At 39.4% G+C, this 72,089-nt stretch overlaps 2 long non-coding RNA genes across 3 annotated transcripts; one reads left to right on the top strand and one right to left on the bottom strand.

Moving 5' to 3' along the window:
• Positions 1-50,488: 50,488 nt before the first annotated feature.
• On the bottom strand, positions 50,489-54,685 carry LOC139687001 (uncharacterized). Its single transcript, XR_011700584.1, has 3 exons — positions 54,487-54,685; positions 54,315-54,413; positions 50,489-52,991 (listed from the first exon to the last, which is right to left on the bottom strand). It is a non-coding gene; the product is annotated as an uncharacterized lncRNA (long non-coding RNA).
• A 1,753-nt stretch (positions 54,686-56,438) lies between these two features.
• On the top strand, positions 56,439-69,678 carry LOC139687000 (uncharacterized). 2 transcript variants are annotated; one of them, XR_011700583.1, is made up of 4 exons: positions 56,439-56,727; positions 56,839-57,060; positions 61,903-62,099; positions 68,969-69,678. It is a non-coding gene; the product is annotated as an uncharacterized lncRNA (long non-coding RNA). The 2 variants fall into 2 exon arrangements; XR_011700582.1 differs by having other exon boundaries at positions 68,966-69,678.
• Positions 69,679-72,089: the final 2,411 nt, after the last annotated feature.

The following is a 72,089-nucleotide window of genomic DNA, read 5'->3' as shown; positions in this document are numbered from 1 at the left end:
TGGTGGTGGTGGTGGTGGCGGTGGCTGCGGGATCCACTAACACGAACTTTTTGAAACTCATTATTTTTTTATCAAACTAGCTATTCCGCCGCTGATTAGTGGGAATATCGCACCAAGAAGAGCTGACAAAAATCCTCCTTGTTGACTAAGTAAAACGAGTTTTCTTTTCAGGGTGCTCTATAGCAACCTATCTCTCTGATTGCTTTTTTGTATCTGAGCAATTTTTTTCTCAACCTCGGACTAATCTTACAATTACCGTTTAATACGTTTCGACAACATTCGCTCAAAGATTTAATGACATCCGAACCTGCCGTCTTAATGATGGATCTTCTCTTCGTAGCCGAGGCCTTCTTTATCTTTTTTAAAATGTTAACATTTCGCTTTAATCTGGCTAATTTCATTTTCTTCATCTTGGGTTAACTTTGAAGGCGGTTTAGTAAATTTGGTGGGACGAAAATTTCACCGATTTCGTCGGGAAATATGTTCGTTCTGAACCTCAAGCAGTCGTCCGTTTCTTGAGCAAAGTCAAGTAACAAGTAAGTGAATGGCTTCGAAGTCGCCTCCCTATATACCTCGGTGAGCGCTGCGGGATTTTCAGGATAAACCTGGCAGGCCAAATGTCTAAATTGCGACCGATCACGGAGATTTCTAAAACATACAATGTATTTTGCGTTTAGTGAAATGGTACGTGAAAAACGCGACTGATAAAAAACATTCTGGCTAATAAGAATTACGGAGATATTTGAATGATGCGAATCTTTCGTAAAAAGTTCGCTTACTCTGTTGTCACTGAAGGAGTCATGCATCAAGTCATCTATGATGTACAGAGTTGGTACCTTCTTAGGATTTGCAAAGCTTTCGGGAAGACTGAATAAGAACTGAACCTTATAAGTCTCGATTGCATTAGGTACACTTCCGTAGCTACAGCACCATATGATTTTATCTATCTTCCCATCCACCATTGACGTTAAATTTCTGAGAAACTTTAAGACAAATTCTGTTTTTCCGCTGCTCGAAGGGCCGGCCACCACACACGTAAAAGGATGCTTCCACTTGATCATGATCGAAAACAACGCGCGAGATGCGAATAGAAAAATGAACACTCCTCTCTTCAGTTTGTGCTTTTATCTTCATATTTCGAGCATGTCATGCATACGCGTCGCGAGCACCTTCAACTCTTTCGCGATCTTTGTTAACACTGGTGAATAATTCTTGGGGCATGCTATTCCGAATAGTCCTAGGTTATTTTTACCTGCTCTCACTAGAGTGTTGTTGAACTCGCTGTACTCATAGACGTTATCGTCGCGAAAAAAGTACAAGATTCCATTAGTGTATCTAAACACAGAATCGATGTCTGATGGTATTTGCGGAAACATCTTTTGATAGCGATATTGAGTTTTAGGTCTAAAATGGCATTCATCCATTTCAATGTTAAATCTTTACTGTGAAATATTAACGTCATCCCAGTATATGTGTTCACAGCTGCTTGAATATTAGCATTACGCGGCAGTCCTACGGATGACGCAGCCAAAGGGTAACCCTCTACCAATTGCATACTCGGGTATTGAATCATATAAATCATTTCCTTAATGAAAATTACAATTTCCCCGCTCGGTCTTTGATAAATTGCCGTAATAATTTTACCCGGAAGAAAGGGAAGCCAATCGGTAATCCGTTGGGGGCCAAATATAACCGAATTGACCGCATTTTCCATATCCATGAACCAAAAATACTGACCGTGAAATATGTATAACAAGTGATTTAGTATAAGATATTTATCTATTTTTTTTAATTCGCACAACATGGGAGGGGGGTCATTTCTTTCTCGCCCCATATTCCCATCCTCCACCTCGCCTCCACCACTCCCCCCTCCTTCGTTTTCTTTCTTTTCTGCAGGTCTGCCATAAATGTACTGTATCGCTTGAATGTCATCTTCATGTAAGGCTATTCTATAATCGGATGCGTTGTATATTGCGTACATGATAGCATTTTTATAATTGGAGTGCGCGATTCCCAAAGCATGACCAATTTCGTGGATAAGTGTTGCGAGAAGGCTGTATTTTAGTTCGGCCCTATCAAATCCTAAATACCAATCCTCGTCCTGGTCAATGTGAATTTCTACTGACTCGCCGTTAGCCCTCGGATAATCTGCGTGGGCTAATTGACCGCCATTTCCATCAAAACTCATGGCGTAGAAACCTGGACCAACATTTTTATGAATAAGGGCAGCATTTCTGATAATGATATCGGGTGTTCTAGAATTTTGCTCGAATGTAACATTCGTTACCTCGGCCCATGTCTCGAATGCTTTCTTTGCCAATGCAATGTAGGTTTCATTTACGAAGATGTAATGCCAATTGATAACATTCTTACGCCACTTGTACGGGGTTATTGAGAATGCAAAATCATCCGCTACGCCACACCGGGGGTTTTTCATAAAATCCACAGTCTCTTCATCCATCCGCCCACCCGCATCGCTGATATTATAATATTCTTGAAACCTTCTTAGTGATTCTGTTATTTCCGCCGGTTTTACGTTGGCAAGTCCATTCTCGCTCACATTCAGGTAGCCATATTGTTGCAGATAACTCGATATGCAATACGTGCGGTTGTTGTCTGGTATGATACCGGAAATGCTCAACCCCAGCTCGGTGAGAAACAAGACCAAAAATATTAATCTCATGATTATGCTCAAAAGCTTCGCGAATCCCGCGATGTTTCATTTACCAATTGCGAATAGTGACTGAGTACGACTCGGAAAAACGTTATTTATATATTAAATCCACCCATTGCAACCGATGTTAACAATTGGCAACTCACGTATCGGAAAACGCATTTATTTTATAATGCCCCCAAGCTAATGTATTAATTCCGTCTTCGCAAACATAACGTTTATCGTCATTGGAACTCAATGCAATTTTATTTATTTTTACGGTGCCCAGCTTATGCTCCTTCGATCTAATCAGAAACATCGATCTGAATGCCGTAGAATTTTCACGTAAGCAGGTAACATAGTCTTCGAATGTGATCGTTTTGCTGAGCGTTGCTCTTTTTACGCCTTTTGCACGTTTCCTCACACATCCTCCCTGCACACGGTAGGAATATAATTTCCTTCGTAATCCGATAAAATGCGTCATAATCTTTCCAGCACACTCGTCCTTCATTTTACCGATTACTTTCTCGTTAGCTTTTGAATAGCAAGGATGGTCGGGTGGATAATTGGATGTATCGTAAAGAGAGCTGTTCCGTTTAATATCTTCGTAAAAATTTATCAGCATTTCCATTATGAAGCTGTCGGTATCCATGTAACACAAGTTTACATTTTTTCTTTTCATGTGCTTGTAGAAGAAATCGTACATGAATACTTTTGAATTATCTAAAACGGTTTGCCCAATATAAAGCAGCTTGTTCATCTTGGTTGATGTTTTTCTCAGGTGAACGGCTATGAGATTTTCTGCAAAGATCGTTCGATCGAGAAACATAGAACTCGAAATCAGTTTGTCTAATCGCTTTTCATTGTTGACAAGTTCGATATTTTTCCGATTTCGTACGTTCTCGCATGTTTTCCCGAATACGCTGTTTGTTGCATATTTCATCAGTTCCTTATCGAAATCGGAATTTGCTAATTTACGCCTTTTCGTATTGGAATCGACGTATGGTTTCATCCATCGGGATTGCTCGAATTCGATTATTTTGTGTATTTTCGTAACTCGTAAACCGGCAGCTATCGCCTGTTTCAATGCTCGGTAGTGGACAACATAATGCTCCTTATCGTCAAGCGTCGTTAGCAATTTTGGATGTCCACCTCCCGGTGGGACCATATGCTCGCAACAAAATGGTAAATCGGAGTGTGAATCGTGAAGTTCGGGCGGATATTTCAGATCGACTTCCAAAAGATAGCCTTTGGGAGAGTCGTCGGGGATTGTCATAACGTCCACCGCCTCCCCCACTTCAACCCATTTGAAGCCTCCGATCGGAAGTGATTCCGATAGACAATATCCGTATAAATTATTTGCATCGATATATCCTAGATATTTCGACTCCTTTTCGGGATCAAACTGATTCATATATTCGTTATTAGCTTCGGCATACCGTTTAATACATTGGCTTATGCCTCCTCGAATGCCTTTTTCGAACATAAGAATCATATCATAATCGGTTAACAATTCGAGTTTGACTCCGGTTTGCTTAAGCATAGCATCGAAAGAAAGGCCTGGCATAGTGAAATACCATGCGGGGTCCAGCCCATAGATCGATATCATAGAATCTCTGAAGTTTTCGAAAACATCGGATAGTAAAAGAACATCGGTTTTTAAGTAAAGATCGGAATAGACTCCCAGGGTACTGCAATCAAATTCTTCCCACACCTTTTGAGCAAATGCATAATCGTCTTCGGTAATTGTATCTTCCGTCAGTGTGCTATAAAAATGTTCAATCGGTGGCAAGCATGTTTCGTTGAGTTTTTCCCATGAATCTACATATTCATACGGGAAAACGCCTTTTCGTGTGACGAATTCTAGTTTATCTCGGAAGATGCGCGCAGTTTGCCTAAATTTTTCGGCTGGAAGAATATCGACCAATTTCGAAAGTGATGTGCTCATAAATCGAAAGGTGTCGATAAATCGGTATGAGAATCTTGAATCTACATATTTCGAAAATGAAATGTATTTTTCCTCATTGTTCGGTATGCATGTTATTCTGAAATCATCCGAGCCGAGATGCGGCACGATGAGATGCGCGTCATAATTTGACAGGTTATGACAGAAAACTGGGAGGAATCTCGGTTTCTGACAATTTATATTGCACGCATAATGGGCTGCACCTCGAAATTTGCCGGAGAGGTGATCGTGATCTCTCACACGGTCCGCGCCCAACTCGAGGCCGCATATATGGCAAATAGAGCATGTGTCGAATGCAATCAACTCGTCTTCGCTCATTGCTTGCATCGGTACTACATTTCGGTATTTGTCTCGTGCAAAAAGCGCCATTTCTTTGAGTTTTTCCAGAAAGACCTGGATCGCATCTTTCCCGCGGTAAAGAACGGGCTCGAAAAATTCCCCCGTACTGGAAACCATGAGCATGCAAAATGACATCGCTTCGTGATGTTGTCGCATTTGCGTGTACGAATGCTCATTCAACGGCTGACAAGATAAAACGCGCGGTAGTAAACACTCAAAGTCGGCGTAAACTACGAATGGAACTCGAGTTATATGCGAGTAATTCTTAAACTTTAAAAAAGCCTCGTCGTCGGTTGGAAGGATTATTTTCGATGGCGAATTTCGGTTGCAATCTTCCTTGTGAGCATCAAAAGATTTTTTGGATTGGCAACGTTTAAAACATCTTTTGCATACATAACAGAATCCCGTGTGTTTCGTCACTTGATGTTTCACTAGTCGGTTAAAGTTCTTAATCCAGCAGAAATGACTTTTTTCGTTTTCGGTCAAAAATAGCAAATCTCTGTGGTCTTGAAACTCCCGCTCGACTACTTTCAACGGATATACATTTTGCTTTTCATCCAAACCGAAAACATTAATCGAAATATTGTTGGTTTTTTCGAATTTTGTAATTGCTCGGATTTCTACCGGATAGCTTATACATTCCCAATCGTACCCGGTTCTGAATGCTTCGGTATTATATTTCGAAACTCTTTGCGGATGTCGGCATATGTTCTTCGACCAAATTGCATATTTAAAACAAAAGAAATCGGTATTTTTTACGTTAATTACAGCCCCGGTGTTTTTAATTTTTTTCGGAAGTTCAATATATGTAGACCCCCTCAAAGGGGTGTATCTATTTATTCGGAGTTCTAACCCTTCAACCACCGATAAAATCCATCCACTCCCTCTCGCGCTATGCTCACTTTTTTCTTTTAATAGTTTCGAATACAATAAATCTAATATCTCATCGACATCGTCGGCCTGAAACACTCTAACGTTCTTAGTTTTGAAACATCGATCATCGAATTGCTCATCTTTCGCAAATCGGCATTTTAAAATTACATTAATTTTCAATGGATTACTTCGAAGTTGTTCGGTTATTTTATCCCTTATTGTGCTTTTGATTGCTCCCAAAAATGTTACAACATCGGATATTTCTTCGATTCTACTCACCCAATATGTTTTCAATCGATTCTGCGCAGCCGACTGTAGTTCGATTATTGGTCGAATTTCACCGCCAAATTGTCGTAATTCATGCCTTCGGTGCACATCGGAGTTTTGGTGGCTTTGCAAATTTTGATAATATGTGTAGCACACGTCACAAAATTGTTGCTCCATTGCTTCACAAACACCCCCACTACTCCCGGGACGTGGAATGCTAGCAAACGACTGATGGGGGCGAAGCGGAAACTATATATATTTTAGTTCGGCTTCGCACTACTGACGGCAGCACAAGACGGGAGGAGTCGGAAAGGAAAATATTTTTCCCGTGAACAGACAGCGGCGGGAGCGCAGAGCCGGAAACCGCGGGGGAGATAAGATATGGAGAGCGAGGACTCCTCTCGCATGGGGAGGATGTACGCGTTTAAGAAGGCTAAAATTTTAGCATTGCAGTTTTTATTTTTTTCTAGAAAAATAATATTATAACGCATAGGCCTATGTATTATTATTGCATGATGCACACTGGGGTTTTTTAAGGGTGGTCATTTTTCGAGACCACATTATTTACTATATATCGATTTTTTTTTTATATATATATGTATGCTTTTTTATTTATCATGAGGTAGGAATCACATTATTCAATATTCATTATGGGGAAGGTGGCATGGATTCGTAACATAGTAAATTATTTTTTCTTTGCTGCAACTTTCGACATTTATTACCCGCTAATGTCTCGAAATTATTACTGAAATTTGGATTGTAATATAATTTACATTCGGACATTAGTTTGCTAGGTTTTTCATTAATTCGAATTAAGTTTAGGTATAACTGCTTCACAAGTTTATGTTTAATGCAACAGTTCGCGTCGGTATCTTCAACAATTTCATTCATTCGATTCTTTAACCAAATTTCGTTTAGCTTCGAATTATATTTTTGCCCAGTTATTTCTCTGCGTGAAACAAATTTTATTATGTTAATTTGTTCCATTTATGCACCAGCGGAAGTGAACACAAGCTTATCCTTCCACCTCTAGCATTGGAATGCCGCGACCGCGCTACTTTCTTTTGCTTTCCTTATTCTCACCTCCAGTCTATCCTTCCTATCCTCCTCTTTTTCTGCCGATTCTCTTAGCCGTTCGGCCCGTATATGGTTAACGCATACCAACGGAAGTCTAGCGTCAAGACAAAGCCATCTTAACTTCACTTTGTGCCACCATTTTCGTTGATTCAATTTATAACCAAATGTTTCCCTATCGTAAAGATCGAACACAATTTGGGGGGCGTCCATTTCTTTCGCGTCAATGCTATGAAATGAATTGCTAGCGCTCGTCCGCTTGGAAAAACAAATTCGTTATGTCATCACGTTTCCGTCGAGTTATGTCATCACGTTTCCGTCGAGGGAGAGAGAGAGAGACCTTCCCACTTGGTAAAAAATATTTTCGTTACGTTTTAAAAAAATATTTTTCTTCTGTAACGAACCTTAAACTAGACACATTGGCAATATTTTCCATATAATCCATCCGGTTCTCTCATGAAAACAACCGCTCTTTTCCGCGTATATATCCAGAGGGTGCCGCCCTGAACGCCATTCGAAGTACATCAAGACAAGGGAAAGGTAAGATGACGTGCCTTAGAAAATTATTACTTATTATTTATATTTCTTTCATTAATTTTTTCTTCCTCCTTCGAACAGGTCACACCGATTTTAACAAAAAAAAACCAATTGAAACGTAAGGTATCCTTTCTCATTTTTTTCTTTATTAATACAATTTACCTATTAATACAATTTACCGATGTAAAAATATATACAAATTAATTCATTCCTTTCAGATGGATAAGTTGAACGGCCTACTGACGGTGGTGAATAAGAACACCCCTGCATTTTTAAAAAAAGAGGAGTTGAGCGTTAATAAAAAATATATAATATTAAGCCTAGAAAAGGTTAACGGGAAGTACGGGGAGGGGTTGGTAGCCTTAATTCAATACGAAGGGGAAGCCAAACGGAAGATTTGGCTTCCCAAACAATATACCTCAATATTTGAGGATGAAAGTGATTTAAAGACTTATAATGCCAATGATGAGAAATGGAGCCTGAACTGGGACGGAACCCGGTGTGTTATCCTCTCCTGGTATGTACTATCTTTTTACTTCAGTCTTGTATTGACCATTTCATTGATCGAGTAATTATTTGCATGGCATTTTTCTTCTTTCAATTTTGGCTGTTTTTAAATCGATGTAAATTTCCAAAACAAACAGACCATATATAGTGATATATAAGTAATAATATCCTATCTACATTTCACTATCACTAGTTTCAAATTATATGTAACCTTTTCAATTCATTGATTGTAATTATATGTAAAATTCAAATTATATTTCAAATTATATGTAACCTTTTCAATTCATTGATTGTAAAAGATGTTTTTTTCCTTTTTTCCTTATTTCATTTGCGGCTTGGAATCGATGAGCGCCCCTCCCCAAAGTGACATAACTATTTTGTACATAAAAAAATAAAAATGAAAAAAGTGTGATGATGTGTTTTATTTCTTAATCCTGATCTCCCGTTCCAGTTTAAATAAGCATCCCTTGCGTGTTACAACAAGCATCGGAAAGGCTGGTGTTCTGTGTTGTTAATTATTCTGTTTTAATATAAATGGAATTTTATTAATTAATATCATTAATATTTTCACCTATAGTGTTTGTTTAAATTGATCCAAAAACAAGCACGAACAAGTTCGGCGGGAAGGGAAAGGGGAAGGGGAAGGGGAAGGGGAGGGGAGGGGAAGGGGAGGGGAGGGGATGGAAGGGATGGGAAGGGAAGGGGAGGGGGGGGAACACACCGCTTGTCGTTTTAACTTTTTGTTTTTCTCAAAAATACCAATATAATAGCAATGGTAATATTTTAGCATTCTTAAACGCATGCATCTCAGAAGAATTTCAGACAACTGCAGTCACGCAGCCCCCCGGCCCAACGCCACCACCACCACCGCCGCCGCAAAGTACTTCCTCCTCCCAACTCGCGCGTGCCCCCGAAAACCACATTGGAATTCCAGCGCCGCTTTTCGTTGCGCTTTTGTTTTCAAACTCAATATAGGCGGCAGCACCGGCGCGATTTCCAAGATGGCCGCCGCGCGCAACTGGGCTGGATCAGCCCTTATACACCTACTTATATATATATATATATATATATATATATATATATATATATATATATATATATATATATATACACATACATATATATAAACATAGATGTAGATTTTTAGAATATAGAGACACAAAGAAAGGACACTCACAATTTGTTATTTGACGTTTCGACAGCTCGGCTGTCGTCTTCAGAATGGCGTTCTCAGGGGAGAGTGGAGAGGGCATGCGCGGGGGAGAGGTGGCGGAAGGGTGGGGAAAGGGGAGGTAAGAGACCAATAGCAAATGAACAAGGGGGTGAGGGGGGGATATGTAGGCAGCCATATGATGCATTCAGTGGGCTTGGTTCAGCCCGGGCGGTTTAAATGATTGGGCCAACCAGATAGGCGCCATCTCGCGGGTTCTCACCTCTATTATACTGGCAGATTTGGGAAGGATTTCAATCACGGAAACGGAGAAGCAGTCCACATTTGTTTTCTTCTCTGTCCGTTTCACCTTCTCCATTCTTCTCCACACCCACATTTCAAAAGCCTCCAGTCTACGTTTATCCTCCTCCTTCAATGACCACGTTTCCGCGCCGTACATAGCTACGCTCCATACCAACGTTTTTACGAGTCTTTTCTTAATATCCTGACTCAACGACCCTGTCATACACTCCCTCCTCCTTGTGAAAGCCTCTTTGCCTAGCGCAATTCTTCTCCTTACGTCCTTACTACTTTGACCGTGTTGGTCCAAAACACTACCGAGATACGTAAACTATTCTACCTGCTCTAGTTTTTGCCCTCCTATTTTAATGTTGAGCTTAGCCTTTTTCTTTCTATAAAATCGCATTACCTTTGTTTTATTAATATTGATTCTCATCCCATGCCTGTCGCACTGAATTTCCAATTCACTCAGCAATGCTTGCAACCCCTTGGCTGACTGACAAACTAAAGCTTGGTCATCAGCAAACCTAACTGATTTTACGAATTCCCCGCCCACTTTCATCCCTACCTCCAGTTCTTCCCATGCCTCCTTAATCATTTCTTCTGCATACAGGTTGAACAGCAACGGTGATAATGGGACACCCTGCTTTACACCTCTACTTAAGACTGCCCATCCGGACTCCCCGTTCCCCACCCGCACCTGAGCAGTCTGAGACATGTATAGGTTGCGGATAAGCCTCCTTTCCCTCCTATCTATTCCTATTTTCTTCAATAACTCAATAGTTTTCCCAAATTCACTCTATCTAACGCTTTTTCGGAACCTACGAAACAGGCAAATACCTCCTGGTTGTGTTCTATATTCCTTTCGATTAATAATCTCATTACTGCAATGGCATCACGCATACCTCTCCCCTTCCTAAACCCAAACTGATCATCTCCTCATTAATCGTTTTCCCTACTGTCTACTCCCTACTATCCTGTTGTTGATGATCCTGAGAAGAAATTTAGCTACGTGGGATATCAAATTCATTGTTCTACAGTCATCACATGATGTAGCCTTTACCTTTTTCGGAACAGGAAGTAACACTGATCTCACAAAGTCTTTCGGCCAGATTCCTTCCTCATAGATACTACGAATAAGCCCATATAGCCTCTTCCTCTCACATTTTCCTAAACATTTCAATAGTTCCGCGGGAATGTTATCCACCCCCACGGCCTTATTTAGTTTCATCTCCCTTAATGCCCTTTCTATCTCATCGTCTAGTATGCCTGGACCTAAGCTATCTTCCTCTACGTCATGTTCCTTTTCTATGTCTAACTTTGTTGGTCTAAGCTCTTTACTATACAGTTCTTTTATATATTGCTTCCATCGCTCTTGGATCTTTCCTGTGTCAACTTTTACCTTACCCGCCTTGTCTCTAACTGTTAGTATAGATCTCCCTTTCTTACTTCCCGATAAAGATTTAACTTTGCTGTAACTTTGCAAATTTTCCATATCCTCGCACTGCGTCTTCCACCATGCTTCATTTGCTTTATTTGTTGCCCACCTCAATTTATTGTTTAATTCCTTGTACTTCATTTGCCTAATTCCTTATTTACATTCTTTCATTTTCTCCGCTCATACATCTTTGTAATCATCTCATCCGTGTTCCATGGTTTCCTATTGCTTTTCGCGGTAATGGTCCCCATAGTGTCTTTTGCGGCTTTAGAAAACCCTTTCTTGATACTTTCCTCTTTTTCTTCGATACTACTTAGCTCTTTACCATCCTCCATGATTTCCTCCACCGCCCGTTTGTATTCCTTCCTTTTCAAACCATTTAATGATTCTGCATTCCATTTTCTAACTCGCCGCCCATGCCTTATCTTTTTGAAACGGACAATACAGTTCATAAGAACTAAATTGAGGTCCGCATCCTCTCCCTGGGAGCTGTGCAAATTTACCACACTGTTTCGATACCTGTGTCCAACCAGGATAAAATCTAGTTGATACCTTTCGGAGTCACCGGGCATTTTCCATGTATACCATCGTCTTTTGTGGTGTCTAAACCAAGTGTTTGTGATTACTAACCCCTGTCTCCTGCAGAACTCAACTGCTTTCTCCCCGCGGTCATTCCTCGTGCCTAAACCGTAGTCCCCCACCTCATCACGATCTTTTCCTTCGCCTACCGTCGCATTCCAATCCCCCATCACTATCAATTGTTTCCTTGCGGGAACACACACGATTATGTCCTCTAACTGATCGTATATCCTATCGACCTCTTCTTCCTTATGGTTGCTCGGTGGCATGTATACTTGAATAATAACCAAGTTCGTCGGTTCTGCTTTTATCTCAAATAGTAATAATCTATCCGTTACCTGCTCTATGTTGACTACGCTTCTTCCTACCTCTTCATTTAATACTATGGCAACCCCTCGTTGGCTCTCGTCCCCACCGCTGTATATTATTCTATACTTATCACTCCAGTAATCCCCGCTATCCTTCCATCTCATCTCGCATAGACCTAAAATATCGATATTTATTTCCCCTTTCCATCTCTCGCTTAACATGCTCCCATTTCCCTGTCCTCATCATTGTTTTAACATTCCTTGTCTCTATTCTAACTAATTTGGTCTTCTTCTCCTGCGTCCTCTGTCCTGCTGCTGCTGGTTTTCCCTTGCAAGTGTTTCGTGGGATGGCGACCGCGGAAGGCTTACCTCCCCCGCTGCCGGGAACGACACACGGCCGATTGGGCCGAGCACCGTAGTTTCCAGGACTCAAAATCTCTGGTTTGTCCATCATTAAAATCTTGGGAATGATAATTGAGGTGGTCACTCGTTGCCTTCCTCAATAGTGTTTTTAACGTGACACCATCACTTACTGGCCGCCCCACTGGGGTCAGACGCCATTGCAGCCGCCTCACTGAGGAACAGACGCTGCGTGGACTTCCTTTCGTTTGGCTCCTAACCTTCGATCTATCTGGCATGGGTGACCCTACCAAGGGCAATTATTATTACTCCCGCCAGTACAGCTCTAGGGGTCATCGGAACGCACAAGCCCTTCCACCACGTCAAGGTTGTAGTCCGGGGAGGGTATGGATATATATATATATATGCATATATATATATATATATATATATCCATATATATATATATATATATATATATATATATATATATATATATATATATATATATATATATTATTATTAGGTAATCTACCAGTTAAGGTAGGTTTTTAGATGGAGATAGTTACTAAGTACATAATTTGTGACCCCTAGCAAAACACAACATCCTACTTTACAGCAGGTCCCTCTTCAGCTCTGAGTACTTTCTTCCTCCCTTCATCCCGTCCAACCTCCCTATCCTGTTCCTTCCCTTTCCTCGTTGGCCTAACATTTTCCCCTCAATTACAGTCTCCAACATCCCGCTGCTGGTTAATACCCCCTTCATCCACTTTTCCTGCCTACATAGGATTGCTCCCAACAAACCCCTCTCTTCACCCACCATTATATATATATATATATATATATATATATATATATATATATATATATATATATATATATATATATATATATAACCCTTAGCACTAGTGGACACACACAAAAAAGAGACTAACTATTTTTCGCATTTTCGGTGGTCGTAGCCACCTTTATCTTGGAAGAGAGGGATAGAACTGAAGGGAATACGAGGGCTGGAGCGATGGATGGAAGGGGAAGGTGAGGAGAGAATTCGGAAGGGAAGGGTTTGGAGGGGCAGCGTTAGAAGGGCGGGGAAAATTTAGAAGGTGAGGGGGTGGAGGGGAGATGAAAATATTTTTGGAGCAGGGTAATTAATATCTAACATTGATTCCTGGCCAATTCCAAGACTCCAAGAGCCAGATGAAGGATTGCTCTAAAGTTTTGAGTGTCAGTGGAGGATCAGAGGGTGGGAGGAAAGGTAAGATGGATACACTATAGCATTTATCAAAGGGAGTGTTGTGCTCGGAGGTGTGTTTGGGGATAGGGAGCACATCAATTAGGGAAGAATTCTTGTATGAGGCTCGGTGGTTGTTAATTTTAGTATTAAGGGGTTTGGTACACTGCCCAATATAATAGGCAGGGCAAAGTTGGCACTTGAGCAGGTACACTACATTGCTAGATGTGCAAGTAGAGGGAATTGGTGGGAGAGAGTTAAAAGCGGGTGGGAGAGGGATTGGATTTCGGTTTTGAAAATAGGGAATGTTTAGCATCTAGGTTTATTGCATGGCGTGGATTCAAGGAGTGGATTGGTTGATTTGAGGAGATCGGATAGGTTGGCGGGGCGTTTGAAAGTAACAAAGGGACATTTGGAAAAAAGGTTCGCGGTGGAATTATGATTTTTGAGGATAGAGTAGAGGTCCTTTAGGATTAATCGTAGAGATTCTAAGCCTGGGAAGTACGTAGTGCAAATTGAAAGAGGGTGGGTTTCCGCGGCAGAGGAAAGTTTGGGAATGTAGGCATGTTTTCGGGTCCTTTTGTTCAGGAGGGATTCGGGATAACCTCGTTTGAGGAGGGGACAGTGTGGATTTGAAAGGAAATTATCAAGGGAGTCGGGGTCATTGCAAATTCTGTGTCCTCTTATGGACAGGGAGTAAGGAATGGAGCGTTTGGTGTGATATGGGTGGCAACTATCATAGTTTAATAAACAGCAATACTTAAGTGTGTGTAAATATATATAATTATATTAAAATATGTAAACACAGATGTAGATTTTTAAAACATAGAAACAAAGAAAGGACAATCGCATATGTAGTTTTGACGTTTCGACGGCATGACCGTCGCCATCAGAATGGCGTTCCCGAGTAGGAGCGGAGAGGACATGTGCGGGGGAGGGGTGAGGGAAGGAGAGGTAAGGGACCAATAGGAAATGGACAAGGGGGTGGTAGGGGATATGTAGGCAGCTATTGGATGCATTCAGAGGGCTTAGTTCAGTCCGGGGGGTTTAAATGACTGGGACACCCAGATATGCGCCATCGCACCATGCACCCGTCCACGTTGCAAATGCTGCCATCTTCTAAGACTCTCCACCTCCCTTATTACCAGCCCCCAACCCGACGCCACCTGCACTTCAAAAAACATTATCTATCGCCTCTCCTTTAACTTCTGCCCTGCCTTCTACGTGGGCGAATGCACGACCACCCTTTCCCTCAGCATGAATAACCCCCGCTATTCCACCAAATCTCCCACCTCCCTTAATCATGCCATCCCTACTCAAACTGCTTCACACAACCAATCTTTTGATGACTGCTTCTCCGTGTCGCTGATTGAAATCCTTCCAAAATCTGCAAATATCATAGAGGTGAGTACCCGCGAAATCAGCGTAGTGCCGGTTATGGTTTCCCATGAAGATCTTGTATCAGAAATAAAACATAGCTCGGGTGGAGCTGAGGGTACCCAGAGAGCCTTGCGTGGGAATAGATCACGGGCCCCGGGGCGCCTAGTCAGTCTAGTTCAACGCTCAGCCCCTTGGCCATATATACGAGAGGAGACCCTAAAGTAACGGGAATTGAGCTGCGTTGGGGAGTGAGAGTGGCGAAAGCCTTTGTTCGGCCGGTCGTACGTCAGGCTCACGCCACCTGCGTCAGTATGCGCAGCGCCGTCGCTGTGACTGGATCGGTCCGTCCGTGAGAGCCGTTTCAGTGAAACAACTTTTTTCATTTCGGCGAAAAACGTGATGGTGGATTATCATGAGCAACGCGCTGCAGTGAAATTTTGTTTCCTGTTGGTGACATCGGCCGCGGACGCCATTGTATTGCTCAAGACTGCTTAAGGGGAAGCTGCCCTAAGCAAAACCAGAGTCTACCAGAGTGGTTTACACGTTTTAAAAATGATGAAATGTCAATTGAAGACCAACCCCGTTCAGGCCGCCCTTCTACATCAAAAGCTGACGAAAACGTGGACAAAATCAATGTCCTTATTCGTGAAGACCGTCGCAGAACCATTGATCAACTCTGTGAGATGTCTGGAGTGTCATGGAGTTCAATTCAGAGGATTCTAGAGCAGATCTTTGGCACACAGGCGACTGGTTCTTCCATCATGACAACGCGACGGGCTCATACCGCCCTCTCCGTGATGCAGTGTTTGACAAAAAACGTCATGACATCGATTGTCCACCCCACCTACTCACCGGACTTGACTCCCTGTGACTTCGTTTTGTCCCCCAGACTCAAAAGGGACATGAAAGGAAAGCGTTGTGACACTGTGGAGGAGGTAAAACAAAAACCGTTAGAAGGCCTAAAGGACATCCCGATAAATGAATTTCAGAAATGTTTCTAACAGTGGAAGTATCGTTTAGAGAAGTGCAATGTGGTCAATGGGGAACACTTTGAAGGTGAACAAAATTGAATGTAAATATATTGAGAACTAAAGAATCTATAAAAACATTCCTGTTATTTTTGGGTCTCCCCTCCCATGTGTGTGCATACATGTAGTATATACATGCATACAAAAAAAAATATATATACACACACACATATATATATTATGTGTGTGTGTGTATTTTTTTTGTATGCATGTATATACTATAGGTATGCACACACACATGCACAAGGTCTGTACAAAAAAGGTGAGACTGGTGTTTTTACGTACCAACTGCTCAATGGAACGTAATCAGTCAGGTGTCATTTTAGATATAGTTTATAAGAAGTAAAATATCGCCTTTCTCGTGCTTTATCTCGACTTGTCTCCGCACAACAGCGATTCTTGTCTGAGCTTGTACTCACTTGCTGTACAAATTCTTATGTCGGTGAGAATGAAGGTGTTAGAGAAGCAGCGCGTGTGCATTGAATTTTGCTTTAACCTCGGGGAAAGAGCAAGTGAAACTTATTCAATGATTCAAGAGGTATTCGGCTATAAATTCATGAACCGGGCAATGTTTTCGTTTGTAAAAACACTTCCTGTCTGGAATAACCTCGACCGATGAAGAACCGAAATGTGGACGACCGTCGAAGTAAACAAACGACACCGACGTCGACAGGGTAAATGGTTCAGTCGGTGGAAATCGTAGATTAACAGTCTCGGAGGTGGACGATGAGTTTGACTAATCTGCTGGATCGTGTTTAGCCATTTTGACAGAAATATTGGGCATGCAGCGCGTCGCGTCCAAAGTTGTGCCGTGAGTGTCAACGGATGAACAGAGGCAAAAACGTCCTGGCATCAGCCACGAAGTGCTCGATCGTTCAAACGACGACCTGAGCTTCTTAAAAACAATCGTCTCAGGCAACGAGACCTGGGTTTAAGGGTTATGACGCAGGCACTAATGCCCAGTCTTCGCAGAGGAAGGGGCCACCTTCCCGACGACACAAAATCGATTGGACGTCGCGATCGAACTTCAAGGTAATGTTAATTGCGTTCTTCGATTGGGAAGAGATTATTCATCATGAATATGGCCCCAAAGGTCAAACATTGAATGGGCAGCACTATACATACGGAGGTTATGAAAAGGTTAAGACGCGCCATGTTGCGGAGGTGACCGCAAATGTATTGATTGTTACCGGTTTTGGTCCAAATACAGCACCCAGGTGATCCCCCAGCCACCCTACTATCCGGATCTTGCTCCAGCGGAGTTGTTCCCTTTCCTAAGCTGAAATCCACCTTGAAAGGACACCCACTGGAAACTATTGAAGAAATCAAACAAAATTGGTCCGCGGGCTATCCCGAAAGGAGCGTTCCAGGCGGCATTCGGAAACTGGAAAAAACGTGGGGAGCCTTGTATTGGCAGCCAAAGGCTGCACTTTGAAGGCCTTAAGCATGATTAAAAGTTAACTATTAAAATCAATTATACATTCAAACAGTATCATCTTTTTGGAATAGACTTTGTCTATTCAAAAAAAAGATGTATACATAGATCTATAATTATAAACGTCTTGCAAATTGTCCGGGAAGAGTTTGTATGTCGCTGCGATTATGGCTGAATTTGTACTTTAATTTAAATTTATTTTCTCTGGAACTATTTACATAAACATAGATGGAGAATCAAGGCAATATTTATTACAAAATTGCATTATGGAAAATATTACATCTCCACGATCGATGTGTAAATTGTTCAATTTTTTGTCCATAAGAAATTAAAGAGAGATTATTTTTGTGGCTGAACAAATGCATAGTTTCACGATTGATTGGGTGAATAGAAATATGTTGATCAACAAAAAATTACACTTTCCCAATAGTTAACAAATTATTTTGCGATCACATTTCAGCAGAAAATACCACGGTCACCAGAATATGATGTAGTACATGAAAACCTATTTCGAATTAAATTTTTGAACTAGAGGAAAATTGTAACATTTGTTCATTGGCCCTGAGTTGGAATTGCAGGATTGACTTATCTCGAATTGTTCAAATTATTTATTTGTAATCAGCAATACCTGCTGTGCACGTTTTTAATTATCGGTAAAAAATGCCCAACAATTCATCCCCTTTACTCTGCTAGTAATATCTGTTTCCCAGCAATGTGCGACATTGAAAGAAAAGACGTTCTTCACATAGCGCAAAAACTTATAAGTAAACTAGTAAAAGCAGTGCAATTAATAATAGAATGATGCTTGTGTTACTTGCACATTGGTCGAGCTCGGATATTTAAGTAAAAGCTTGTGCTAATAATTTCGTAGAGACTGCAAGATTTTTTTTCTTAAAACTGGTTTCAAGTAAAGCGAATGTTATGATTAAATTTTATCGTTCTTATAATATCATAATTTGGAGTTCAGGACCTATGAAATTCTGATTGAAACATAAAGAAATCCTAATTGGCTATGTCCAATCAGTACTAGGGATGCAAAATAAAGTGAAACTGCTGAGTGGTACTCTGATATGGTCAGTGTGACAGTGTAAAAATAATCCCAAGTGATAGGAATGTCAATGTAAATCATGAGAGAAAACTGTCATGCCTGCAATCCAAATTCGCATCATGCAAACAGAAAAGCAGCCAGAGATCAAAATGTTACATTAAACTTGTATATTTTTCGTTAAAATATTTTTCATATTTCGTGGTTAATCATGTGATAATAATATTTATGAACGGAATAAAAAAAATCTTCATATTTATTAGCGATAGGACTGAGATATTTAGCCTAAAAGAATAGCAGACGGAGTATAGACTGAATCAGTGGAGAGCGGCATCACTGGCGCTCCTTCAGAGCCCTCTCCTATCCCATTGGTCCATCGGTTGGGTGGCGGCCGCGCGGCGTGGAAAGGGATGGCTCGACAACATCCTCGCGAAAAATGCTCCAGAGCGCCATTAGATGTTACATGAATTATTTGGCCAGTACCAGTTGGGCCACATTGCTGTCGCTGGAGATGGAACAAAACTATATTTACGCTTTCCGCTTCACCACAATTTTCTGCAATTGGGCAAAATAGGATACTAGCTAATAAACCATAAACACAGTTATCAACCTGAGGGTCCGTTTTGATAGGTGATGGTAGAGTTCACCCAATACTAAGCCCAACGACGTGCGAAATTCACACATCAGGGCCAGATCCATTCCCTGATTAGCTAAAATAAATCGTAAAAAAAGCATTAGCATTCAAATCACTGCCATCCAATAACCACTCATAACGCATTAAAAATATTAAATTATTAAGCATTAGCATAAAGTTTGTCAAATTCTCTCGAATCTTCAAAATACTAATGAATAAACTGCACATCAACTTCAATTTTAGAGCACGTACTGCGAATCGTTTGCGCATTCGCTATGCATAAAATATTGTGCGGCTGTTCTTGGCTTGTTACGTAGATCGCACTTCAATGCATACATACGCTGATTAGGGCCTGGAGAACTACGATATCATTACTTTAGGCACACGCACCGTTAGAGTTTAGTTTAGTTTCCTGAGTGGTAGTCAATCATTGCATATTATTTAAGTAATGCCCAGGGCGTAACTTCATCTAGAGTGACGCCTTTCTTTCTTTTGTTGGAGTAGATAACTCAAGGGTGGTTGCTTTTGAGTTTTTAATTGAAATAACAAATTTACAATTTATTAAATGGCTCGTAATGATTTTCTGATTTACATATGACATCTAAATCAATCTCTTCACATAATTACTAAACTCTTCAGTGAACTAACAAATGTTAAAGCAATGGTTTATTTACAATAAGAAACGGAATATCTCTAGTTTGTCTAAAGCTAATAGGGTGCTTTTTTGTTTTAATTAACGGTGAATTTTTACCCCGAGAGCGGAAGTTTCGCAAAAGCCGAATAATTAGTGCGCTGCGGAGTACATGAAAATGTTCAACTGCTCGGCCCAGGGGAGAAGGTGCATTCTCTAGGAAGGACTCCGAGGAATAGGACAGTTTTTTAATTAATCCATTTGGCTTGACTTCACTGAGACGGTTGTACACTCGACCTGTCGGCTCATATGACGCAGAGGACGGCTGCAGGAGCCACATATAGGTCGAATTTTAGTCCGTTTCACGGTTTTCCAAAGTCCTCTTGCGTCTTTTTGTCTTCACCACTTACGATCACATCATTATTTCGTCCATTTAGTCACGTAAGCAAATTAAAAACCGCGTTATCATTTCATGTTGATCGTCACTTCAAAAAAGGTCAAAATCTATACACTCGTTTATGCATTTTTTGGTGAAGACGATTACTCATGGCCATCAATTGGCTGCAGAACACGCTTGCGATAGCTACAGTGCTCTACAGGTATATGGCTTTAAAGAAAAAAAAAAGCGTAATTTTTCGCAAAATTTTCATAAATGGTATCATAATATTCTGAATTGGATATATAGGGTTCGTCCGGAAAATAAGTGTACTGATTTTTTCCCGCCGCTCCAGGCACGCCCAGCACCGCTCTGACGGGCTGCGATTGGAGGGGGGTATGTTGGCAAGCGACGCTGAAAAAGGCAGTCGGCTCTGAGCTGTGGTGTAGTGAGGAGCTCTGTTAACGCGAACCTCCACGCTCGACCCACGTCACGGAACGCGATGCCGAAGTTTTTGGAGCAGCGTTATTCCATCAAATTTGCGGTAAAGCTTGGGAAATCGTCCACCGAAACTGTCGGTATGATTAACCAGGCTTACGGGGAGTCAGCCATGTCCAGAAACATGATCTTTCGGTGGCACAAGATGTTCGTGGAGGGCAGAGAAGAGGTCGACGACGAACCACGGCCTGGACGCCCATCAACGACATTCACCGACGAAAATGTGCGAAAAGTTCCCGATGTACTGAACTCTGATCGTCGTCTTAGTGTTCGGATGATAGCAGAGCAGTGTAATGTGCCAAAAACAATAGTGCACGAGATTATTAGGGAGCAATTACAGATGCGAAAAATTTGTGCAAAGTTGGTGCCGAAAGTGCTCAGTGATGATCAAAGACTCAATCGTTTGGAAATCGCGACACAACTTGCGGATCACTGCAAAAATGATCCACATTTTTTAGAGAACTGTTCTGTTCCCGAAGATAAAGAGGAGTTTGAAAGGAACGCGATACGGGACTTTGGACGCCGTCAAAGAGGCCGTGACGACGTGTCTTCGAGAGGTTCCCGATGATGCCTTCGCGGGAGCGTTCCAGGAATGGGAACGCCGCTGGAACAAGTGTATCGACTCACAAGGGTCCTATTTTGAGGAATATTAGCTTAAGATATGTAAAAGTGTAATAAATTTTTTTTCCTGAGCTCAGTACACTTATTTTCCGGACGAACCCTGTATATATTCAGAATAATGGACGTAGTTGATTTTATTTTGCAGTGGACAGCAAAATATTTGCTAATTTATTCAATGAAAATTATATCAAGTGGAAAGTGGCAGCTTTGCAAATGAAATGAATTTACTCTAGGTCTAGAAATAACTTTTTCAAAGATAACATATACACATTAAATCCTTGGAAAAGAAAAGTATTTGTAGCGGGGTAAACGGACATCAATTTTTATGCGATTTATTCTTCCGCAAAACCTTTTGCTTGAATTGAGCCGTTTCATAAAGCCTGGGCCTTTTTTAACATTGCTTCCACGTTTCTTCATTCGCTGCTCCGTGCTCAAACTCCCCAAGCATATACGAGGGTCATCCGGAAAGTAGTACCCGTTCGTGCCGCATGAAGTGCTGACGACGCGAGTAGCCGCTGGACGAGGTCAGATAGCTTCAGTGGCTTGTCTGCCTTCTCTGAGCCAAGTTGCGTGACGCTAGCATTGCCTGTGTTGTTTCTGTGATTGTTTACAATGTTTAAAAAAATTGAGAACGCCGCCAGTTGTGAAGTGAGGGCAGTGATTAAATTCCTCAATGCAAGAAACGTTCGCCCATGTGATATTCATCGCCAATTAAAGGAGGTGTATGGAGACAATGTAATGGACGAGTCGTCTGTTCGGCGGTGGTGTCGACACTTCAACATGGGGAGGGGGAACCCACACGACGATGAGCGTTCGGGGAGACCGTCTGTCATTACAGACCAACTGGTGAGCTCAGTTGACGAATTCGTGAGGAACGATCGGCGCGTCACAATTGATGACATCTGTGAGCATTTTCCCAATGTTTCTCGAACAATTGTTCATGAAATTGTTAAACACCATCTGCATTATGCAAAAATTTGTGCAAGATGGGTCCCTCGCGTATCTCAATGAGCTGGCGGCGAAGGACTATGCAGCAGGAATACAGAAACTTGTCACACGTTATGACAAATGCCTTAATTTGCTTGGAGATTATGTTGAGAAGTAGTTTAAAGTATCCTCTTTCAAATAAAATTTTTTATGTTTGTTAATATTTACTTTTGTGTCTTTATTTCACGAACGGGTACTACTTTCCGGATGACCCTCGTATTTTTTTAATGTTCCGATGGAGAAAGGTCTAACTAGGTCTCCCTGAAACCATTATCTGACGCCGCGCGTAGAATTAAATGTGAAGCAAGGACGGATAAGGACAGCTTGCAAGCATCAATGCTTCGTACTTTCGCGGCGAGCAATAGCAAAAGCAGTCGAACCAATTGCTTGAGATTTACTTTCTGCTCATTAGAGGAACAAGGAATCCCCGTTCGTTTGTAACATACGTTTATCAGTGAAATTATGCATTTCTCAAAGATCACAAGTTTCCGAATATAATGAAATACATTTGCAAATAAGTATTGGACGTTGTGCAAATAAAATATCCTACGCAAAAAGATCTAAGAATTTATCATTTTTGTGCACAGTTGAAATTATTATGGGTCATCTATGTGATTTCTTTTGCATTACACAAGTTTAACTCCAGTTTTTGTCACGTCAATTTAAATTGCATCAGTAAGCATTTATCGCATTTAAGGTCGTAATTCATGCTAACATGCAGTATAAAATTATCCATTGAGCAGTAAAGCATCCTATTGCTATACGAAATCCATTGACTTTCTTCATGACTCGGTACTAATTGAGCCAATTCGCAACACAGTGGCCCTACCATTTGAAGCGGGACGGACTTTGGCAAATTAATGTGTGGATAAGTGAGGCGAGGTAAGTGTAAATCCACATCGATTTGAAAAATTACCGCCACGTCGACTCAGATGCACATTAATTTCGTTTTGTGCTGCCTTAGTTCACCAAAGAATAATACATTTTTGCCGAAGGGCTTTAAATTGAAACGAATGATTCCGTAGATACATTCGAATCCTCAGCTCGGAAGACCCCGCGCGGTGGACGGTCAAATGGAAAAGACCATCTCCCAACTACAACGGAGTACCTCCGCAAGTTCTTGCGCAATATTTTACCCAAAAGCAAAGTTTTCAAAATTTTACCCCGTCAGCCATTCCCTCCCCTCCCCTCTTATCTCCTGTGTCCGTACCTGTGTGTGTGCGTGTGTGCGAGTGCGTGTGTTTAAACTTGGACTTTTCAACGCGGCGCTGCGTGCGCTCATCTCAGCGTGTTCATGCATGACTAGAGAACCTTTCACCGCCGAAAATAAATTCCGAACATGAGCAGCGTTGTATTCCGCGTCGAGAGGAGGAAGGCCGAGTTCGTGCTGGGAATGGCAAGCGGTGTACGCGGGAGGCAGGGGGGCGAGCGAGGGGATCGAACGGGGGGGGGACGTGGAAGACCCACGGGGGGACGTGCCCCCCATTCTCACCCACGGAGAGAGGAGAGAAAGAGCAGCCCCCGTTTCCATTCCCCCACCCACGCCCAGCAATTTACATCTCTTTTCAACGCTCTCCTGCCCTGCCTCCCCCACCCTCGCTCTAATTCCACGCCGCACCCGTCCCCTCCACACCCTCCTCCCTCCCTCCCTCCCACTCCTCTCGTCGCCGCTCCCGTCCTTCTGCCGCCGCACCCGACTCCTCGGCTAATCTCCTCGCCCAGGGGTCGCCCGAACTTCCTTTCCCTCTCTCTCCCTCGCTCTCTTCAACAGCTCCCCTTCCCACAAAACCCCTGCCCCCTCCCGCCTCCCCACGCCTGGAACCACCTTGCAAATTTTTAATGTGGAAAGAGCCTCTCGAGGGAGAGCGACCCGAAGGGGGGTCGTTCTGCATCCGCCATTAGAGCCGCCACCCCTGCGCATTTCCAGTTAGACACGTTTCATTCCCAGTTCACCTCATCCATGCCAGACTCCCTTTCACCCATCTCGCCTGCGGAGTTCAGCAGGTTTCCGAGCATTTCCCGATGCACGTGCTGTTTAAGAGTGAAAGCATTCGTGGAGTCCATCACGGCTGCGCTGGCGCGGCTGCTCTCATGGGTGCGCACTTGCGCATGTTGCCGAGCGAAGAGAGCCGTTTGTTTGGCCCAGCACAAAATGAGTCCGTGCCACTTTGTTCCAAAGTGAAGCGGCGTGCATTGGCATTATTGCGAGTGGCGCTTGCATCTGCATCGTACCCTGAACCCGGATGGGAGAGGCGTGGGCGGTGGAGTCGGGCCTCCTGCCTTCGGTGATTAAATGACTAATTGTATCAGAAAAGAAAGGAAACGATACCATGGATCACTGCCATATTACTGTGCTAAACAGAAGACAAAGCGCAAAATTTCAAGGTCAGACGAAGGACTGGTCACGGAAGGACGAGAAGCGAAATCGGCAGAAAGGCAAGAAGGGCCCGGGAAAACCGGGTGAGAGGCGTGATACTGATTTAATTTGTGTGTACTGCATATTATGAGAGGAAAAAGAGCGATGAGTTTTAAGAAGTTGTAATCGTCTCTATAGCATACCAATCGTCCCGTCATGTGCTCGAAGTGAGTGGTTCGCAGATAGTTGGATCGGCCTCAGTCTTATCGGCTTAGAATAAAAGTTGATCGTTGTTCATTTTATATTTATTTGCCGGAATGTGTAGCGCTCCGCTCCGCAAACGTTCCCTTGACCACACAGCCTCCTGCTTAATCACGGAAGGAGATCTGAATTACATGTTGAAATAGTCGGCCCCAGCGAGTGGACCAAGCGAGTGGACCCAGCTGGTCATATGGAATTCTGCGTCGTGTCGCGCCAATTTTTTGCCCTCACAACGAGGGGCGGCACGTGGCTCGGAAAAGGGGATATAATACCTCCATCCCCAATGTAACTCCGTCCCTTTTTGCGTCCCACCCCTCCGTTGCCAACGACCGAACCCAACCCACGACCACCCAAAGCCTTCTCGCCCCCTTCCCCTACGGTCCCGTGCCACTGGGACACGGAATTCAAACTGAATTGTAAATTATGTTTGAATTCCTGGGCTGAGCTAAGCAAGCGGCGAGTTAATCCCAATGAGTAAACGAAATTCTATGCTTTTTGCGCACTTCAAAAGAATACGCGGAGCATTTACACGATCCGTTCGTTTTACTTGTCAAACTAATGTGCGAATTAAGAGATACAACATCATTCGTACAAGATATGGTTAAAGTCATGCGATTTGGTTTCGAATTGTTATTAACTGTGGTTGACCAGGTTAAAAAGGTTTTCTACGAACTCAGATACAGCACCCCGATGCACTTATGAGCCACTCCTAACATTGCGCATCTACTTACATCGATGTGCATCAACACAGCACTCGTACATGCAGAAATATCAGTTCATGCACACACGTGGATGCATGTTGTCATCTTGTGAATAACTCTCGTGCGCATGCATGCCTTTAAATATATGGGTGAAGATGACGGGTAATCTACCGATAGGCTTTGGAAGGGCAAAACTACCGCAAAAATATCTTGCCTCTCATTACAAAGCACAACCCAACATCATACTCTACAAAAAGCCTCTCTTCATCTCCGCTTACTTCCTTCCTCCCTCCATTCCGTCCAATATTCCTATTCTATTTCTGCCCCTTCCTCGTTTTGGCCTCTATTTCACAGTCTTCAATAACCCATTGCCAATTAATATGCTTTTCGTCCATTTTTTCTGTCTCCTCAGGATTTCTGCCAACAATCCCCTCTCCTGCCACACCATGTACAACATTCCATCCTCCTACACACCCACATTTCAAAAGCCTGTAATCTACGTCTATCCTCCCGCTTCAATAACCACGTTTCTGCGTCGTACATAACTACGCTCCATATCAAAGTTTTTACGAGTATTCTCTTAACATCATTACTCAACATCCCTGTCATTAACTCCCTCCTCCTTGTTTAAGTCTCTTTGCCTAATGCAATTCTTCTCCTTAACGTCAAAGCATGTTTGTCCAAAACACTCCGAGATACGTAAACTGTTCAATCTGCTGTAGTTTTTGCCCTCCTATTTTAATGTTTAGCTTAGCATTTTTCAGGCCCTCTTATTCCTTTCTTAACCCTCATCATTTAAACCAATCAATCGTTTCGTCTAGTGAATAGATCGCTAAATGTTAACATCCGGATTTCTCTGTAACACACTGTATCGTCTGCATATAATCTCGCTTCCCACGTATTTCTCTGAGGTAGGACTAAAATTATTTCGGGTTGTTCTCTAAATATTTGCATCATTTTTCGCATTCAAAGGTACTGAAGGCTTTAGCCATAATCGCTTCCACGCCTAAAACCCTTTAACTCTATATTACTTTTTCCATTTCTCATTCCCGCAGACTTTCTTCCTCTCTGAATTCAGTCCAAAATGCTTTTTCCTGCTTCACCTCGCTTCCCCAAAATTCTCCCCATTCATCAGTCTTCGGCACCTTTTTGTTTTTCAGTATTTTCTGAATCCTTCTCCCTTCCCCCAACTTTGATGTCACTTCTTTGTTTAATTTCCGTGTCAGCTCAAGTCTCATGTAAATTGGTATTTACTTAAAGCAATTCTTCTTCTGATATCCTCTCTTCAAAACAAACCTTTTAATGTTCTACCTAAATACGAGAGCTGTTCAATACCATCTGATGAATAATGTTGATTACCATGAATAAATTGCTCAACGATTTGATTTTATTATCAATTTTTACTTAAAAATTATGATGTGTATATGGTTAAAATGTCATTTACCCGGGCCGTGTATTGATGCTGCGAAATAAAGCATGTTTAGTTCCTTCTCGGCAACGACGATGCACGGCCACCCTATACATACAAGGTCTGTTCAAAAGGTATCGCGAATTTTGAATTTTCGCGGGTTACATGTATTTGATTTTCGATTTTTTGTGGCGTTATCCTGTTACTTATGTCTCTCACATATACCGAAATTTTCGGCCATTTTGAATGTGCAGTTAATTGTTGACGGCTGTTTTGCTTGGACGTGTTTTGGTTTGTATTCGATTTTTGCCTGTCCCAAAAATTAGATCAAACAATCTGTATCAAATGTTTTGTGAAAAACGAAATTAAGTGTACGGACGCGTTCCGAATGTTGACTGTGGCATATGTAGAAGCTACCTTGGACCGAAGCAACGTTTATCGGTGGCACAAAACGTTCTCAGAGGGCCGAGAGGATGTGAACGACGAATATCATGCCGGACTCCCGAGCACGTCAACGACAGACGGAAACATTGATGAAGTGAAGAAAATAGTATTGGCCAATCGCCGAATCACCGTTGGAGAAGTTACTGAGGACCTAAACATATCGATTGGCTCGTGCCATTCGGTTTTTGCCAATGATTTGGGCTTGACACGGGTCGCCGCGAAATTCGTACCAAAAACAGCAACGCATTAACATTGGTAATGAGGTTTTGGACTCTCTCCGCGACGACCCAAATTTTCTCCAGAGGGTCATGACTGGTGACGAATCATGGGTTTAAAGTTATGACGTGGAAGCCAAAGGTCAATCATCCGAATGGAAGCTGCAGCACGAGCCAAGACCGAGAAAAGCGCGCCAAGTTCGGTCGAATGTGAAAGTTGTGCAAAGGGGTTTTCTTCGATTGCAGGGGCGTGGTGCATCATGAGTTCTTGTCCCAGGGTAGAACGGTAAATAAGGAGCCTTGCCAGCAAGTTATGCGCAATTTGCGGGAAGCGATCCGCCACAAACGCCCGTATTTGTGGAAGAACAAAATTCATGCACCATGACAACGCCCCTGCTCACACATCGTTGCTTATGCGCGAATTTTTGGCCCAAAACAACACACTAATGATGCCGCAGCCACCGTATTCCCCAGATCTGGCCCCCAGTGACGTTTTCTCGTTCCCGAAACTGAAGAGGCCCACGAAAGGACGACGCTGCGCTACGATTGACGAGATAAAGAGTGCATCGAAGGAGGAGCTGAACAAGGTCACAAGAAATGATTTTTTGAAGTGCTTTTTAAAAAATTTATTATTCCTATTCACTGAACAGCCCTCGCAGGTGGAATGTCCTCCCCGTTCTACGTCTTGTAGCCTTAATTTTTATTTTAGCATTCATATTTCTTGAGACTCATTGCCTTCATTTTGTACCGATCGATTCTCATCCCATACCTGTCTCACACACTGATTATGCCCTCCCCTACGCAGATATTGCCATCCTTCGACTGACTTATTGATAAGTTTTCGTCATCCTTAAGTCGATCCGATGGAACGAGTTCATCGTCGACCTTCAGATAACGGATAGAAAGTTAGGCATGGTAACGGATAGTATGTGTTGATTTTGCATGTGGTTTTGTTCCTTTTTACGGGTGGTGACCGAACACCCCCCGCCACACGCCCTTGTGGCGGCTGTCGGGGTATTGTGTACATGTAGATAGGAAATTAGGCGGAGAGACAGAAATAGGAATAGGCTAATAGATGGATATTATTATGGACGCATATGAGGATGGAAGGAAAGAAACTAATAGGATAGAGTGGCATAGACGGATAGGAGGACAGTAGGTTAGACGGATAGGCCCTGGGCCGAATATACTAAAACGAGGATAGACAAATAAGCGGGTGGTGAACATGCGAACAGACAGACGGACAGGAGAATGGGTCGATAGATCGATACGCGAACTGAAGGATAGGCAGATTGACAGATAATCGAAAATACTGACAGGCGGTTAGACTGATTGGAAAATAGTTGGTTAGGCGATAGGAGGGTGAGTCTGATAGAGGAAACACGGAAATAAGTAAACAAGGATAGGTTTCTAAATGGATTGACAGATAGGCGGTAAATAGGTATACGGATAGACGGATATTCGGAGAGAAGGAAAAGCAGATTTCCACTAGGTCAGATAGAGAGTTATACGGATAGACGAATAGGACAAAGAGGACGGATAGATAGATTCAAGGATGGGGAGAAATAAGCGGACAAACGTGGGTAGGATAGATGGATAGAAGTTTAGACAGAGAGGCGGTTGGGCAGTTTGACTGATGAGGCTGACGGAATAGAGGATATACCGATAGTTGGATAGAGGGTTAGACACTGGCGAGTTGGCGGATAGACGGATAGGTGCAGATGGATAAATGAATTGATGGCTATTGCCTATGTGCAGATAGACAGGCAGGATGGATGAAGGCGCTTGTAGACGGATAAAGGTAGAGGCGAATAAATAGTCTGGATAAATGGATAGTGGGATACCAGAAGTGACGGTTGGACACGTATATCGATATATCGGTGGACGGAGAGAGGGGTTGACGTGTAGAGGAAGAGACGGCGTGGAGGCGGTCATGCGTTTGATGCGTGCATATAAGGATGAACAAAGATTAAAGAACAGGAGGATAGCCGGACAGGCGAAGAGAAGAACAGGCAGAGAACTGGATTCGCGCGTAGGGGGAGAGGTGGGAAGGCGGTTAGGAGAGCAGACCAAGGGCGGGTAAATGGATTGTCTTAATGACGGATGGGCAAACAGTTTGCAAAGAACCGGAAAAGGTGGATACAGAGACAGCTGGAACGAGGGCTAGATGGAAAAAAGGATGTGAGAGGGAATGGCTAGACGAATAATATATGAATAGCCGGGTAGTTAGAAAGGCGAATAGACAAATAGTAAGATAGAGGCGCGTAGAGTGTTAAAACCTAGATGGATAGGCGGACGGATACAGAGGCGCATAGAATAATGAACGATTATACTGATAGGTGATTAGAAAGATAGGACTTCAGACGGATAGGAGGTTAGCATACACGTAGAAAAATAGATGAAATGATAGGCAGATGGGCGTATAGACAGACTGATAAAGGATACCTGGAGAGACCTATAGGAGGATAAAATGCTAGGCGGATAGGCAGATAGACATAGCTGATAGATGATAGGCAATGATAATTATAGAGTAGGGTGATATATGGATATGCTCTTCGAGGAGGAGCCGAATAAGTGAATGATCGGTAAGACTGATATGCAAGCAGACGGATAGATACACGGATACGTCAAAAGACAGACAGTCGGATAACCAGGTTGAATTTTATGTGTGTGTGTATATATATATATATATGTATATATATATATATATATATATATATATATATATATATATATATATATATATATATATATATATATATAAACCATAAACACAGTAATCAACCCTAAGGTCGGTTTGGTAGGTGATGGCAGAGTTCACCCAGTACTAAGCCCGACGGCGTGTGAAATTCACACATCAGGGTAGGGGGACCAGTTCCTTTCCCTGTGCCGGTTATGGTTTCAGGAAGATCTGGTACCCGAAAAATCACACAGCTTATATGTGTGTATATATCTATACAAACCTGTATAAAATATATATATACACATATGTATACACATACTATATATGTACGTATATACACACATATATATGTATGTATATATATATATATATATATATATATATATATATATATATATATATATATATATATATATACATATATGTACATATATTTAATATAAATATACATAAACAGTGTGTGCTCCGAAAGTAATGCAAGTATTTTTTTTAAGTAATTCATGGAACAGATTTGCATAAACACTTAAAATTCTTCAAACCACTGTCCTTGGGCCTCTATAAATTTTTCCCAGCGACTCTGCCGGGACCGATACGCACCCCGGAAGGCGTCTTCGGGAACCTCTCGCAACGTCTACGTCACGACTGATTGGATCTCTTCTGTGGACGAAAAACGGGTTCCTTTCAGGGCTGCCTTAATCCGAGGGAACAAAAAGAAGTCTGCTGGAGCGACGGCAGGACTTTAGGGGGGTTAGGCAACGTTGACACTTGGTGTTCGGCCAGGAACTCGCGGACCCGTAGCGCGTTGTCGCGATGGAGTAGCCAGATACTGAAGATGCCTTTTCTCGTCCTGATGACCCTTTTTCGGAGTATTTTCAGCACATCCACGTAGTAGGCAGCGTTAACTGTATGTCCTTGAGGAACGAACTCCTTATAGACCACTCCTTTTCTGTCGAAAAAGACAACGAGCATTTTTTTCACTTTTGATTAGCTCTTTCTCGCCTTTTTGGGCTTGGGGGACTGGTCGGCGTGCCACTCAGAGCTTTGGCGTTTTGTTTCAGGGTCGTATTCAAAAACTCAGGTTTTATCACCAGTGATGACGTTGTCCAAATAATCAGCTTCATTTTCAATACGTTGTAAAAGTTCCATTGAAATTTCCGCTCGGTTGGTCTTTCGTGACACGGTCGGCGCGCAGATGTTTACAATAACTGAGGCCATGCCGCTTCCACAGCCTGGAGAGCGCTGAGACCGGTTTCGTGGCAAAGCATAGTATGCTCCTACTCCAAGTGGTTCGATCCCACTCCAACCGATAGGAGCGGCGCGGGAAATTCAATTGCATTACTTTCGGAAGGCACCCAGTATATTCACAGAATAGAATGATTTGCAAATGGACGAACTGTCAGATAATCTGCTAATAATTAACAGTTAGTTGAGCAGACGGAAAGGCAGATTAAAGGACAGACGCATAGACAGAATGATAGACTGCTAATCATGTTATTCCAAGATGGCGTCCGATCAATCGACAGTATATGTTAACGGCGTCAAAAATACGATAAGTAGTGATCAAAAGTGTCTTATCTGCGTAAAAAAAGTGGTGAACGGAATCAGTTGTCACGCTTGTCTACTTTTATTCCACAAAAACTGCGCCAAGAGTTTTATAAATGCCTCTAATGACGTAAATACCTGGCTATGCCCGGCTTGCAAGGTGTGTTCGGTGCAGCTTATAAGCTCTAAACTACAATGTGAACTAGCCGGTAAAGAAAAAATAATCACACAATTAATGGTTGACCTGGGTTTACTACGTGAAAAGAACCGAGATTTGGAGCGGCAATTGAGGTCGGCGGGAAAGTCCAATGATAAAGTGAACATCCAGTTATTGAAAGATGCAAGTGTCCGGCGTGATGGCAATCGTGATTCCTCACTGCTGACTATGGTGAATAATACTCCTGATGCTGGTTGTTCCTGCTCGGACGTAAATAACGCTTCTGCCTCATACAATACGTGGTCTCAACAAGCCTTCCGACGCGGAAATAGATCGAGGAATATGGTCCACTTCTCCCCCTCAATACCATTGATGAACAAATACGATATACTTAGTAGGATTCCCGAAAACAGTCAGCAGCTTCATCCTCCCCAGATCCAAAGGAGCGGAACCTTCTCAAACCCTGTGAAAATCCTGCAACGTCTCAAATGGCGTCAACGAAAACCGAACACAATTCAATTGTACAGTGATAGCCACGGCCGCGGCTTATCATCAAAATTGCACGAAAGGATTATCGGCAGGAAGCATGAAATAGTTGGCGTGGTGAAAGCAAATGCCGGCGTAAACGAGGTGACGAAATATTGCGAGGAGAGCTTGAAAAACTTGACAAGTGATGACAGCGTTGTTATTATGGCCGGGACTAACGATATCGCTCTCAACAAAGGTAACGCAGTAATTGAGAGAATGACTTGTTTGGTTAAAAAACTTTCGAACACCTACGTTGTAATTGCGAATATTCCCCATCGTCATGATATTCCCAGTGACTCGTGTGTAAACATAGAGACCAAGAGGGTTAATGCCGAGCTAGAAAAATTAAGTAACAGTCTGGACCATGTTAGTGTAATTGATGTTAACAGTTTTGATCGTGCCTTTTACACTAGCCATGGCCTACATCTCAACGGTAAGGGTAAAAATCATTTATGTTCCCAAATTGTTGACTGTATTGGAATGAAAGTTGTTAATGAAAGTTCTGTGAAAGCCGATGACTTGGTCACCGATAATATACCAGCGTCAAATATTACTCCATCTTTGTGACTAAGCGACAACAGTAATAATCCTTTACCAAAGATACCTCCAAACTCCCTTTCCATTTTGTGTGCAAACGTCCAATGCCTTAGGAATAAACATTCTGTAGTGGAAGCAGCTGTTAATGTTAAGTTCTATGATATTTTATGCTTCTCAGAACATTGGTTGTGCAGTGAGGAAATTCCTCTGTTCAACATTGAAAACTTTAATCTGGTAACATCCTATTCTAGAACTGTGGCTAAAAATGGTGGAACTGTCATTTATGTGAAGAAAAACTTACTGTGCAAGAAGCTTGAAGTAAATCAGTTTTCTAGTGAAGTTAATTGTGAATTATGTGCTGTTACCATAAAGGAGTATAATGTTATTATTGTGTGCGTATATCGATCCCCATCAGGTGATATTAATATTTTCTGTGATAAATTGGAGCAGAGTCTTATGTGGTTCTCTAGGCTGGGTCTCGAAATCATTTTATGTGGTGATTTCAACGTAGATATACGTCATTCATCCAGTGCTTCTATTGCTCTCACTTCTCTGATACAATCATTTAACTTACATTGTGCAAATAGGGAACCAACAAGACTTGACTCCTGTCTGGACAATGTTATTACTTGCCTAAACACTGAACAGTACTGTATCAGGGTCATCGACCCTGGTTTATCCGACCATCTAGCTCTTAATTTCCAATTCTCAAACAAAAAGTGCCAAAGTAACACAACAGGTAGGACTACCCATACTTTCTGCCATCCAATTACCTTTCATGGGATTGGTGAATTGAAATCACTCCTATCAAACATAACCTGGTATTCTCTGCTCACCTTTGCAAATGGTAATGACAACTTTGCTTGCTTTTTTGAAATTTTTTTGTCCTTCTTCCAACAGTGTTTCCCCAAGAGACTTGTGAATCATTCATATAGTTCCAAAAAGTCCCTGAAATGGTTCACTCCCGAGCTTTCTGAATTACGATTGCATGTAATCCAGCTGCGTCAAAAGTACACTCGCACTGGCAATGATGAGGATAAAAGGACATGGAGACAACTTAAATCCTTTTATAACAATCAAATAATACATTCTAAACGTAGCTTTAACTCCGGTCATATAGGTAATGCTACTAACCATTTAAAAGCAGCCTGGCAGGTCATAAATAAGGAGATTGGTCATTCGAGGGGCGACCTGGACCTTCCATTTAAGCCTGATGACCTGAATAAGTTTTTCATAGAATCAATTGCTGACCTTGTGTCAAATTTTGATTCAACTCCAAGCACTGCCTTGCCTCTTCTTAATAATTCACCAGCAACATTATCTCCCTTCAAATGGAAATGGATTACGGAAGACGAAATCCGTCAAATTATCAAAACCTTAAAATACTCTAGATGTACTGATGTCTATGGGCTATCGGTCAACTTAATTAAAGATCTTGTGGGTTTCATAGAGGTACCCCTGGCGCTAATTCTAAATTCTTGCTTTCAATCGGGCATCTTTCCTGATGCTTTGAAAATATCAAAAACGATACCTATTCATAAAAAAGGAGACAAAACGTTACCGTCCAACTATAGGCCTATTTCTTTAATACCGGTATTTGGAAAAATTTTTGAAAAGGCTATTAAGGTTCAGGTTTATGAGCACTTTCAAGTTAACAATTTATTCTCTCCTTCGCAATTTGGCTTTCGTAAAGGCTACTCCACTACTTCAGCTGTCGAGTCCGCAATTAATCAAATTCTAAATGCTTTTCTAAGTAAATCCTCCATTGTTATAACTGCATGTGACCTTTCTAAAGCATTTGACTGTGTTGCTCATCCAATTCTTCTGGAAAAACTTCATTATTATGGTTTCAATGATCTTGAATTACAATTTTTTGAGTCCTATCTCACTGATCGATCCCAATGTGTTTGCACTAATAACAATCTTTCCTCACCCCTGAAATTAGTCTATGGAGTTCCTCAAGGATCAGTCCTTGGCCCTCTTTTATTCCTTATTTTAATTAATGACCTACCGTCAAATGTCTCCTGCAAGTCCATACTCTATGCTGATGATACCACTTTTGTTCACGAGTCTAAGAATGTTAATTCTAGTACTATAACCAATTGGTGTTTATCAGAAGCATCAAACTGGTTTTCTGCAAACGGTCTGGTTTTAAATAATGATAAAACTCAGTCCCTGGTCTTCTCACTAAGTACCATATCTAATCCCCCGAGTACCATTAAATTACTTGGTTTCGAACTCGACCAAAAATTGACTTGGGAGCCTCACATACTGGGCACACTTGGAAAATTGTCAAAGGCTGTGTATATGTTACGTAAACTCAAATATATTATTCCAAAAGAGTTCCTTATTCAGGTATACTATGCTTTATTTCATTGCCACATTGACTATGGTATTGTACTTTGGGGCCACTCACCTTCCACAAATATGTTATTTAAGATGCAAAAAAAGGCAGTCAGAATTATTTCCTTTTCACCCCCAAGAGAACATTGTAAACCTCTGTTCTGTAATTTGGGCATCATGACTCTGCATAGTCTGTATATCTATAAATGCCTATGTAATGTCAAGGAAAACCTTAGCTCTTTCGAGAAAAGGTCTAACTTCCATTCTCATAATACAAGGAACAGCGATACACTAGACATTCCCTATTGCAGATTAGCCAAGAACAGCAATTCTTTCAATATTCTAAAAATTCGTTTGTTTAATAGATTGCCCTCTGAGGCTAAAGTTGTGAGTGTGCCCAAGTTTAAGAAAGTTATCCGGAACTGGCTGACTAAAAAAGCATTCTACTCAGTAAATGAGTTTTTTGATTCAAAAATTGTGTGGTCCATGATAGACATACAATCATTTGTCTCACCAAATGTATTTTGACTGTAATATGTAATATTTGATTTGTAATATGTGTTTATGTAACCATAATCTCTAAACTATGTATCTCTATGACGAAGACTATTGCAAAACTATTTTGTTTAATGTCCAATAAAATTATTATTATTATTATTATTATACAAATGTACAGAAATGTTGATAGATGGATTAAAGGATAGGTTGACAAATTAGCAGATAGAATAATTGATGGAAAGGCAGATAGGCTGAGGTGGATAGACGGATAGGAGGAGTAACTGCTATTTGGATAGGCGGGTGAATGGAAAAAATAAATGCGGATGGACGGGTAAAGGATAAACAGGTAATACAATGAATAGATAGGACGACTGAATGTTGGGGGTGGATAGACAGATAGATTTATAAGAGGATAGGCATTTAAGCTGATTAGTTGATATAAGCCAAGCAGATTAACTAGATAGGCGGGTAAACGAATAGAATGGAAAAAGGACATACTTGGTATATGCAGAATACAGATGGATAGGGCCTAAGAAAATTTTTGAGCATATTTGCGTACCCTTCTATTAGTCTATAAATACATATACCATAAACACTACATTCGTTTGAGCTTCATCCGTCTGTACCCGCCACTCTATTCAGCTGGTAACTTTCTATTGGCCCATGCAAACAGACGTTTATGCACAAATTCTACTATCCGTCAATCCATATTCCAGTCTATCCAGCTTTACGTCTTATTATCTTTCCGTTTATCTGTGGATCCGCTTATCATCTATTGGTCCTCATTTCAACGACCTGTACGTACATTCTATTCGGATCTGCCTGACTCTCTATCTGGTTATCCATACATCTATCCGCTAATTCATACATACATTATGCATCCCTGCTCTGTCTACCTGACAATCCATCTTATTAACCTATCCGTCAAGGACTTCATTAGTCCAACCCCCTAGATATCTATTCACTAATTTTTCTAACCATACAACCGACTATCTGATTATCTAATATAACATCTATGCACAGTTCCTATCCCAACAGACTAATCAACTTCCAAGAAACTGTGGGAGATGCCAACTTTTTCATGAAGTCATCCGTTAATATGCGTTGAAATGCAGCAATTTCAGTGTAAAAATAATTTACCTTGACCGGGAGGAAACGGAATCCCTCGATTTCCGGCAGAGTTCTTCAATCAGTTAAACTATCGAGGTGTCCTCTTACATTCCGATATTTTAGGGGCTTTGACTGGTTAAAGCACTCAGCCGGACTTCAAGGGATCCGGGCACAAATCCCGGTCAAGGCGAATGATTTTTACAATGTGAAATTTTTGTTCTTCCAGGAGCCGTTTGATCAAGCCAAAGAGGATGAAACCTTCTTGCCCAGGGTCATGACAAGTAATAGGTCATGGATTTATGGACGAGACATCAAAATAAAAGTGCAATCTTCACAATGGATAGGTAGATAGATGCCAATCAGACGATGGGACTATAGATCAGAGATATCCATATGCTTATTCCCTAATCAGCCTTCACTCTAAATTTGATTGCTTTAGGCTCAACGTAGTGAAAATTAATGATCACTGAATAAATAAACTTGGTATTTTTTCATGCAAAAAATGTTATGATACTACCGATTTTGATGCATAGGTAGTATTACAAAGTTATTTGTGTGAAAAATACCAAGTTTATTTATTCTCGTGAGCCTTCCATGCAGCTATTAGCCTGTTCACCCATCCTGTCTTCACAAGTAGCTTGGGAAATAAAGGTCTGTCCACATAGATGCACTGTTTAAGATTACTCACCTTCTGCTCCAACGATGCAGTCACCTTGGAACAGAGAACCACTGCAGTGATGTAATTATTTTATCAGCCGGTCAGGTCTTGATCCATAATGTTCTCCAAAATACAGTGGTACCTGGTGGAGGATTTGGCTCTTCACAACAGTCAATGACTTGACAGACAATAGGCGGGTCATCCACCCAACCTGTCTTGGGATCACACATCCATCACCCCCAAATAAGGATTTTAAGAAAAGACCCATCAAAACATTTGTATGGACCATGGTTCTGTATAATGTGGTAATGTGGTCACTGAAAATAGATGATAGACATGAATTGGAGGCTATTCAGATGAAAGCATGGAGAAAGATGGAAACAGCAAAATGGAAAGAAAGTGAAACAAATTAAGGAGTACTAGACATTGGGGGAGAGAAGATATTTAGGAGAAATCCAAATGAGACAGGATTGATGGATCCTGTCTATTCTGATTAAAGATGTAACATTGCAGGGGAAAATATTAGGCAGGCAAAGTAAGATAGCCATGTTGGATGGAATGAAAGGAGATAAAAAGTTTCCAGAATTGAAGAAAGGTTCAATAAGTATGACTGTATTTAATACATGATGTGTTAGGTTTAATTTAAGTTTTGGGTGCCTGGGTGTGTCATGTTAGACAAAGCTAACAATGTGGTTATGTTCAGACTGTGTCTATTCAAAACCTACCATGAAGAGCAGAATACCAAGAATAATAATACCATAAAAGACGTTTTTCTTCACTACATCTTTTGTGCTTGTAACATAAACTCTAGTACATCTCTTTGCGAACAGTATATGCCTGTAATGAATGGATACCTACCATACACTTGCCAGTAGCTTTCAAGGTGTCATGAGGATAAACACTGCTATCTTTGGGCTGTCTGACTTACTATTGCTAGATCATCAGCAAACCTGACTTAATCATTTGCCGCCCACTTTCTTTCTAGGCTCAAGATCTTTCTTAGCCCCATTCTAAATTTCCTCAGCACATTAAATTTCCTCAGCACATTTGCTGAAAAAACTGGGAGCAATGCGCAACCATATATCACTCCTCTGCGAATCACTGCCCACCCTTCATTGACTGACTCATGTGCAAGTTTCAAATAAGTCACTTATCCCTGCAGTATACTCCAATGTTTCACGATAGTTTAATCAACTTAAACCGGTCTACTTAGTCAAATCTCTTCTCATGATCCAGATGCACATAAAGGCATCCAAATTGTATTCAATGTTTCTTCCCAATTATGTTATCATCACTGTAACATCATCATTTGACTCCTTCCCTGTCTAAGTCCTCACCTATCTATGCCTAGGTAGCTTTTGCTCTGTTTTGTAACCTTTGATTGATGCCTCTTTAAACTACCTCTGCTGCACATGACAATCAAATTATTACCCTATAGCCCTTACATACTTTCTTCTTTCTTGGATTGGGGACAAAAATTGATCTTGGGAAATCTTATGACCAAATACCTTCTTGATAAATACTGCATGTAAGTTCCACCTATATTTTCCTTCCATGTTTCCCTTATCTCTGTATAGATATTATCTATTCTTACTGCGTCATTGACTTCACCTTCCTTAGTGCTTTTTCTAATTAGCAATCTAGACTTCATGGGCTAAATATATCCTTGCTATGCCATATTGTCTCTCAATTCCTTTAGTGGTCAGCCTGGTATATCTACATTGAAGTGCATTTCTTACATGCATTCTTTCAACCATCCCTGAATATCTTGTCTCCCTTAATACTTCCATCCCTATCTATTATGATAACTATCATTTATTCCCTTGCTACATCCTGACCTTCCTCTCGCCTAGTTATATGCTGGCCCAGGTGGCAGCGGGGTAACGCCCTTGTCTGCGACTCCAGGGGTCGCAGGTTCGAGCCCCGCCTGGGTGGGTTTTCCTCCAGCTTAGGGCATGGATGTTTTGATTGTCATTACTGTGATGTAGAAGGGTTAGGTGGAGGAAGAGACTATGGCTTCTCAATCTCGCTCCAATTAAGTTATTAAATAAATTAATTAATGAAATAGCTCTTCTTCTTTTCCCCAAGCCTGAAATTTCTCAATATATCTATGCACTGATCTTTCCACCACATATCCTTGATCCTGATACTTTCTTGCCTTAGCTTATTAGTTACCTCTCTCTACGTTATCCTTCCCACTTCATGTTAATACTCCACCATTTTCTACTTCCACCCATCCTCTGAACCAGCCCTCCCAAAACTCATACCTTCTTCGTGCACTATTTTTTATTTACCATTTAAAATTATTATTTACTCTGCCAATGTTTTTGTTTGCTGCTCCCTCTATCCTATTCTTAAGACCCATACCTATCCTCGTTCAGACATAATGTTTCTCTTAGTATTCCTTCCTTTTACTTCATCAAACCTTCAAGATTCTCCTACACCACCTTGTTGGCTTATAAAAATTTTTTCTATCGCCGTTAGCTTCGGATTTCTCCTAGGGCTTAGGATCGACTGACTCGTGCGCAACGGCTGTTCTCACGAAACCCTTCTCCACATCAGTCCTTTCTGAATCCCAAATTGCTTTTCAAAGTCAACTAAATTATAATCTGAATTGGCATCCATACCCAGGAATTTAAATGAGCTGATGACATCATTGCTGATCATTGTCAAAAAATTATTTGACCCAACTAATTTGACCACGTAATTTTTTACTCTCATATTGACTATTAATTAGTATAATCCACACTTTACAACTGACTTCAAACTAACATCACATAACTACATTTCCTTTTATAATTTCTCTCTCAATGTTGTCCTACACCTGCTAACCCTTCTGAATCTTAAGTTGCATTTGAAATGCAACTAAATTATAATCTGAATCTGCATCCACACCCAGGAACCTACATGAGCTGATGATGTCATTTCAAATCAATGTCAAAGTATTATTTGATCTAACTCCTACAGAACTCCAATTTCTAATTCCTAAGCTGCACTCTCCAATCCCTCTTTAACTCCCCCCTTTTTCTAACACTGCATGCCAATGTCTACTGCTATTAAATGCATCTTAATTATGGCTTCTTTGCAAATTTTCAAATATTCCTTGGGGATTTATCTTAGATATTGCCCACTTATCTCTCCAGGGAGTTTCCTACGCAGCATAATGATATCTTTGACTCTCCTCCCCAGCTACAGGGTGCGGCAACATGACTTTTTGCCTTTTTGAAGCCCCTTTGCATATGAAAAATGGAAGTAATGTTGCCACACCATGTATAGATTACTATGTAACTATTGCTCCTGTAATCACCACTTTCATTTTAACTGAAATCACACTAATGTCACATATCTGAATCCCCTTTTTTAATTCCCCTTGTGATATTTCTAGGCTCCATGTCCTCATAGTCTTTCTGACATTCAAAGCCCCTATCCCATTGCAGTCCTTGCCTGAATTTTATATTCCACTACTTTCAGTTCAGTCCCGCAAGGATTATCCACGATGGCAACTACAGAAGCCTTGCCCTCAACACTGCAATACACAACCCAGTGAGCTTTAGTCCCATAGCACCAAGGATTCTTTTTCCTTCATTTCTTAATATTTTCTCACAGGAAGATAATTTAGACACATTCCTATTGCTATCCTCAATAGTGTTTTTAACATGACACCATCTCCTAGAAGGCCACTCCTCTGAGGTCAGATGCCTTTGCAACCATCTCTCTGCAGAAAAGATGCGGAGCAGACCACTTTTCTCTGACGCATAATCTTTCATTGGTGTCATGCCAAGAGCCACTATCACTTCTCCCCCTGCCACGGCTCACAAGCCATCAGAATATGTCCTCGCACCATGTCAATGATGTAGTCCATGAGGAGGGAATATTGGAAATCAAGTGTATTTAACAGCACAATAATTTGTGTTGATTATACCCCTTCCGATAATGAAGTTTTATAGTGGAAGCCGACTGACCGCACTTTACTTCAATGCTATGCTAACTTAAAATGTAAGGACCAGTTGTGCAAGAATGGGGGAACAGTTGTCCCACCAATCACAACCGAAAAATTGCCAAAATCATTTCATTATTTGCAGCAGTTGAAAATTACTTCAGTTTACTCATTTCTATTACCTATGTATGTAAGTGCAGTAGCTATTATAAAACAACATTATGGATTATATCCAAGAACACTACATTCAAATGCTGCAAAACAAATTGTTACTGTAAATATTTCCCTGGAGTTGTACATTGTTTTCCCTAAAAATTTTACATTTTAATTGGAAAATCTATTTCTTTATCAAGGTGGTAAAAGTGATCCGAGAATGTGAAATTCTTCATCCCGTGGGATCTCGAGTCTATGAATATGGGAGTATATTATACATGGATAATGTTACCATGGGCAGATAGATTTGAAAAAACATGACTCAACTTAAACCATCACATTTGCGAGAGCCACAAGAAAAGGAATCATTTCCGTCAGCTAATAGTTATGAACTTAGTCATCATACATTGCATCCCTTTGTGAACTGTGTGAAATGTGGGTCCCTCAAGGTAATTCATTTTCCCAAATTTTTTTTATGCATTAGTTAGAACTTTCCATTTCCTATTTGTTAATGTTAATTTTTCACCTGGCATAATACAACTAAAAATATTGAACGCAACCATTGAAACATACAATGTAGTCATATTTTTGTAATCTGTTTACTGGTTGGTACGGCATCGGACTCTTCACAAAAGAAGTAGAAACACTAGACGGGATCTAAATTGATGGGAGCGCTGGATGTTGATTAGGGTATGGTCATTAGTGTTAGTTCACTACATGACAGCTGTACGTCGGGATTCCAATAAGCCTAAGTGTGGCATTAAAGAGGCCAAACCACTTAAGCTATGACACCCGTGCCTGAGGCAATGTTCTAACCTGTGACCTCTGAGTTACTAGCTAGGATCTTTGTATGCAAGGCCTGATGTCTCACGCTTGGAGACCACATATGGCCCTCTTTGTGTTTTAATATATTAATGGCAACTTGGTTTTCAAAGATCTCCATCGTTTTCATAAGTAAGACTGCTGCTGTGTTGTGAACTTATAATTCTAAGAGTTTAATTCTTCAGTACGCCATTTAATGAATATCGAATAATTAGTAATTAAAATTTGCCCATCACTATTTTAGATCCTATGCTAGGCCAGCATGTTTTTTCTTGGGCGTGAGAAAACCTGGAGTTGTTCTTAGCAGTGCTATTCCATTCCAGTAAATAAACTCATTCCATTATAGTTCCAACGTAGATGTTTTTTATGAAATGTTATTTGTATTTGTCATTCTCCATATTTATATTCCATTCTTCCTTTTGCGAAGTTCATCAAGCCACAATGTCCTTGGATTCGCCATTTTAATTCTCCTACCCATGTCTTTTCTTGTGAAAGATTGGCCTCAAATGATATTTTTCCCAAAATCCCCACTCTCTTTGATATCATTGGATTACATCAAAATTTTCATTTCTCTTTCATTGAAAATATTTTAAGAATATTAATGTCAGTTAATCGAGGTAAAAATGAAACTAATATTTTTGTCATAGCAATGGCGGCATAAACTAAAAAAAATTCCTTAAACATATATCCATTGGTACCAGTAAGTTAAACTAAAAGCTCTGAGATAAAAACCACAGATATCAACCCAAAGGTCTGTTCAATAGATTATGTTATGAGCTTAACTAATACTAAGCCCAAAGGTGTTTGATATTCATACATGAGGGCAAGTGGCAAGTTCTTTTCCCTGTGCCACCTATGCTTTCCCAGGAAGATCTGATGCCTGGAAAATCATAGAGCTCAGCTGGAGCTGAGATTGGCCAGAGGCATGCTCGGGGATTGAACCTGAGCTCTCCCATGCGTAGTCCAACACTCATCTCACAGGATTATCCAGTCTACTATTTGTAAATTTTATTGTGTATATTTTTCATGGGCTTTCAAAACAGAGGTGCTTGATAAGAATATCAAATCATTGATAACATTTATAGAAATCTCATTGCTTTAACAGTGTACCACAGTTGATTTGGATCCATAAATGATTCCTCAGTTGGCACTCACCAATTTCATCCTAGGCACCAAACTAATTAAAAAATAAAGATTGATTTCTAGTTTTAATTTTTCACTCTCCCATATCATGAAGTTCTCGTTATTTAATGGAAAATATAGACAAGTTAAACACTGTAACAATACATTATTAAATATTCACATTGTGCACAGTCTGCAGCTGAAATTCAGATAATATCAACAGGATTTTTTTCTCTTTAAATAACTGATTTGTTTGTTGACATGAGAAACTATATTATACCAATTTTTAAACTTGTATGCATTTCTTGCCCCTTTCGGTATCACCCCTTCCCTGTAAAAGGCTAGGTTTTTCAGCTGATGCCTAATCTAATATCGAAGGGCACATGAATCGATCCCTGAAAACCATATCCATACATTTCTTACCTTATGACCAAGAGTTAAGTAATTTCAAGTAATGAATAAAAATAATTCCGTGAACAGATAAAATATTTTTTCTTTTTATGGTAGCTTCATGGCTCCAGTGTACCTACGTCTCTGTAGAAAATTTCTCACAGTAACATACTCATTAATCTATTGATAGAACCATAAAATATAGGAATGGTAATGGTACCCATTCATGTTGTTCATGGTCTACCAGCAGTGTACACAGCATACAACCTGTAGATTGCATACAGCATGAATTGGCACATGTATTAATATTACCAAGCCCATATTTGCATTACTATGAATGGATTGATGAGCATGTTATCAGTTAGAAAAATACTATGAAGATGTGTGTACCTTGCCATTAAAATTATGAAATTTAATCAGATCTTGATATTAATTTATTATTAATTGTTTTGAAGTCCTTAGCACTTGGTCATATGGTGCAGAGATTAGGGATGAAGGTTACCTTTCTCCTCTAATGAATAAATGGGATGGAAAAGTTTTAGAATTCCTGTCTATCCTGGTTTACAAGAGGAGTAATGTTACCTCAACTATTGACAAATTTTTGGAATACTTAATTACTTATTTTATTGTCTATTTTTGATTGGTAATTTTTTGTTAGAAAACTTCAGCATTTACTTAACCTTTTGGAATAATAATTACTTGATCTTTCTTTATGTGCTTGTCTAAGTTTGACAAAAAATTATTTTGTTTACTGATTTTTCTTAATTTCAGAATTTATGATGCGGCCTTGAGCCTTTCCCTTTATATTTCCAACATTCTTAGTCACGGTAGAGAATATTTTGGCATTTTTAATATGGTATAATGCACAAATTGCCTTGTTTTTTATTTAAGGATTCTGTACTATATGTGGTTTATGGTTTTCATCAATATTTGTTATATTTGATTTGTTATGTTAGATTTGATATATGTCAATATATCAATTATTGGGTTATTATTTGGGTGGTAATACTTTCTCATACATTTATTGTAATTTATTGCATTTTACACAATTCATTATGATGGATTATATTAATTTTTTACATTTTTCATCCTTTACTTCCCCAGCAAATTCCTAGCTACCACTTTCCACTCTATGTCATCAATCCTTCTTTCAGAGAATATTCAACTGGAGGCCATTATTCAAATGACAATTCCACTGGGACCAGATGCCTCTGAATTCCTGAGGAACAGGGCAGATCTTGCATCTAAATCCAACCCTTCTACCGAACTGATAGAGTTGACCATATTCCTCTAAAAGACTGACCATATCGATAACTGCTGCTACCCCTGCTCTAGCTTGTTTTCACCTTCTAGAAAATATATTGCATATGTATTTCAACTCCTTTAGAGTCACAATATTTCCATTTCCTTGTAGTTATTCCTCATCCTATTCTTCTAAAATTGGTCCTGCAAAGCTCTCAAAAATAACTACTAACACTTGACCTTGCATGTAGCCCCTTTCCAAGTCCTCACCTATCTTTGCCCAGGTACTTTTGCACTATTTTATAACCTTTCATTGATGACTCTTTGCTGCACGTGACATTCAAATTATCACCTTGGAGCCTTGCATATTGCTGCTATACTTTTTATGGGTTGAGGACCACTCCTCTGCCAATCACTGCCCGTCCATATATCCCTACTAATCTCCACAGAAATTCTGTAAAGATATTATCTATTCTTACTGCGTCATTGACTTCACCTTCCTTAGTGCTTTTTCTAATTAGCAATCTAGACTTCATGGGCTAAATATATCCTTGCTATGCCATATTGTCTCTCAATTCCTTTAGTGGTCAGCCTGGTATATCTACATTGAAGTGCATTTCTTACATGCATTCTTTCAACCATCCCTGAATATCTTGTCTCCCTTAATACTTCCATCCCTATCTATTATGATAACTATCATTTATTCCCTTGCTACATCCTGACCTTCCTCTCGCCTAGTTATATGCTGGCCCAGGTGGCAGCGGGGTAACGCCCTTGTCTGCGACTCCAGGGGTCGCAGGTTCGAGCCCCGCCTGGGTGGGTTTTCCTCCAGCTTAGGGCATGGATGTTTTGATTGTCATTACTGTGATGTAGAAGGGTTAGGTGGAGGAAGAGACTATGGCTTCTCAATCTCGCTCCAATTAAGTTATTAAATAAATTAATTAATGAAATAGCTCTTCTTCTTTTCCCCAAGCCTGAAATTTCTCAATATATCTATGCACTGATCTTTCCACCACATATCCTTGATCCTGATACTTTCTTGCCTTAGCTTATTAGTTACCTCTCTCTACGTTATCCTTCCCACTTCATGTTAATACTCCACCATTTTCTACTTCCACCCATCCTCTGAACCAGCCCTCCCAAAACTCATACCTTCTTCGTGCACTATTTTTTATTTACCATTTAAAATTATTATTTACTCTGCCAATGTTTTTGTTTGCTGCTCCCTCTATCCTATTCTTAAGACCCATACCTATCCTCGTTCAGACATAATGTTTCTCTTAGTATTCCTTCCTTTTACTTCATCAAACCTTCAAGATTTTCCTACACCACCTTGTTGGCTTATAAAAATTTTTTCTATCGCCGTTAGCTTCGGATTTCTCCTAGGGCTTAGGATCGACTGACTCGTGCGCAACGGCTGTTCTCACGAAACCCTTCTCCACATCAGTCCTTTCTGAATCCCAAATTGCTTTTCAAAGTCAACTAAATTATAATCTGAATTGGCATCCATACCCAGGAATTTAAATGAGCTGATGACATCATTTCTGATCAATGTCGAACTAGTATTTGACCCAACTAATTTGACCACGTTTCTCCCAACATTTTCCATGTGTACCTGTCAGCACCTGCATTCACATTTGAAGAATGTCTAAGCTATTATAAATCCTTCCCCCTATAGCACTCTATTGTTTCCCTTCTTTCAATATTTCTAATTCCTAACTTATACTCTCCTATCCATTACCATTGCATGCCACCAATTGCATACCATCGCATTTCTATTACCACCACCTTTCACCTGCCACCGCATTTCAATCTTCTTTCACCATTAGACAAATTGGTTGACTCTTTCTGCAATTTAATGCCTTAACTTTTTACTCTCGTATTGACTATTAATTAGTATAATCCACACTTTACAACTGACCTCACACAACTCCATCTCCTTTTACAATTTCTCTCTCATTGTCCAGCCTCATAGTCTATCTAGCATTCTAAGCCCCTACTCTGGTGCAACCTTCACTTGAATTTTCTATTCCACTGCTTTCAGCTTAGTCATGCATGGATTATGCCTTCCACACTGCAAGACAATCCCAGTGAGATGAAGCCACATTACACCAAGCATTCACTTTGTCTTCATTTCTTTCCATTTTCTCATGAGAAAGGTAATCGAGATGTTTTCTCATTGCCATCCTCAAAAGCATTCTTATAACAAAACCCACTCCACTGGGGAAAGATGCGATTGCCACCATCTCACTGAAGAACAATTGCGGAGCAGACAATCGGTCGGTTGAACTATTGGAGAGAGCAATTACAATTGCTTAAATTGAAGGATTAATGGAATGTAGCAGCCCTTCCAACATTCCAAATTGTAGCAAACAGTCCATGGATGCAATAGATGCTTTGAAATAATGACAGAGTAAAGAACCTAGCATAATAATCTGTAGTTTATATTTTTAAGGAGTGATGTTTGCATTTATCAACAGCAGCAATTCCAAAAACCCCCACCCATGCCATATTATCTTCACCTCAAGATCAATTGTAAAAATGTTGATTGGGTGTTCAAAGCCAGGGTATTGGTGAAGGATTCACCAGGATGCTTGTGATGGGGGAAACTGTTTCGTAGACACTTGCGCGCTCAATTAATTATTCACTCCACACCCCTTAAAAGCACTGATAATATAAAATAAGGAATACAATTGTTAATTCTTTAAGCACCATTTTTTCAATGTTCCTATTGCTTTTTTGTTTTCATTCGTCCTTACCATGAAATCTGATTCCCTAACATATTTACCACAGTGTTAAAATTTTCCATGATTGGTATCACAAAAAATGGTATATTTTGAGTCAGCCAAGTAGTGAATACACTAGTTTATCTTCCATAAGTAAGTAAGCTGTCCTCATACTGAAATAAATTGCCATGAGTAATGTGCCCGAGTACATTGAGCGTGACCCCACTATCATTTGCCACCAGATCAAGCAGAAAAGACGGTTTGAATATCACCTGGTGTTCTCAAGTCATTAAGATCACTGCAACGACTCTTCAAAAAGAATTCTAAGCATTTGTAATTTATGATGAGCATCACTACATATTACTTATACTTCTTGACTGTATATACACTGCATCTGCACATAGAATAATACTCTTTTCCAATTTGTACCCCATTTTTAATCCTGCATAAATTCCCCACCTTTTTCTTCAGCTCCTCTTATCTGTATACAGCCAGTCCTTTCATCTGATCCCTTGCACAATTTCTAAGAGGAAGGTTCGCAGTAGCAAAAACAAATTGTCAAACTCACGTAATTTCTTTGCAGATTTATGAGAACAAGTAAAAAAATATTGGATTATTGTGGGCAGGGAATAATTCAATTGCTTCCCCTTAGAAATTAGATTAGGTAACAATTGAAAGACCTGGCTTTTCTAAGGTTAGCGTTGCTACTGGAAAAAGTGAGAAATATGCAGAGATATACAAGATTAAAAAAAAAGTACGCATTGATAAAAAATAATTTCACGGGTCAACAAGCCAAAAATGTCTGCTCATGATTGATTTTAATGCCTAGAATTTATTTTACAGAGCTGTTGCAGTGAATTGAACTCGAGAATGCCAGATGAAATTTGAACCAACAGCTCACACCGTAAAATTTTTGGATTTCAGTGCATATTGGCAGAAGAATGTGTTAAAACTGCACCCATGTAGTTATGTACCCATGTAAAATATGCACCAATCTAATCCTAGGAAACTTGAAAAATAAATGCCCAAATAAACAACACACATTCAAACATTAATTGAGGGCACTTCATACAGTATACCCCAAAGGCATGCATTGTTTTATATTTTTGTGGCAAGATGAACTAGCTGACTGTTGTGGCATTTCCAACACTATTTTGGATGTTTACTAGAGACAAATAATTATGGACAGGGCAACATTTAAGTCATTTTAGGAGAGACCCCACACAACATCTGGTTTTCAGCTGTAGACCGCACACAGGGAGAATATTTTATTGGTACAACATTTAACTTACCTATTTTTCCCATTACAACCAGAACTTGATGCAAAACAATTTGGAGGACTTAAAATTCAGGCATTGCAAAAAAATTAAACTTTTTCAAATTATTTAGGTGCTAACATGGTAGTACATGTAAAGTTGGTCAGTGCTGATTTAAGAGAAATTTTATTGAACAAATCAGCAAGAGCATGATCCTAGGATTAAGCTTTGGAGAATCTAATTCATGATTTGAAGTTTCTCTAATTAAGTGCCACTATTTAGAAATTCCATACAAAATATACATTACATAATTTACATACAGGCCTGTATATATGACTTAATCACTTACCTTACTGTTATCAATGGCCTGATTAGCTTTAATGTATTTTTTACTAACGCAGCCATTGCCAAGACAAAAATGATACAATTTTATTTTTTTAAGCTTAATTAACCATTTCTACTTTAAGATATGTTCAATGAAAAAGCAGGAAAGGTAGTATATGTGTGTGTAATATATGTGAGTATTTCCAGATCCAATACTATTTCACTATAAGACAAAATATTATGAAAAAACTGTTTTGCATCATCATATCATGAAACTGCTGACTGAACCCAAGGATATCAAAGAGAGTGGGGATTTTGGGGAAAAGAGTTTTTGGTGCCACCTTTCACAAGAAAAGGCATGAAGAGGAGAATTAACTGTTCAGCTGCACCCAAGGGCACGGCTGGATGACCTTCATGAAAGGAGAAATGGAATAAAACTACGGAGAAAGATAAAACATGAACAGCAATTCATCACAAAATATCAATGCAAGTAACTGATGGAATGAGGTCACTTCCTGGGATGGTAATAGCACTGCTATGAACCAATTACAGGTTTCCTTCACGAGGAAGAAAAACTAGGATCTAGGCCTAGTCTAGGTTCTTCAAGTGATGGGCAAATTATAATTACTCATTACTTTGGTATTAATTAAATTCTTAGATCCAAAGCAACAAGTTCTCATTGTCATATTTGTTTTCTTATGGCTCCATTTTGAATAGTTTTATATTATACTAGGATTGAAAATTAAGCGTTCATCTATCAGGGACTCATATCACCGAGCAGGTAATTAATTAGAAGTATTTTACGTTTAAACCTCAGAACTGGAATAACCAATTCAAGCATCCAACTAATAATGATCACATTTAAGAATACAATCTCCATAAATAGACTGCATATATTTAATTATTTTCTCATATTAGCCACTGCCCTTATTTACTGCACCAAAATAGTTTGTATAATATGCACTAATGTAATTACCAGAAACTTGAAAAATATATGTCCAAATAAACAACACACATTCAAACATTAAATGGGGACACTTTATACAGTATACCCGAGTATACCCTCATGGCATGCAATGTTATATATTTTGTGGTAAGTTATAAATAATTTATAAGATACATAAGATACACAGAAAAATGAGTTTTAAATGTAAGAAAATTGACAAATACTATACAAACATAAGAATACATAATAATAATAATACAGAAGGTACATAATAATCAGGATTAAAAAGTGAAAAAAATAATTCTCCCATGATTTAAGTAACTTAAAAATATTTTATTGCTGGTAGTTTTTTTAGCCTCAATTTTTAACAGCATAAATATTAATTTGAGAAGCACAACATTTTTTCATGGGACAGTAATAAAATTACACATCATTCTGGGTTCAAAAAAACACTAAACAAAGTAAAGATAATAAACACCTGATAATTAATCAAAAATAACTTATACAAAATCAATGAAGATGAAGTAACAGGCAGAATGAACCAATTGAGAAAATCAAAACTATTTAGATTGAGACATGAGGAATATAAGGTTGCCATAGATAAATTTTTGAAGAATCCACATATCTGACTTAATTTCAAGGTGCCAATTGTTCTGTAAATAATTAAATTTCTAGAATTGTAAGTCCATAACAGAACGGCAATCTAATATATGCAATTAACAGAGATCTTTGGAAATGTCAGTTAATATATCAAACACCAGAGGGCCACCCGTGGCCCCCAAGCGTCATACCCCAGATCTGGCACATTTGAGTTCCTGACTGCTAACACAAAGGTCACAGATTTGAACATTGCCTCAGGCATGGGTGTCTGAACTTGAAACGTTTGAGCCCTTAAATGCCAAACTTATGGTCATTGGCACCCATTGTGCAGAACACAAACATTTATCATAATTCCAAAGGGGTAAAAGTCAACTTTCATGCAGTGAAGTAACAATAATGACCATCTCCTAAGTATCCAGTGCTCCCCTCAATTTATATCAAATTTCTACTTTTTCTGTCAAGAGTCCAGGGCCAGTACCAACCAGTGAACAAATAGCCAAAAGTATGGCTACAATGTATGTCTCAAAGGTTGTGATTAATAATTTTCCTAGATTCCAGACAGATGGTAGAAATCAAGTAGCATGACTTATTAAGTGTCTTATTACAGAAAATCCATTTTCCAAACAACATCCAAATCCCATTGTTTAGCCGAAGAATCATATAAATCAACACGTCTCAGTCATCTCTACAGCACTTCATCACTACTAGTGGGTGAATAATGTAAAACAATTTTTTAAGCAACCGATAGGAGTGATAAAATTTCAATTACACCAACACTCCAAATATATTTTCTAGGGTCGATATACACAAAATCAATCATAAAATTATGATTATCTGTCTCCATCCTATGACCTCATAGCATGCAAGTAAAAATTTCAGAAAAATTTGAAATCACTGTTTTCAGGAGATGACCAGATTAAATAGTTCATATATCACAATCAATATTTTGGCTTTAGTAATGGCTCTGAATTTATGCAACAATATTTATTATTTCAGAGATCTGAATTCATTAACAACAACATGCAACATAAAAATAAATGCTCGTAATAATGAATTAACCTCCAATGCTCAAATAAATTTTTTTACAGACTTAGTCCGCATCCAAACAAAATACAAGCAGATTGAACTAACTTGTCAAGCACTGTTAGTTTGATTCATAGGTACGGATTCAGTCGCGATTATGACATGACCATGATTTCAAATTCAACCAAAAATCATTAGAAAAACGTCTGCAAACCAATAGGTTGGTTTAATATTTTTGGGTCGAGCTCATCACATTATAAGCCCAATGGCATGCAAAATTAAGAAGCTCTTAAAAATAATCAGGGCCTCAATTAAAAACCTTTCAAATTATATTGAACTCAAAGGGAAACTGCAAGCACCAGAATGCATTGGTGATATTTGCAAGTAACAACATGGCCTGCCACGAGGCTTACATTGTTAAATTTTTAAATGAAACCAGATTCCCCAAAATCATTACAAACATGTATGAGAAGCTATGAAATCAAGGACAGTTCCAAACATCATGAGAGGGGAAACTTACCGTTAACAAATAGCAAATGAAAAATTATGGGGTAAATGATCTACCTAGAGGGACCTATATTTCACACAGTTCACAAAGAAATGCAATATATATTTGAACTAAGTTCAAAACTATTAGTTCATGGAGATGATCCCTTTTCTTGTGGTTCTTGCAGATATGGTGCCATAGTTTGAGTCATATTTTTCTAAATCCATCTGCCTGTGGTAACATTATCCATGGAATTTACTGCCATATTCATAGACTTGAGATCCCACAAGATGAAAAATGTCACATTCTCGGATCACTTTCTCCACCTTGATAAAGAAATAATTTCCCAATTAAAATGTAACATTTCGTGGGAAAACAATGTGCTTACAATATACAAATATTTACAGTAACAACTTGTTTTACAGCATTAGAATGCAGTATGCTTGGAAACAATCCATAATGTTGCTTTATAATAGCTACTGCACTCCATTGTTGATATTTTTACAATTAAGATCTTGCATATGTATTAGAAATGAGTAAATTAAAGTAATTTTTAAATGCTGTAAAAACAGGACGTTTACTGCAATATTCATTTTCTGGGAACTGTAATTAAAAATGCTTATGACTAAGGGAAATAAACCATCAACTACCCCACACTATTTTCGTCACAGAAATTCGTTCTGGGTCCTTCGCTGCGGCTATCAACAAAAGTTCAAAAATTTGGAATGGCAAAACGATTAATGTGGTCTTCATTTGTCAAACCCTGAAAAGTTTTTGGCCAAATGTGACTCTATAACGCACGTAGGTAAGTTAGCCTCCCTGTAGAAATAGTCCAAAAACTAGTCTATGTACCAGGATTTAAAAATTATCTAGAGAAAAATAATTACACTAAATTAAACTACCTTTACTACAGTTCCATAAAATTATTGTAATAAATACAATTGAAAAGCAGCTTCCATGCGGTTGTTAGAAGTTTCCCTGCTACTGTTATTCAGCTAATTCAACAAAAAAATAGGGGAAAACTGCTCGAACGACATGAAAACGGCATCTTAAATATTAAATAAAATTACTGAAACTTACAGTCTGTAGAGTATACTAACAGTCAGTCACGAAAATAAATATTCTAGCATTCGAACGGTGCCGCGAAGTCGAACTGCACTTCCATCAGTGAAATTAATAATAACTTAATTAATTTTCTGATTTATAAGTGATTGACTTTTCGTATCTACTCCATAGAAAATCGCCTCCACCATAAATGATTACACTATTGAAGAATAAAGAAGAATTGAATCGTCGCCATGCTTCCAGCAACTGAGGACTGAAATATGTACAGATAACGAGAGCCTACATGTCATAATTCGAGAAGGGGTACAAAACTTGGTGAAAATCAAACTCAAACAGCCAAAAATACCAAATTATACTACAATGTGAACAATATATTTTCATGAGAATACACACGACATATTAACTTTGTCTGATATCATTGAACTCTATGTTCCTGTATCAGTAGCGTAACATGATTCGACATTTACTAATATCACAGTCTGGCCCGATTGAAAGAACAAAGGTAATATTAATAGTGTACAATTGTTAGTTTAGGGCGTACAAATGAAAGAAATAAAATTGTTGGGATAGGATGTAAAAAATACCTTCATTGTGGAGTCGCCGGAGCGTTTAGGTCTAGACCAATGCACTCTCTCGCAACTCTAACACCAACACCAAAGAGTGCTACACTTTTCACTATAGCCCTGCGGATAAAATAATTGATATTAGAAGAAGAAATCCTACACCATTAAAAGAGGTCCCGGGGTTCGTACTCACCATACGAAAGGATTGTGATATACCACATCGACTACGGCTGAAATTTGACTTCGTTGCTTGCGTGCACTATCCATTGCAAATAAAGCAACCACAAGTTAACTCCTTAAAACACGAATGTAACAATAACGTTCACGTCGTCTATCTTCCCGATACACACTAACCTGCACCAATGCAACGCACTCAACTGTTTAGAGCTAAATCGATATCAATCTTTCGGCTGTCGACGGGTCGACAGCATCTCTCGAATATTCAAAGAGGCGGAAGCGAGAATGATTCAAAGGAGATTTTGGACGGAGATTCCTATAATAAATGTTAGTGGCTGGGATACACACCAATATCTTTTTTACACTCTGGAAGAATAAGGGTATTGAATCGTCGACATGCTTCAAGCAACTGAGGAATGAAATATTTTTCCTCTTTCTTGTTGTGTTTAGCTTTCCACGGTTGATTTAGGGCCCAGAAAATCATTTTTTATAAGCATAATTAGTTTCGAATTTCGGCATTACTTCCGACAAAAGGGAAATTCCTGAAATATGATTTACTTATCGGTATTTATTACAGTACTATTTACTCCTATTTCACTCACCATTGATTTTAGTGGCATTTCTAAAAAATTGATATAATGACATTTAAGAAAATATGTTCACTTTGATATCCCACTCCTAAACATTTAACTTCCGACACACATATGTCTTATCTAAGTTTTTGAACTCATATAAAAATATTCCAAAATATTTTCTAAAATTGAGAATTTGTTCGCTACGTTTGTAGTCACGCTGAAGACAACCAAAAATAAATATTTTCGTCAACAACTACCATAAGCAATCATTAATATTGGCGATGAGCATTCAATTTTTCATCGACGTGATGGTTCATCATGTCATCAAATGAGATTCTCATAAATTTAACGTTATTTAGATTTAGAATACAGTAATTCTGGATTTGAATGCACTTTAAACCACACATTCGAGAAATATTCTCGTAATTGTGAGTTCAAAGTCATATTGTGGTTCCAGGAAAGATCTAAACTGGTCATTATTTCTAATCACAAACGAGGTTTGGCATGCATCATTATTCGATAAAAATCATTAAACCAACACGTCGTCCAACAGAGGAAAAATAACCAGAGGTTTGCAAATAAAAAAGACTCCTGATTACATTAAATCAGAACCATAGTGTTAGAATATTACGCATAAATAAGGATATTGATTATGTTCTTACGGAGGAAATTGACACTTTCTGTGCTGTATACACAGATTATTGTTAATATTTATTAAAATACGGGCAGCATAAAACCGATTGAAAACCTTCGATGACTCTCCAATATGGAAAATCTTGCTAGCATTTACAAGTTACCTTTGATGCATCGATTCAAGAATTTTTATATACGTACGACCCCCAAGATATCAATAAGGTAATTTACCCAGAGGTTTCAACATTGAAGTATAACCTTCGAATGGTAAATATTGCTACTTGTCTCCCATGGCATAAAGAGTAATTTACCCTCCCCTTTATCCGCTAGACTCAACTAACTACTCAACCTATCCACGAAAAAAGAGCAAAAACACCTTTGCTAAAGAAACGAAATAGTTTTAACAAGAATTCTATGTAAATGATTCATTTTTCCTTAAATTAAATTTCAAATAGGCCAATAAAGGTTGCTGTGCCGGCAATTATTCTTCAAATAAAGTGAAATAAAGCAAAGATATTGCCAAAAGAACTGGCAAAGTTTTGTTTATTAGAAAAAAAGAACATGCCTCCTGGGTTATGGAGAGAAAAACACGCCTGAAAAGAGAAAAATAGAATATGAAAAACACTTCAGGGGGGGGAAACGAAAACAAGAAAGTCACATCATAAAGATTTAGAACGAAATAACTTATAATTGGAATTTCCTTCTTAGCAACACTGTTATGACTGCTAAAACATGACAGAATCAAGTTCCGTAACCTACCTTAACGTTGCCGGCATATGATGCTGAACTTGAAAATTGTTAACGGATATAATGTCCAAATGTTTCTGTTATTTGTATGCATGATATTTGTAGCGGCTCTGTTATTTTGCTTTCACTATGGTTTAATGTCCGAAGTTCGCATAAAAACATCGAAAATCCCTTTCGGCAAGTTGACTATAGCGTATAGATTCTCTCGTGGTTCATACAGTACAGCAAGTCGGCTGTACTCAGAAACGCGATGTGTAATGCCCAATTTCCCCCGTATTGGAATATTTTATGGCAATAAAAAGGTATGTTTCAATGGTATTAAATGTAGAAATGTTTCAATGCTGAAAGTTGCCTGACTAATACAAGCTGTTTCCGATGAGAACTACTGCTTACATTTTATTTTTATTGTCAAGGAATCCATGTCGCCGTTATGTTTTGCAATTGGCTCTATTTTAAACCAAGAAGGAATTCCACCCGATGAAAAAATGAAATCATACTTGGATTCGTATGGGTATCGGTATTTTATATTTCCTGAAGTTAACTACGCGGTGACTGGTTCCTTTCCCTTCAGGAACTCACTTTCGTTATTATTTGCTGTGTCAAGAATTTATCCTAAAATATCGGCATATATTTCTGTAAGTACTAACGCCAAGTTTCCACAGAACTCTTTGTACCACTTTTTTATTTATAAATTTATTTATGAGCATTTTTACATGTGCTTTCTTAATGTTCGCAAACCGAAATGGGAATTCTGTTAGCTATTAGCTCTGAATTAGTATTTCCTCCTGGATGTACTCGGAGTAATAATAATATAACTGAAACCACTGCTTCATAATGTTTCAGTTGCGGTAAAGTTAACTTTAATGCAGGCCTCGGTTATCATTTAAATTAATTGAGACCTACTTAAGGCTTCCAGATTTCTCATTTAAGATAGTATAGCATAATAAATTGGAGTAATTCTTATCGGTTGTTTTTAGAAACTCGAGAAGGAAATAAATTTCGAGCTAAAAGTAATGATACGGAGAAACTTGAATGCTGAAGGGGGAACTTGTATCATTACTATTCACATGCTTTTGAAATTTGAGGTGAATCATTTGTTTGCTTTTCCTGGAATCTAAATTCTTGGAAAAGTTGCGGTGAGAGGAAAGTCCTTGTAGCCTATAATGTTGGATAAAGGTGAGATTATGTGGGAATCTTCAAATCCTTGTGTTAATGTAGGTAATTATTTTCATTGCAAATTTTAAAAAAACTAAGCCAAAAATAAGGAACCTTAACCTTGATATATTTTTGTCTTTTTATATCTTGCAGAAAGGTCGTTGTTTTATGTTAATCTTTTGACTTTTTTCTTTATTACTTTTATTGGTATTGTACCATCTATGGTAGGTTTTTAAAGATTGCAAACTATGTGACGGTAAATTTATTTGCCTATCCTAATGAAACACTACCTTACGTCCAACATTGCAATAAATCCCTCTTCAATTATAAATTATTCCATTTAAGTTTTGGTTGAAATTACTAATTCTCTCCAAAATTGGGCTCTTTTCATTGTGGGTTTTCATTCTTTTCTTGTAGCAGCTTAGGGCTTTGAACATCCTAATTGATGGTTTCAGCTTTCATAGCTTCTTTGTTTACTTTTTCTCCTTCTACTTTGATTACTTGTTGTTCTAACTTGATCAAGTCCTTATTACTAAGGTCTTACTCGTATGGTTGGAGTAGCTACTGCATTATCTTGGTTTACTTCAACAAATCTTGTATTGATGAATTCTATTTGGCTTCTCAGCTGGGTCATGATTTCTATTTCTGCCAGCATTTCAATGGTCGAGTTTTCTATCTCCAGGGCTGCATGTCGTGGGAATGGAATTTGACAATGGAAAGCACATGCTGAGGAGGAATGAAGGCAACAGAGCTAATCAGAAGTCACCTGAACCCTGCCTAACTGCATGTAAACTGGCCAAATGCCATTGTCCTGACATGCAGCCCTGAAGATGATGGTCCAGCAAAACATCAGCAGAAATCTTGGCCTGGCTGACAACCTGAAGAGAACCCATCGACAGAATATGATGGGAAAACACCAAATCCTATATCCCATTGAAGAGTGACAATTTGCTCCTGGATGCCATTTGACCTGTTATAGCCATTGTTGTTACATCTTTTGCCTATTATCATTCATCTTAGTTGTAGTTAACTCCGCACTTGATGGCTTGGTGTTATTGGAACCCTTCATTGTGTCTTTCTAGAACTCCAACAACAGATTACTTTCTCTGTGCCTGATTTATTGGTTGGTCACTGATTGATCAGCCAAAGAGGTTAGATCAGGAAAATTCATAGTATCCGTAGTATCATAGGATCCAAAGGTTGTAACAAACTGCATAACAGTCTTATATTGCCAACAAGACCTTCAGAAGTAGAGTTGTCCAACGTAAGGGTTGGAGAGTGAAACATGTGGCATTAATCAGTCAAAAATCAATTCTTTTGCCATTCATATTTCTTATTAGTTCATCAATTCACATGGAGAATTACCCTTGCATGCATTTTTTGCATTGCGCCTGGATTTTTAGAATTATTAACTAAAAAAGATCTGAATTTGATGTCTTCAGTTGTCCCAAGTTTTGTCAAATTGTTTTTATTTTTCCGAGTAGTTGCAACAGTAGCAAATATTTATAAAATTATGATAGTAGAAGGATAACAATATAACTAACTAAGAAGACATGTAATAGGCAACATGCTTCTTCAGCATGTAGAGCATGGTAGCTGTGAAAGTCTGACTAGTCAGCATTTGAAGTTATCCCAAAATAGGAGTCACAATATATATGGAACCTTTAAAATCAGTGATTATTTTTGTTTGGTTGGGGGAGTATGTTACACATGTTGTACGTTTAAGTTAGCGTTTTAGTAAGGAGTCCTATCTCATCTATGTTAAATTCTTATTTGGAAGAGGTAGCGCTTTCCCCAATGGTTGTCTGAAATCCAGCCTAGTAACTTTGTGCTGCGGCTTTAATTGCCATGAGCAGCAGCCATGGCCACGTTATTAATGGCCATGTTATTGATGCATAAATTATTAACTGCTAAAACTATTTACTTTGGCTTAAATTTAACTCTCACCACAACCATATTGAGGGACCTCTCTTCAAATTCCTCTTCTCATATTGCTTTAAATTATGAAAAAACGGCTTAGCTTCCCTCAAATTAGCAAAAAACTGAAACTATTTTGCTAATTTATATCCCTCATCTACACAATTTATTCTTCCAAGTTTGCCAAATTGCTTTCTCTTCGTTTCACAATGGGTATTTTTCTCCGAGTGGTTTTACAGGTCGAGATTTATTCAATAAAAATAAATGATAAACCACAAAACTGAAGTGCAAAAACAATGAAAAAAATTACAAGCACTGACGACTGCTGAAGTCTCAATTATCACCCTCTGCACCAAATGGCCAAAATCTTAAGAATATGTCTGGCTGAATATGCATCTGTTTCATACTGAACTTTGTTTACCATTCAGTCAAGTTTGAGGCAAACTCGACTGAATATCTCCAAAAATATCTCCATATGCCTCTAAGCTCATGCTTGAGCTCCTTTGAGAGTTTGGATGACAATTTTGTGAGGGGCAGGGGTCAACTTCTTAAGATCTCTTAGGGGAAGTTAAGAGGCCTGATGTCTTAAAGCCATTCATAAATGCAAGTGAGAAACATTAGAACTACTTTGGCCCTATGAATTCTAAACTTGAGACCGTATAAGCTTTGATTCATCATAAAGTGTTAATCATTTGCAAAGCATGGATTACCATTGCAATAATTTCCAAGGATATAGTTAATTTCTTTGATATCTTTCTGAAATGTTTTTGATAAATAATAAATATCACTATCAGTTAGTAAATTATGCAAATCACATGCATGCAATGTTATTCTGTCATTGTTGTTTGGGTGAACAGGAGAATGGCTGATATAATGGGGTTGAAATGTGACGTCCCACCAGTGGCATCAAAAGCTCTATTATTCTAGGAAGTGTGTTATGCACCAGCTCGGCAGTAATAGTGACTGCTTGTATTCAATTTGATAAAATGCTTCAATACTTCTGAGGTGTGACATAGTAGTAGATTTTCCTACCCATTTTGGCATTTTATTGTAAATTGAATACAGGTGCTCTTTTTCAGAAAACTTCTGCTACTTAAAAGTTCTATCGAAAATAGAGGAAATGTAAATTGAATACTACCTCTAGCATGGCATTCTTCAGTCTGCATATTTCTCCCCAGGAGGCATGTATTTCCTGTTGTGTAGTGATCAAGTCTGGTTTTAGCCCTGAATTTTTATTTCCTTCACTAAGATGTCATGTTGCTGTACAAGTGATTTTATTGAGTGATGTATTCTATCCTTGCCATTATTATTTCCTCATAAAAATGCTAATTCATCACTGTTGGTTAAAAATGTATGCTACAAAGTATATTTATTCTTTCTCAGCATCCCTTTTCCTTAAATATGTTTTGTCTACATGTGTCATGTTACATTATGTGTAAAGACGATGTTAAATTTAGGTGTTCATTGCATGTGGATATTTCTCTGTGATATACTATTCACCCTAAGGTTTGTAGAAACCCAATTTATGTGGAAAAGTAAACATATTTACTCATGAATAAACTTTTGGAATATTTAAATCAGTGGAATCGAGTATGTTTAGTGTTAATATCGTAATAAATTCTCAACGAGAGATGTCATGTCCATGGGCATCAGTGAAGGGGGGAAGAGAGAATTGCATTAGTAGCCTTGGTTCAAGGTAATTATAAGGACAAAGTAATCCTAAAATAAATAAAATTTAGCATATGAGCATTTTTAAAGGCTAGGCGATCTTTAAGAATTATAAACCCTTATGCTAGTAAAAGTTGTTTATGTCAATGCAAAAAATTGATACTAGTGCTCTGGGAGGGATAAATGTGCCAGTAGGGCTCTTATTTTGGTTTTCATGGGTATGAATGTGAGGCATGTTTCTTTTCCGTTGTCCTCCGGTGGATATTAGTACCAAGAGTGAAGAAAAGGTTTTTTTCAGTGATCATGTATGCATGTCCTCATCGTAAGGGAAAATGTTTTCAATTGTTCTTGGGGTACCTGCAGACCAAACTGCTCATCAATTGCACATGTTTTATTTGCCATTCTATTTAATCTCTGTTCTCCTGGCATGGTGGGTCTCAGTAGTCCAGGGGTAGAGCATTGGACTACTGAACGGAGGGCCCGGGTTCGATTCCTGGGCAAGCCTCTCTGGGCATCCTCAACTCCACCCATGCTGCATGATTTTTCGTGTACTGCATCTTCCTGGGAACTCAATCATGGCTGGCACTGGCCCCCCACCCTGATATCTTGCGCACCATTGGGCTTAGAATTGGGTGAACTCCAGAATCACCGACCTTCGGGTTGGTTGCTCTTGTTTTTGGGGTCTTGGTATGAGCTCATCTCCTGTTTTTTTTGATCGAACCTTATTTGTTTTTCAGGCTCGGAATCTTTGTGCTCACCCAGTGATAGAAATATATGGCCCCTCAGATATTTTGTTTGTTGTTCCTTTATTAAGGCAGAATGAATTTTATATTCCTGAAGCGGAAGACTTGTATAGTGGGCAGTATGAAAATGGATATGTGGAGCCAATTTTAACGGGGAAGCCAGGGTTAAAGCCGATGGCTTCACAAAGTCTGTAAGTACTCGGATTCGAAATCTGTTAAAATGTTTTCCTCCCCTTAATTTTGAGGTACTGTAAGGCATGATTTTGCAAAACATACCTCATTTCACATCATGGTTGTGTTTACATGTTGTTCACGTGATGGAAGCATTGCGTGTACATGTGGGGGAAAATCATTTTGTCCACTTTTCTAAGCATGGTGGTGGTTTTTGCATGAAATAGCACCAATTGTAGATTTAAAAACTCAGTAAGGGTTCAGCTGGAAACGTATTTCTTTAAAATTCAGTAATTATATTATATATTGTTAGTGTGTGCAAACTTCAAATCCTGCAAGGTTACTCTTAAAATTTTGTCTTTTTTGGTTTCCACCTTTACAAGTTTAGTTAAAATAATTGTTGAATACTAATCATTTGCATTAAAAAATGGACAAAGAGGTCACTATTACATTTCATTCATTTTTCAAGGAAAATAGTTAATAGTTCACTGGATATGTTTTATGTTGCATAGATTTTATGCCTGGAGCTTGACTGTTTATAATTCAGTTTGCTTATGAATTGAAATGATATAATTGGCATGAGATAAAGCCTGGGGCCAATCATCATATGTTATCTCGCTTGAATGTTGCTAATTATAGAGAATCTATGTGTGTATTTGTCTGTAGTGTATTGATATGCTGCACCAAGGCCCCAAGTTCTACTACTGAAGGATTTTGTAAGCATTCCAATTTATGCTGGACTATCTCATAAAAAGCATTCACGAATGCAGTAATTGCTTAGGAGTGCAGGATGCTGTCTTTTAAATGTTTAATAAATGACCCCAATACTGTGTTCTTCAAATGCCAAAACTGCTCAGCCTACAGCCTTCAGCAGTTACATACCTTTCATCTTCATCATTTTTCAAGTTGTTTTCTTGTGGTCCTCCACTAAATTATATGTACTCATGGTTTTAATGCTACCATTTATAATTACTGAGCATGCTTTGATTGATAGCATAGTTTTAAAGTTGCTGAGGTGATTATGTTAAAGGTTCATAAAGCATTTAAAATACCGTGGAACCTCGTAGTACGAGCACTGTTCCGTGACCTTTCTCATAAAACGAAAAACTCATTTAGCAAATCATTTTTTCCCATGTAAAGCTATGTAAAATATGATGATGCATTCCATACTGCAAAAAATAAACTTTGTGCAAGGTTTATTCAAAGAAAATTATTATTATTATTATTTATGTATCCTGAAAGCCGCCACTTGGATGTGTGGCAGGGGGTGAATACACCCCAGAATAATTTTACCTGAACATGACCCTGCAGCAGTCGGACAAAGTTATTATGATCCCTTATCTTTCGTGGAAGAAATGAGATCTTAAATCTATCCGTTCTACTCTTAATCTCTCTAATTTTATTAACTAGATCTCTCCTACCAGAGTACGGTGGGAGTAATAATAATTCATTTCAACATCACTGCTAACGAGGCCTCCTCCTAATTTATGCAAGAGAGTTAATCTATAATTTAACCTTCGCTCATTCCAGTGATTCCCAGCCTAGCTCCTCCAATATTTTGGATACACTACTAAGTTTATCATAACAATGTTTTACAAATTCAGCTCCTCTATGCTGCATGCGATCCAATTCGGCAATTAATCCAACTTCGTGAGGATCACATATAATTTGCAGCATACTATATGTTAAATGAGGCCTAACCAGCAAAAGATAGCATTTCTCTTTGACCTTTTATCTCATTTACCTAGGACTCTTCTGATAAATCCTAATTTTTTGTTAGCTTGTCCACATATACCCCGCATGTGTTTCACCCAGGAGAGATGGTGAGTGAGGGCAACGCTTAGGTATTTAATTGAGTCTACCAATTCCATTTTGGTGTTCCCAATGAAGTAGGCATTTGGAAAGGGATTGCTTTAAATTTGCAAAAATTTATGACTCTGCACTCTAAGTTTAATTCTAATTGCCAAGTGTCATACCAGCGTTTTATAGCATGAGGTCATCTAATAAAGCCGCGGTGTCCTTAGGAACACAGATATAATGGTAAAACACTGCATCACCGGCAATAAATGTATCTTACTAGTGATTACGGAATCTACGAGGGTCATCCGGAAAGTAGTACCCGTTCGTGAAATAAAGACACAAAAGTAAATATTAACAAACATAAAAAATTTTATTTGAAAGAGGATACTTTAAACTACTTCTCAACATAATCTCCAAGCAAATTAAGGCATTTGTCATAACGTGTGACAAGTTTCTGTATTCCTGCTGCATAGTCCTTCGCCGCCAGCTCATTGAGATACGCGAGGGACCCATCTTGCACAAATTTTTGCATAATGCAGATGGTGTTTAACAATTTCATGAACAATTGTTCGAGAAACATTGGGAAAATGCTCACAGATGTCATCAATTGTGACGCGCCGATCGTTCCTCACGAATTCGTCAACTGAGCTCACCAGTTGGTCTGTAATGACAGACGGTCTCTCCGAACGCTCATCGTCGTGTGTGTTCCCCCTCCCCATGTTGAAGTTGCGACACCACCGCCGAACAGACGACTCGTCCATTACATTGTCTCCATACACCTCCTTTAATTGGCGATGAATATCACATGGGCGAACGTTTCTTGCATTGAGGAATTTAATCACTGCCCTCACTTCACAACTGGCGGCGTTCTCAATTTTTTTAAACATTGTAAACAATCACAGAAACAACACAGGCAATGCTAGCGTCACGCAACTTGGCTCAGAGAAGGCAGACAAGCCACTGAAGCTATCTGACCTTGTCCAGCGGCTACTCGCGTCGTCAGCACTTCATGCGGCACGAACGGGTACTACTTTCCGGATGACCCTCGTACATTGCAATCAATCTCAAATTTTGTGTTTTTATTCATAAATTGAAATAGCTAGCGGATTTTTTTTGTTAGTTCAGCAGGTCAGTGACATCAATTTGCATGATGATTTGCCTTTGTTGTGTCCGAGGAATTGTTTCATTTACTGCATTTGTAAATTCCATTGTTTTAACCTTGCCCTTGTTAAAAAAAATGGCATTTCTGAAAGAATTAAAATAGCTTCCACTGGGTTTTCAGTCACGATGCATGCCTGCAGCGGCACCTATGATTACGAGGGATCGAGATGGTGCGGGGGCTAACGTACTGGCTTCTCACCCAGAGGGCCCGGGTTCCAATCCTGGCGGTGTTTAATATTTTTCAGGGGTATCTCGATCCCTACTTGAGGTGCTTTGTGGAGGGCACTTTGAGTGAGTTCGCCGTCCATCGGATGGGCTGACGTTAAGCTGCAGACCCCTTGGCACCTTTCGTAAAGACTAGGCTAATGCTGATGCCGGGTTTCTCTCCACCCTTCATCCTTTCCCTAACGGCGCAAATGACTGTTCATGACTCGTCTGTTCGGCGGTGGTGTCGCAACTTCAACATGGGGAGGGGGAACACACACGACGATGAGCGTTCGGAGAGACCGTCTGTCATTACAGACCAACTGGTGAGCTCAGTTGACGAATTCGTGAGGAACGATCGGCGCGTCACAATTGATGACATCTGTGAGCATTTTCCCAATGTTTCTCGAACAATTGTTCATGAAATTGTTAAACACCATCTGCATTATGCAAAAATTTGTGCAAGATGGGTCCCTCGCGTATCTCAATGAGCTGGCGGCGAAGGACTATGCAGCAGGAATACAGAAACTTGTCACACGTTATGACAAATGCCTTAATTTGCTTGGAGATTATGTTGAGAAGTAGTTTAAAGTATCCTCTTTCAAATAAAATTTTTTATGTTTGTTAATATTTACTTTTGTGTCTTTATTTCACGAACGGGTACTACTTTCCGGATGACCCTCGTATGTAGGTGGCGCGCGATTGAGAGCGATTACAGTGAAGCGTGGGTGACGCTCGACGCATCGAGACTTGTTCGATCAACACACTCGAATGTGAAGTAACACTCTGAGTAAACTCCCCTCACCGACAACTAGCTAATATTTTGCACACGCGAATAATAAACAATTGTTATGCACTCAACTCAGTAAAAGGATAATATATTAATTCAATAACATATGAAACACTTATCACCACAGCCACAGAGCAGCCAGCAGTTGGTCACAGCCGCTGCCCAACTGGATATTTGGTCAGGGACAGGTGGATGGGGAAGATTGTAGCCAGGGATTCCGCTCAGACACGCCTGCAACAGTGAAGAGCAGAGAGGACATTATGTGGACATTATTGAGGAGCATGGCTCACGTTTGCCTTTTTCGCTATCACCGAATGAAACCACCAGGAATGCGAATTTGATTGATAGAAAAGAAAAGATTCGAAATAAATAGTTCAATTGTGATGCATTCATAAGTCATTGTTTCTAAGAAACCTGTTGAGAGACATTAGTTTTTACCGGCTCTTCAAATTTTATTTGAAAATACGACATAACATGGTATGTATAGCAATACGTGCATTTTTGGAGTGCGCGGCCAGTCTCATTAGGGTGGTGCTTCTCAATATATGATGCCCAGAGAATTAGTGTCTTCATTTTTTCCTCTATTTCAGAATAAACCAACTTGGGAATGCGAATTGGAATTGTAGAAAAAACAAAAACTTAAATAGTTAGTTTATTATTTATGATACATACCTAATTCTTTTTTTACTGGAAACCTGTAGAGGTACGTTTATTTTTACTGACTCTTCAAAATATTGGAAACATAATACAAAATTATCATCATATAAATTCGTAGCATGGATACCTGTCTTATTATGGTGATGCTTCTTAATGTACAATGCAACAATTTCCCATGCTTGTAGCATTTCTCCTATTGTGCTAGATTATTGCTGCTTTGCCGTTAACTCCTCCTCCTTGGACAAACTCTTCTCCGCATCTTCCTCCTGTGAAACACAATGCCACGTAGTCAGCCCCTGCCTCTGCTCCTCCACAAGCTCATTAATATCATTGCTATCCATCTCCAGTCCCAGGAACTTGGTCACACACAAAATTTCACTGTCTACAGTCCCTATATCATGCTGTTCAAATCCCTCAAGGTCAATTTCGTCAACACTCTCCGGCATAAGCTTCTTACCAGCAAAATGAGAGTTTTATTGGTAATCCCTTCCAATGTCTTTTCGATCATCTTAAGGCAGTCAACAATGTTGAAATGATATTTCAAAAACTCTCTCTGATTGAGATTGGTTCTTCCAGTCACCTCATAACGATACTCAAAAAGTGCTTTAGTGTAGAGCTTCTTAAAGTCAGAAATAGCGTGCGAGTCCAGAGGCCGGAGTAATAGAGTGCTGCTGGGAAGGAGAAACGGTGTCTTGATGAATTTAAATTCCTCAAAGTGATCTTGTAGGTCTGGGGGCTGAGCGGGAGCATCCTCCGTGGCAAGCCAGACATGGAGTGGCAGGTTCATCTCAAGCGAATACTTTTTCTCAGAAGGACCGAACACTTCACTGATTCAGTCAGTAAAAAGGTCACGTGTCTCCCAAATCTCGTTGTTGGATGTCCATGTTACATTTAACCTGCCTTTCTGGACTTTGCACTTCTTGAAGGCTCTTCGGGTTTCTGAATTGTAAACAAGCATGGGTTTAATTTTCAAATGGCCACTTGCATTGGCTCAAAATAACGGCATCAGAAGGTCTTTCGCTGGCTTGAGGCCAGACAATGCATTCTCCCCTGCTATTATATAGGCCTGCTTCAGCAGAAGATACCCATCTCGTCACAATTTAAAATCTGTGGCAGCTGGCAACCCTCGGAATCTACGAGCTTCTTGAAGTCACCGATGAAGTTCTCTGCTGCCTTTGAGTCGGAGCTCGCTGCTTCACCGTGGCTCACCGCGCTGTGAATGTCGGGTATTTTCTTGAATCGCCTTTCTTTAAATACTTCTTTCTCAGCCATTGATGATCTTGTGTTTTCTTAACAAGGTCAGCAAAAGTCACTTTCACATTATCACTAATTATGTTTTCATCAATAGTGTCGCCTTGTAATTGTTTTTTTTCCCTTGTTCTTGAGGATAGTGCGAATCGTATAGGTTGGCCAATTGTAAGTGGGTGATGGATCAGCTACGCTGACCCCTCGTTCTCACTTTTGACAGATTTCACTTTTCATCTCTTCAATTATTTTTATTCTCGTTTGAATGTCTTCTTGCAGTTTTTTCTCTGCGAACATTTTTAAAATTGTTCATAAAGTATTATGAAACTGCTGGAAAAGTCACCAATAACACAAGTTTGGGCAAATGTGTGATCACTATTGTCACAAGGATGCCGGTGGAACTTGTGCTAAACATAAACATTAACAGCCGTTGCCATCATGCTGGGAATCCCCCTCTCCTCATCACTCGTTAAGCAAAATGTCACTCGTTATGCAAGTTGTTCTTGGTCACAATATTTTTGTTCATTTTGTGAATTACTCGCTATCTGAGGTGCTCTTTAAGTGAGGTTCCACTGTATAAAACTGTTTCAGAATCATCTTGTGCTCACTTAATACGGAGCCACTTTTGGATCCTCTATCCATGATCTTTGTACTTGTTTATATGGTCCCTTCTTATTTAGATGTGGTTATTGCCATGTGGCTGAATTTCATGATAGATGATATGATTGAGGTGGCAGAATTTTCTAACCTAGTTCCTGGTTGCCTAGTTTGCCTGTGACAATGAATGCCAATAGAAACATATCTGACTGATTTTTCTATTGACATATCTCAGCCAATTAATGCATCAAGTATATGTTGGTATTAATTGCTTTTTTCTATCGACCATTGTCTGAAATAAAATTTGCTGGAGTGCATGGACCTTTTGCCAAGTGTCTTGTTTCATATGAGAAAACAGGAATTAGTTGATGGGAATTTGTAAATTGATTTACAGAGAGATACTTAAAACCCACCTTCTGTCTTTTATTTCAGTAGAAATGGATATCTGCAAACATCCGTGATCATTCCTAAAAGTATATGAATGGTGAAACTAATGGAGATTGTTGACTTGCTTTGCTTCAGAAGGTTACCTGTCTGTCATGTTACTATTTAATGGCGTTCTCCATGAATGGTACGTGGAAATCAATGTGTTCCTATAAACTTTAAATGGTTAAAATGTGTGTCTAATATCCTGAGACATGACTAACACATGATAATCCCAATCCCAACATGATAATCTCATGAAAGTTAGGCATAAATTTTAGAGGTGTTGGAGTGTGCTCGGACTAATCTAGTGATTTTAGTTCTTTGGTTTCCCAAACAAGCAAGCAAAGAATTGTTCAAGAAACTGAGGGATATCACACGACAGTCCTTTTAGCTGTGTCATCTGCTGTTGTGAACTAAAATGCAAGAAATTAACAGTTTGCAGATGAATTGCCTTGGCCAGGATTCAAGCCAAGATGTGCATCTACGTGGGGCTGAGTGCTTTAGCCAGTTAAGCTACCAGGGTATCGTCATTCACTGAATGTGCCATGCTGAAAATGTACGGTGTAAGGGGATGCTTCAATATCTTTACTGACTGAAACACTTAGCTATGCATCGAGGTAACTGGGTTTGAATCCATGTCAAGGTGAGTTATTTTTATACTGCAGCATTCTTACGAATAAAGAAAGAACTGGTTAAACGTCTCATTGCTGAATATGTCAATGAGCCTGTGTAATAATTATGAAAACTGAGTAAATATGAGTGGATCTGTGTTATAAAATTAATAAGTACTGAAGCTCATTCATTCTTAGGATATATGTGCCAAACTTATTTTTTTACAAATTCGGATTTCCATGTTATGTTTAAATTAAATTTGTTTGGCAGTTAAGTTTTCCTAGTCATTTTTCTGTTGTGTGTTATTTTAGTGCTAATTTTCACTACTCATTGCGACTTTTTGTTTGTGTTGCTTCCATCAAAAAGTACATTAATTAAAACTCTAGTTACTATCTATTGTGAAAAAAATAAAAATATGTAGTGCATTATTGGAAAATATCATATTGTCATCCCGTGGTTGATAAAAGAGTTCATGACAAAATGCCTGGGCAGCAATTCAAAAATATTTAGTTGATTATCAAATGGTGAATTGAAATCAACTGCCGTAGTTTTTTTACAATGTGAGCTGAACTCTTATTTATCAAACTCTGCTCTGAGTTGACAGCAGTGTGTGAGAGACTTCCTACCTGACTTTAAGCCCTTAGGTATATAAGTCTTCCTCTCCTATTCCCTAAATCAGTCAAACTCTTAAATTCTCTATTTTATTCACTATTATTATTATCATTGGTATTCTACAATTTAAGGTAGGTTTGGAATGAATAAAGACTGAGCAATAATATTCCCTCTGCCTCTCCTAACATACACAGTTCTAACTCGTAAATTAAGCCCTCAATCCCACATACTTTCGCCCTCCCTCCATTCCATCCAATATGCCTATCCTCCCCTCCCTTGGCTACCTTTATCTTCCATGCCTATCTCTTCCTCATTTGTTTTCCCATCAATCTATGAGGCCTTCACCCTCCTTATCCACACTCCATTTTTAAAGTCTCCAAATCTGTGCTTAAAAGCTTTCTTCAATAATCATGTTTCAATACAAAACCACGCATCAAATCAAAGTTTTATCGAGCATTTTGTTAGCGTCCTTACCCTGTCATCAACTTTCTAATGACAGGGGCCTCAAGTGAGGATGTCTCCCTCACGCATTTCTTCTTCCAAATTGTTGACCATTTTGGTCCTTAACACTTCTGAGGTAAACATTTCTAACTTCTCCAGTTAATGGACGCTGATTTTAATATTTTACTAAGCTTTTCTCTTTTTCAAAAACTGGCAAACTAAAACTTGGTCATCTGCAAACATAGCTGATTTTATGTATCCCCACTGATATTCATTCTTATCTCCAGTTTTCCCTATTTTTTTGTACCATTTTCTCCTCGTGTTTGTTGAAAAGAGGGGAACATGGAAATCCTTGTCTTACCCCTCTTCCTAATGTTGCCCATCCCAAGTATCCATTTGCCACTGGCACCTTAGGTAGAAGAGACTCCATAGTCTCAATCTCGCCCCAAAATAAAGACTACTCTCTATCTGCGAGAGTAATCCCAGAAGTACTCGACCCAACAAAGAAAACAAAAATTTTAGAAAAAAATGTATTTATATTCCAATGTAATCTCCTTTCAGCTCTGAACACTTTTCCCAGCGATTTTTAATGAGTGTAATATCCTTTTTGTAATAAGAACTGTCTTGCTCCTCCAAATAGCCATTGACTGCCAACAACACTTCTTCACGGTTGGAAAATCTTTGACCACGGAGCCATTTTTTCAAGTTTGCAGACAGAAAATAATGGGGGAGGCTAAATCTGTTGAATATGGTGCATGAGGTAGCAATTCAAACTTTAATTAATGAACTTTGACCATTGCTGTAACGGATTTGAGAGCTGGTGCATTATCTCAATGAAACAACCCTTTCTTCTTAGCAGCCGCTTTGGCTTGTTTTCTTTGCTCAAACGCTGCGATAAGTTTGCATAATAAGACTCACTGTTGATAGTTTATCCTTTATTAAGATGGTCAGTCAAAATTATCCCATGCGCATCCCTAAAAACCGAGGCCATGACATTGCCTGCAGATGAAAGTCTTCGCCTTCTCTGGAAACCCTTTTGAATTCATTGTTTTCATCTCAGGTGTGAAGTAATGGACCAATGTTTCATCCATGGCTATGAAATGGTACAAAAATTCTGCTTTGTTGCTGTGAAAGTTTGCTAAACATTCAATTGAAACATCTTCACGACACTGGTTTTGCTCGAGTGTGGCAAACACAGTACCCATCTTGCACATAGCTTTCTCATGCCCAACTTTTCGGTTGATATTCTATGTACCGCCCTTTTTGAAATGCCTGCTATGTCTGCTAGCTCGTGCACTTTCAGTCGACGATTATCCAGTATGAGTTTGTGTATTTTCTTCACCGTTTCTGGAGTCGTCACCTCATTTGGTCAACCAAAGTGATGCTCATCTTGACAGCTCGTACGGCCTCGTTTAAACTCTGCTGCACAATATTTTACTGTTGCAAACAAAGAAGCAGACTCACC

This window comes from Hetaerina americana, unplaced genomic scaffold (genome assembly GCF_022747635.1).
Source record: "Hetaerina americana unplaced genomic scaffold, ioHetAmer1.1.p SCAF_16, whole genome shotgun sequence".
NCBI lineage: Eukaryota > Metazoa > Arthropoda > Insecta > Odonata > Calopterygidae > Hetaerina > Hetaerina americana.
Note: the sequence above shows the minus strand (reverse complement) of the source record. Positions and strands in the feature narration are given on the sequence as shown.